At 37.0% G+C, this 65936-nt stretch overlaps 2 protein-coding genes across 4 annotated transcripts; one reads left to right on the top strand and one right to left on the bottom strand.

The window, feature by feature from the left end:
- Window positions 1-5524: 5524 nt before the first annotated feature.
- Ski6 (exosome complex component Ski6) lies at window positions 5525-12937 on the bottom strand. The gene is made up of 4 exons (XM_069822280.1): window positions 12724-12937; window positions 12230-12436; window positions 8947-9156; window positions 5525-5811 (listed from the first exon to the last, which is right to left on the bottom strand). The coding sequence occupies exons 1-4, from the start codon at window positions 12892-12894 to the stop codon at window positions 5635-5637; spliced, it is 765 nt and encodes a 254-aa protein (XP_069678381.1). The 5' UTR covers window positions 12895-12937; the 3' UTR covers window positions 5525-5634.
- A 5696-nt stretch (window positions 12938-18633) lies between these two features.
- On the top strand, window positions 18634-45758 carry LOC138696833 (longitudinals lacking protein-like). 3 transcript variants are annotated; one of them, XM_069822275.1, is made up of 4 exons: window positions 18634-18754; window positions 29319-29514; window positions 35968-36186; window positions 40376-45758. In XM_069822275.1, exons 2-3 carry the CDS (start codon window positions 29326-29328, stop codon window positions 36160-36162), a joined length of 384 nt encoding a protein of 127 aa, XP_069678376.1. In that variant the 5' UTR covers window positions 18634-18754; window positions 29319-29325; the 3' UTR covers window positions 36163-36186; window positions 40376-45758. The 3 variants fall into 3 exon arrangements, with proteins under 3 accessions (XP_069678376.1, XP_069678377.1, XP_069678378.1); XM_069822276.1 differs by having other exon boundaries at window positions 18641-18754; window positions 29322-29514; XM_069822277.1 differs by lacking the exon at window positions 18634-18754 and adding an exon at window positions 19102-19124 and having other exon boundaries at window positions 29322-29514.
- Window positions 45759-65936: the final 20178 nt, after the last annotated feature.

Raw genomic sequence — 65936 nt, 5'->3', positions numbered from 1 at the left:
GTATTCCCCTTGTTCTTGCATTGCCCATGTATTCCCCATTCTGGTCTTTCCCTTGTTCTCCTTATTCCGTGCACTATTACGTCAAAAACTCCTCTTCATAAAGATATATGCAGCACAGTAAAGATATGTACCTGTCGACAGGTGATCATACCCACTAGTAGTCTGTTCTATATAAAGATATGCAGCATAGTAAAGCTATGCACTTGTCGATTTTTTTTAAATTAGTACTGTACTGTCATTTGCTGGTGACACTGGAAAACTACGAACATAAGCTAGGACAACCAGCCTCTGGGATCAAACCTTGCACCCTGTGAATACGACATGTTTGTTACTATACTGCCATCTCCAGTGTTAATAATTGTACAAAACATACTCAACATACCAATGAACCAACAAGATTACAACGAAGAGCTAAACACAATCAAATACATAGCACAAAAAAACGGATACAACCCTAACATAATAGACAACATAATACGTAAGACAAAACATAATCACAAAAAACATAAGAATACATCATAAACACAAGAACACAAAAAATACATCACACTGAACACACGAAAACAAAAACACACACAAAATTGCAACCTCATTCAAGAAATTAAATTACAACATCGCATACAGAACAAATAACACTCTACAAACAATGCAAACAAATACAACCACACAGGTGTATACAAACTCAAATGTAACACCTGCAACAACTTCTACATAGGACAGACAGGCAGATGGTTTCAAACACGTTACAAAGAACATATCACAGCCATAACAAAATTACAAAACACCTCCACATATGCAGAACACTCACAAATGCTAACCACACCCACAGAGACATCAACACAGACATGGAAATACTACACATCCAACCAAAAAGCCAGAAACTAAACACACTAGAACAATATGAAATATACAGACACACAAAAACACACCCCAACGAAATTCTCAACACACAACTCAACTTCAAAACACACACACTCTTTGACTCTACACTATACCACAGGAACACACCCTCACAGGAAACAACAAGTGGCACCAAGACCAACAACGACCAGTTCTGAAGATGACCCATAAATAGGTCGAAACATGTAAATGAGGTACTTTGAAATTTAACACAGGAAAGTCTTACCATACATATTCCGAAAAAATAAAACATTTTAAAACTTGTAAACGGTAAAGGTCATATGGGACAGCCCTATGCTTTCATATCCTCTGCCTTTTACCCCTGAGAAAGACCTGGTATTCAATTTAATAGGAGGCTGAGTGGATCCCGGGGCCGTTCTGGAAGTTTGGCATGAAGGAAAATCCCACCACCACCATCTGGAATTGAACCCAGGACCTCTACCATCTGAGCTATGGCCACGTAATGTCTGTGGAGTGGAGGGAAGAATAAATATTTAACATTAGTTACTTTAATGAAACTTTGTGTTCGTCCCCATATGTATCAGTCTTCTTAATGTATCCAGCTGTTAGCTGACAACATAAAGTCCACTATAGTCTATTCAGTTGTTGAGGGACTCCTCCATGAATATAAACAGTGAAAAAATGTCCCCATATGTATAAACACTTTAAACAGTCACTAGTGACGGGATTATTTCTCCAATTAGGGTTGCCAACTTTCAAAGTAAAAACGTGGAAGGCGTCATCAGAATGGAGTTGGAATGTGATTGGGGTGATGAGAGATGTTTTAAAACATGATTTCTGATATTTCTTAGCAGTGCAGTACTTGAACATATTTATCCGAAGATTTAACTTTCTTTTGGAGGACAATAAAATTTTTAACCCTTAAGCGGTTGCGTGTAACTTTGTAACATAGAGTTGCATGGAGTGTTGCTGTCACCCCAAATATAATGGGTTCTTATGGGCTACTTTTTTAGTGAACAATTATTTTTATTTATACGGCTATATGAAATACTTTAGTACCTATCACAATGTTACAATTAATGTATATTAATGATATTTCAATATTGGTTCACATGTCATATTTGAACGTCTATACACTCCTAATCATAATTTACTTTTTATCTTCCTTTTCAGACCACTTTCTTGACTTTTCTGTGCGCACATTACTACTTACTATTGTTATTTTTTTCAAAAGTATGGTCAGTTTAGCACTGTCATTATTTACAATAGGATTCATCAAATAAGAAGAAACTATGTCCCTTCTGATGTTAAAGAAGACCTCACTCTATTAGAGTGTCCTTTAGATGCACGAACTATTACAACAAGGCTTGACTTTGGGGACAATCTGACGAAAGCAGGTGTTAGCATTCCAGAACTAAAGGCTACAGCACTGCAGGCTCTTAATGACTGGTATCCTGAGTCCAGATGGCTGCGGATCTTCACTGATGGCTCTCTCTACGAAAGCAAGGAATGTGCTGGAGCTGGAATCTACAGTAAAGCCTTTAGCTTCTACAAGTTGCTAGGGCAGTATCAGTCACACTTTGATGACGAATTGGAGGCCATAAACCTTGCCTTAAAGCAATTGCTTGGAAGACTGACTTGCCACAGTCATGTTGTCATTCTCTGTGACTCTCAATCTGCCATTTTGGCAGTGGCATCTCTCCCTCATCCTGTAACATCAAGAGTTGTCGAGATCAGAAAATCCCTTGCCTCACTCAAAGCATTAGAAGTCGTCGTCATCCTCCAGTGGATACCTTCACATGTTGGTATTTCAGGGAATGAGATCGTGGACTCCCTAGCAAAAAAAAGAGACTGAAATATTGTTGTTGTTTTCTAATGCCAGGCGTTCGACAATAAAGTCATTTGACCTGTTGCACTCCAATATTTTTCAAAGATATTATCATGGTCAGCCACTGAAGCACAGATTTTGAGGTGTTCTGAATCCATTTCTTGGTTTGAGTTGCACAATGGGCAGTTAGGGGACTGATATATTCCAATTCAATGCCGGTGTTTGGCCAAACAAACTGAAATATTGTTATGGATGACCTCCCAACTTTCGTATCACGACTTGAAACGATTAGTTACCCACTCATTTAAGAACGAGTTTCTCTCAGATTTTCAAATAGAGTGATGGCAAGAAATGGGCTGGTCTTGTTGACAAGTCAAAGATACTTCCTGATCACCCTTGTAAAGAGACTGTCACTGCCATGATTGCCACAGGACACGACTGCCTGGCAGAATATTTATATAAACTGGGTATTTTACCATCACCTCAGTGTGTCATTTGTATTGACGAAAATTCTATTATGAATTGAGAACATTTAAATGTTTGTAAAAAAAAAACTTGTACATTTTAAATTCTCTATGGGGACTTTGTACTGGTCTGCAAGAAACCAAATGATGTTGAAATCAATCTGGTTGAGCATTACATACATACATAATTTACAATAGGAGCATTGTTTCAGCACTTCGTTGCCCCACACCACTTATACCTTTATTATCTCGAGTATAGGGATATCTTATGCGAAGTTTCACCGCTAGATGACAGGAGCATTCCATGCTACAGTTGTTTACGTTTTCCTGCTTGTTGATTTTCTGAGTGTGTCAAAATTATATTTACATTTATTTTGTATAACCTAGTATAATTTAATATAATTCAATATTTTCTTACCTCATAATATAATTTAATTTACAATAAATAATAACATAAACCTGTACAATATTAAGTGATTCCCCGAGATGGGTGGGGAAATCTGCAGTATGCAGAATATAGATACAAGTAAATTGAATGTTCATGAACCTAAATGAGAACTTTGAGAATGAGATGCACGAATGAAAAAATATGAACTATGTCGAAGGTGAACATTGCCCTCTTTAATCATTAGTATTTAAGGACCATACACTAAAATAAGGATATGCAGCCACCAATGTGTATTTTTTTTTGTAGGGAAGGGACTATCGAGATTGAATTCCTTGTATTTTTTTCTGTAGTTGCAGAAAGATCAAATGCAATTTTTAATAGGATGATATAATGTGATTGCAGTAGTTATCACAATTAGTCGTGCGTTTTGTAGGTTAAGGATATGAAGTTTTGAATACTATGTAGGATGATTTTGAAAATTTGAAGTTAAAACATGGTTTTAATAATTAGGGTACAGTACATTAAAAACATTATTCATGAAATGGATTTCACTACGGATCATCCTGGATAATAAACATCCCAGTTTATGGAGAGTTTACTGCACGCGTAAACTTCGGAGACTACTACAACTACTGCATATAATCTAAGCTAACATAGCTCGCAGACGAGATTGCATATGTTTTTGTTAATTTTTCTTTTTCCTCTTTCAAAATGAAACTGTAGTCAACAATTCCTTACTTGAAGTAGTTACTTTTATTTAATAGCTAGCACTTTCAAGGCGCAATTTAATTACTTATATTTTTTAAGGTTTAAAGCATATATTCAGAATATTTCGGGACCTGATTGAAAACAAAAAGCTTTCTCTAGTTTTTACATATAGGGACATAACAAAAATTTGTCAGTTTTAGTTGTTTTTAAGAGTATTTAATATACTAATACAATACGTATATCCTCAATGTTTATATACTGAAAAACAAATGCACACACAAAGCGCATCCCTCAAAGTACACGTGCGCTATCTGTTGGTGCTAGTTCAGGATATCCCTATTGGAATTCCGATTTCAAACATGTTTAGAGTTATTGATGCCTTACCAATTCTAAGAAAGGTACTGAAAGTTTCAGAATACAGACTTACTCAATATGTAGTTAACAGCTCCATATATATATATATATATATATATATATATATATATATATATATATATATATATATATGTGTGTGTGTGTGTCCACACCTGTGGAGTAACGGTCAGCGCGTCTGGCCGCGAAACCAGGTGGCCTGGGTTCGAATCCCGGTAGGGACAAGTTACCTGGTTGAGGTTTTTTCCGGGGTTTTCCCTCAACCCAATACGAGCAAATGCTGGGTAACTTTCGGTGCTGGACCCCGGACTCATTTCACCGGCATTATCACCTTCATTTCATTCAGACGCTAAATAACCTTAGATGTTGATACAGCGTCGTAAAATAACCCAATAAAAAATATATGTGTAACTGGGGTGTTGACTACTTAAGGGTTAACATGATGAATTCGTTTGTTTACAGCTGTCGCCATTTGCTGACTTCCACTCGCCAGTAATCTTTCCTTTCCCAATCTTCCTCCTTGAGAGCTCTGGATATCATGACTACCTCGACATCTCGCTTCCGTTATTATTCAGAGGACAGATTGTTGTATGAGAACTCAGATTTGGATTTAGAAGAGGTTTCCAGCGACTCTTCATTTAGCTCTGGAGATGAATTTCTGGGTTAAAAGGTAATATTAGTAATGCACTTCTTGAATGATCTAACCACTGTCTCACTTTTCACAGCATCCCTTGAAGCTTTGGTCCATTCACAAAACCTGTTTTTCAGACCTATTTTCAAAGAAAAAAGTGCGTCTTATACACTGGAAAATATGATAGCTCTATTACCCAACAATACTGTAATTTCATAGAATTTGGGATATGTGTGGGAAAGGTACGCATTTTTGTTACTCCAAACATCTACTTATATTATTAACAAAAGAATTTTTAATATAAAAAGAACTGACTTTAACATATTTATGTTGTTTTATATTTACAAAATAATGGCTCAGGTCTGTATTTGAATAATATAAATCAGAGATCCACTTGAGTCTTATTCCCCCACCCTGCTGCAGCACCAGATATTTCCACATGTCTTCTCACCGCCTTATCCAGGACGTTGTAGATATCACGGCAACCTTGTAATGCACAGTCCACCACTTTGGGTAGGTGATCGAGGTGGAAGCGTTGTGACATCTCCATCAGTGCCACCTATAATAAATTGTAATTATTTACAATGGATATATTCTGTAAAAGTTACAATAACTATATTTCTTGCTCGTGCTTATGCAGTAAAACTCGTGGAAGTTTGAAGTAAATTTAATTATGTTTTATTTAACGACGCAACTGCCGAAGTTACATCAGTTTCGCTGGTGTGCCGGAATTTTGTCCCGCAAGAGTTCTTTTACATGCCAGTAAATCTACTGACATGAGCCTGTCGCATTTAAATACACTTAAATGCCATCGACCTGGATTGTGGATCGAACCCGCAACCTCGAGCACAGAAGACCAGCGCTATATCAACTATGCTACCCGGGCCGATGTTAACAGAAAACCACAATTTCAAATCACACAGAGTCTGTGTGCACTTTATGTAAGTTTCTGGCATCTTGTCAGCCTACTCGAGTTGTGGCTATAAAGGAAAAATCGAGACTGTGTTGGGTAAAGTTCCTGGGTAGCTCAGTCGTAGAGCATTGGTGCATTCAGCCAAAGGTCCCAGGATCGATTCCCAGTTCCAGAACAATTTTTCCCTTGAAATTATTCAATTCTACTTCACAGGGAGTTTTACCTGAAAACTAGATTTGCATAATATGTACTGTATTTTGTTCAAACATTTTTAACAAGAGCCAGACCAGGTCACATTGTCACACAATTGTACCTACACCAATTTCACCTTTCTGATAATCCTACTTGTCTGTGGTGTAATAATCATGATGAAGATCTGGGACACATTCTTCTATACTGTCCATCCATAAACCACAAAAGAAGTAAATTAAAATCATCAGTACCAGTTGCAGAAGATAGCTCTGTAGCATATATTGACTACACCCTAACTCTGGCTACTAGCAACAGGCATCTATAATGAACACCGATCAAAATACCCCTCATTTCTCATGAGAAACAAGAACTGAAAAGACTACAGTGGACTTTATATTTTCAGCAAACAGATGGATACATTAAATTGATTGATTGCTTGACTGATCCAGTACTATGAATAATTGCATTTTCTACACGATTTAAGTTGTAAGTGACATCAGTAATTTGACTACTAGAAACATTAATGAATCTACGAATCACACACCATGGCAAGCGCTTCGTTGCGAGAAGGATTTTGAATGTCTACCGCTTCCACTTCCTCTTTGTCAAGTCTTCACTGACAATGCAATTTAAAACTGCCAGCAAGAAGGACAGGCTCTGAATACAGTAGTCTTGCAGGTACTCAAAGGTCGCATTCCATTCTATTGTATTCACCAAACAAAGACTCCTACAAATCCTTGAATATGTGGGCACTAGTGGTAAATGTAGAAGTCCAGGAAAATTTTCTCAGTATCCTTTAAATACGATATTTTAAAATTTTCAGCAGAAGAAAGTGTATTAAACAGGATAATGAGCATATTAAGTGATGAAACAAAGACTCCTACAAATCCTTGAATATGCGGGCGCTAGTGGTAAATGTAGAAGTCCAGAAAACTTTTCTCAGTATTCTTTAAAATACGATATTTTTAAATTTTCAGCAGAAGAAAGAGTGTATTAAACAGGATAATGAGCATATTAAGCGATGAATTTTACACAGTTTTATATAGAGATGTCAAGGGACTGGACAAAAAGAGTGTATAATGCGGGATAGTGTAACAAATGGGCGTGTATTATCAGGGCTTCACTGTATTTGTATTTTATAGTCCTCATTTCCTCCTAAAACTCTCAAAATCCCCCCTGGTAGGGAACCACAGCTTTTGATTATATAAGTATGCCGCAGGAATATTAAATCACGTTGAAAAAGGTCTAGAAACACTGCTCTGTTGTATCAAAAGAAGGGAAATAAGAAAATTGTCAATGAAATTCTCTGACAATGATGCAGGCCATGTAACATGACTTTTCACAGAAAATCGTAATTTTCATGCTTGGAAACAGAAAAACATAGTTGTTGTTGTTTTCTAATGCCAGGAGTTTGACAATAAAGTCATTTGACCTCTTGCACTCCAATATTTTTCAAAGATATTATCATGACCAGCCACTGAAGCACAGATTTTGAGGTGTTCCGAATCCATTTCTTGGTTTGAGTTACACAATGGACAGTTAGGGGACTGATATATTCCAATTCTATGCAGGTGTTTGGCCAAACAATCATGGCCTGTTGCCAATCTAAATGCAGCTACAGACGATTTTCGTGGTAAATCGGGAATTAACTGTGGATTTTGATGCAGAGAGTTCCATTTTTTCCCTTGGGATTGTGTTATCAAATTTTGTTTGTTGAAGTCTAAGTATGTAGATTTAATAAATCTTTTCACAGAGTAATACGTAGATTTAGTAACAGGTCTGTAAGTAGCAGTGCTGCCCTTCTTTGCTAAAGCATCCGTATCTCGTTTCCCAGGATTCCACAATGGGATGGTATCCATTGGAATACAATTCTTTAATTGAGAGAGCATTTTAGTTATTTCTGCTGTTTGAGATGGTGTGTGTTTAGAGACGATTGATAGAATAGCTGCTTTGGAGTCTGACAATATAACTGCATTCCTAAATTTATTGATGTGGCATAGAAGATTCCTGAGACATTCACTTATTGCAATGATTTCTCCATCAAAACTTGTTGTTCCAAATCCAAGAGATCTATAAAGTGAGAAGAGACAGCACGTAACACCTGCACCGGCACCTTATTCTCTGGAGATCAAGGATCCGTCGTGAAGCCAGTTTTGTGGAGGGTACCTAAATTAATTGTCTCTAAAGAGTGTATAATACAGGATAGCATAACAAATGGGCGTGTATTATTGGGGCTTCACTGTATTTGTATTTTATAGTCCTCATTTCCTCCTAAAAGTCTCAAAATTCCTTCCTGGTTGGGAACCAAAGCTTTAAATTATATGAGTATGCCGTGGGATTTTAAATCACGTTGAAAAAGGTCTAAAAATACTGCTCTGTTGTATCGAAAGAAGGGCAATAAGGAAATTAACAGTGAAATTCTCTGACAATGATGCAGGCCATTTAACTGATGACTTTTCACAGAAAATCGTAATTTTCATACTTGGAAACAGAAAACATAGTAAAAAGCAAGCAGCAAACAAGACTACCTACTTGTCAATGCTAACCTATGTACGAAATAATACAATTACATAAAACTTCACCACGTACCTGTCCTGAGAGTGGCAATGCTGCTACTGTTAAATTTGGACCACCCGAATTTTCCTCCAAGTGACTGATGTCCACCAGTGGGATATCTCCGTTAGCAAGACTAGCTGAGCAGGCAACCATATATTCTGTCATTGGTATGCCCGCATCCATCAAAGCCAATGTTGCTGCATTCACACAAACACAGTAATTCCCTCCATCTGCCTGGAGAACCTAAGAGAAAAATCAAACATTGAAGCACACAGAAATTAACCTCACCTTATGGTGGCAGTAGCAGCTGCAATAGCATTTTATTTGAAGATCCTTTCAACTGCAGAGATTATCCAGCATCAAATCTCATTGTGGTCCAGAAATGGCCACCTCTATCAAGAAGAGGATTCTTCAATGTGTCGTAAATCTACACCTAGCACAGAATCCAGAGCTTCTGGAGGAAGATTTAAAGTTCATCATTTTCATTTGAGTTTGAACTCACGAACATCATATCCAGTTGCTAGAAAGCATGGTAACCACATCTTATGGTTCATTTTATATAAAACCAATTATACTGCAATCATGGAGCTTATCAACACAATTAATGTATATTTTAAGTAGCAGTAACAATTTTTTTAAAATAATTATTCAAAATGATTATCAGATTTTAAGCTAATAAAAAAATGAAGTGTTGAGGTAGGTGACATTTCTGTCACATGTTACAGTGCAAAAATGTCGAAAACATTAAAATCTTCAGAGCAATAACGATGAAAATACAAATGAATCTAAAAAAAAAGATTGCGAGATGACGAGGTGAGAACAGAACATAAAAAAGTTATTTACATTTTTAAAAATTAACTTCTAAAACTGTGTACACGTCACATCCATTACAAAAACACAGCTACCGTATTTCCTTATAGTTTAAAGTGTTAAATATTTTGCAAAATTTCTCATGTCCTGACATAAACTGACTAAATAATAATAATAATCCATGGCGCTACAGCCCGTGAAGGGCCTGGACCGACCAGCCGGCTGCTGGCCTCACGCCCACATGCCGAAGCAGAGGTGGACGATCATCCAACCAGAATGGAGGTATCGTGTGGTTAACACGATGATCTGCCCAGCCGTTATAGCTGGTATTTGCAACCGGATTTCGCTACCTATCGTAGCTCCCCAAGTGCATCACGATGCTGGGTGGGCACCGGTCCCATACACTGGCCGAAATTTCATGAGAAAATTTCTTCCCTCATGAGGACTCGAACCAGCACGCATTCCGTAACGCGAGTCCTAGGCAGGATGCCTTAGACCGCGAGGCCACGGCGCGGGACAAAAACTGACTAAATACGAACTTAAAATATTTATTAACACACCTGTCGTATATAGGGAAAAACAATTTCTCTTGTAAATGAACTATTCCTAGTTCTTAACCAATATTTATTTCATTCCTCAGATGTTTGTTGAGATTATTCGAAAAAAGATATAAGCCTATAACAATAATTTTGTAACTGCATTCTAACTGTGAATGTAGAGCTTCTTTAGCTAATGTGTTTGCCCTTCCATTTCCAGAAGTAGGCTACGAGCATATCCTACAGCACAAAAGAAGTAAATGTGGCCACAGTATTAAACTCCTTATATCTGTAAATAGTTGGTTCGAACTGAATTTATGTGCTATAAGAGAGTTAAAACAAGATTCGGAATCAGCCAGTATAGAAGTTTTCGGGAAATGTACCAAACTGATATAGATGGTATTTTATTATGTAAGAAAGAACACAATGTGGAGTGGGGAGGTAGGTTTATCTAGCCTGTAGTTTTTACACTGTTCACATCGTGTCTATAGGTCTCCTCTTTCATTTTTAGGTCATCCCAGTGATTTCAAACATATTACAAAATGGTGTATCCTAACTTGTCATTTTTCTTGTATATGCTGCATTGTACCTATTATAAGCAATTTTTTCTCGCACAATTAATGCACTCTTGGCAATTTTAAATAAGGCGGTATCTTTTTCTGTATTTAATTATATTTGAATTTCTGTATTTTAACTAAAAATGCTATAATTATCATCATCATATCCCTCACATATTAGACCCTACAGGATCTGTTACGGTCTCATGCCAGCGTTTGCGTGGTCTTCCCAATTTCCTCTTTCCTCTTGGTACATAAGTAAGAATCTGTTTAGCCCATCTTGTGCGATCCATCATTTCGACATGTTTTTTCCACTGAAGTCGATATTGTTGAACAAAATTAACTATAGGATCCATGTTTAGTTCCTGCAATATGTCCACATTTTTACGGTGTTCCAGCAAAGAGCATCCCGCTGTTCGTCGCATGAACCTCATTTCAGCTGTCGTCAGCCTTTGCTCATCAGCTTTTCTGATTGTCCATGCCTCGCTACCGTAAGTGAGGACCGGTCGAGCTAGTGTTTTATATACCTTTAGCCTTGTATGTTTCTGAACATGGGATGATTTGAAGACGGCGTTAATGACGCCAGTGATTTTTATAAATTTAGATATTTTGTTTGACATATCTTCATCAGTGATGTAAGAGAGGTTATAACCTAAATAGTTAAATGAATTAACACGTTCAATCAAAATATTATTTATCATGATCTTACTTGGAATTGGGTTCTCTCTCGAAAATGCCATGACTTTAGTTTTCTCTTTTGAGATTTCCATATTGAAATCTGAGGTGATTATTTGCAAATTATAACTGGCTCTTTGTAAAGCTTCCTCTGTTTGAGCGATAATAACCTGATCGTCGGCAAACAGTGTATCGAGAACTGTGTTTCGATTAATTTGAATTCCAGCAAAGGGTAGTGAAGTTCATTCCATCTATCACCTCTCCTACCTAATTCCCAACCTCACCTTCATGTGGTGCAACCTGTTCCTAAACAGACGAGGCTCTGGGGACAGAGTCACACCGGTATAACTGTTCCAACACATATGGAGGAAATGCCATATAAATGCCTGTCCAGAAGGCTATTAAGGTAGCAGTCCTACCACTAGACTACTGTGCTTCAGGCTTGTAACCTATCCACAGGAACTCTATATTACATTCAAGTCTCATAATATTAACAGCCGGAATACTATAATTATACACAAACAAAATAAGACCAAATAAACTATTATTAACATTAAAGTTATTTACCAATAATAATTCTATATTTTTTAATTTAAACTTTCTTTCATTTATTTTGTTTGGTTTCCTCCAGGACCACTTTACATAGAATAAGTCATTTCTAACTTTGTTTTACAATAATCTGACCCATTCCCTTGCCTTCATTCATTCGTTCTGATTGTCCTTATAATAAAAACAAACCTCAACAAAGATGTCAATTTGAGATCGTGGATATACTTCTGTCCTAATTGCTGCTTGAAGAGCCTGACGGAGATGCATTGACATTTCTTGGGATTTTCTGTCACCCCGTGGCCGACGCTTACGTTCACCTGTACTAAATGTTGCCATGCTGTACTGACAGTTCACCAGTGCTTTATCATGCAAAGCTTTTGTCCGGCTTCCGCGGATCTGAAACAATCACAATCTTAAATAAGGACATAGGCTTTCATTCTGTTTCCAATGACATCATAAACTCTGTAACATCGTCCGACAATAAGTGAAGATTTATTTCTATTAGACACATAACCTCACTTCTCAGCGCATCTAGGTATCCGAATACATCTAAGCTGTAACACAAAGTCAATATCGAATATCCATATTATTAACTACACACAAAATGTATATTTCCTACATACAAAATGCATAATGTTCCAGATATATTTGTATTACATCGAATGGAGCGTCAGAAACTTTACCTCATGAGGTCCATATACAGCTGCCAAAACCTTAGTATTCCCTTGCTCTAAATATGCACTACCATCAGGTTGACTAAATACTCCCAGTTTGCAACGAATCTCTCGCAATTCAGTTGCCCTACGCCCATCTAGTCTCAATCCCTGGTCTGAAAGCAAGTCCATTCCAGACATTTTCAATGCACGCTACAGTAGAGACTTCACGCGGATTAACAAATGATAACAAAAATGTCGGAATACCAATAGACATTGAAGTAATCGTAAAGTCACTAGATTTCTATTATTTATAGCAAAAGATACGTGCAATATTGTGAACTCAAATAAAATTCATATCGTGTAATAAATTACAGAGAACACTTATAGTCCTGAGAATATTTTCTTTTAAATGAATATGTAGACGTATTCAAGATTGGACAAGGGAACATTTTCATAAAGAAGACCAATAAAGTCGAAGCCGTAGATTGTGGCAACTCTGTTGTCCCAACAGTTGGCAGTAGTTGTAGGGACGAAATTTCTGCTTTTCGAACAAGAGGAGTAGAATACTCTACTCCTCTTGTTTTCGAATGAAAACTGAAAACTCTGTACCTGAGAGCTAGAGTGACGCAAGTCACAAAACAATAATTTTACAGGAGAGCCTAAAAACAAAAAAATTCTCATATTTTTGTTAGTTTTGCGCTCTTATTCGTTTCTTATGAATCTCATATTTATGTTATATAGACTACTACTTACTCTTGACATGACCAACACCTTTTATTTTCCATCGGTTTGTTACAATGGAATTAAATGGACTTGCGTTATTTTAGCTCTAAATATAACTAATACTTTCTGGACTTACATTTTATTATTCACATACAAAATAGCCATTTTTTTTATTCTTCTTCATGTATCAAAATACAAATAACAGTGGTTTAATATAATAGACATTCAAATTCAGTCTTATGGATTTCACTTAGGTAACACTTATTTTTTATGTCTTACACACGTATAGTAGCTGTTACAAGTGACAGAAACCTCATGTTATATTAATAAGGCTATTTTAATTAACAATATACCCAACACTGTCTAAACCTCAAAGCTATCAAAAACAAAATGTTATTTAAATTATATGTGATGTAATAGCCATTTTTAATTTACATTAATAAAACAGTGAAATTAAAAAAATACAAACTGTATAGGTTTCAGAGTCCACTTGAACTGTTCTTCACTACGGGAAGTCTTCTTCTCCTTCAGCATGTGGCTAGTCCCTCAAGTACGCTTTACATTCCTCTGGAATCCACTGCACAAGAATCATCAAATCTCTGTATTTTATTGTGCCAATTTTCTTTTTGAAAATTCTCAATTGTGGGAGTTCAATTATGGGGGATTCTAATAGTGTCCTTGTATTTCTTATCAAATCTACTGATCGAAAGTTTCCTCCAAATTCGATTTTGTAGAAAAAAATTCCATCAGAATTTTTCATAACTGAAACCATACTGCTGAGGAAATTAAAAATGCTTTATTCTGAGAGTTTTTTTTCCTAGAAATAAGCGGAGTGGAAGTGGAATTGATCAATGAGTGGAAATTCTTAAAATTCTTCAACTGCATTCTCTTCACAATAAAAGGTGACTTCTTAAATTTCAATATAAAGTTCGCCCAGTCATTGCATGTGAATATAGACATACCTGAATGCCTCTTCTTTGACCTTTCAATTATACTGTGGTCTCCATCGACCTCCATGTGAGTATGACCTCTCATGAGAAATTTATAGTTAATTTCTTTCAGACTACTATTCTTGTTAAGGAGCCACATATACATCATTACCATCATTAAATTTCTGTTTTGTCCTGCACAATTATCGGTCCAAACATTTAAAACTTCTGTTGCATTATCTTTTATGCTTCCATTTGCCCAGACTAAGAAACAAGACGCCATTTCATTTCCACCTCGCCCTCCAGTCACTTCATCCCATAGCATACACCAAGACCTTTCTGAAATTGGGCCATGTACTGTATAGTTTAGTGTCAATAGTTTTCTGAGGTAAAAACTTTGTGCATTTGTGAGGTATGGAGTGGGCAAGCACTTTTGCAGATCAGCCATTATAACTATGTGTTTTTCATTGTTTTTTTGCAGTTTCCTTATCCACCTTTTTCAAGCAGTACCTCATATTTGCCTCTTCCATATGCATATCTTGTTTTTTCTTTTATGGCTTTAATCTCTTCTTCTGTTGAAGCATCATGCAACTGTACACAGTAAAGATCGCATGTATCAAATGTATCAACATCTGGTTGGTGGAAATCTAAATTGAAATCTTCATTAAAGATACGCCTAAATAGCCATTTCTTCACTTCTTTAACTCCGGAAGCTTTACATTCATCAAGTAAAGTGCATATATTTTAGATAACTTATGTTAAGATGACTGCCCAAATATTTTTCTTTGTTCGTTCTCGACTATAATGGCTTTCATAAGAGGGATATATTCTTATGTGGGCTTTTATTTGCTCAATAATGCAATCAGGGGTTTTACTGAATGAAGAGTGTCTGCCACGTTTATCAGGTTTCACCATTCCAACTTCCGAAGTTTTCACCAATGCTACTCTCATAAAGGATTCTGAGATGGCTAAAGTATTCAGAAAGAATGTCTTACACACTGATTCTTTTGCAGGTTCTATTGTAAAAGAATACACGTTACTTTGTGACCTCACATTTGCCCTTGTTGAGTCCCTTGGTCTGCTCCGTTGTACTGGTTTACTCATGACACATGATGATATAAATTGACGTTTTGAATCCCAGGACCTGTTTTCATTCCAATATTCCTTATGAATTTGATTTCGCATAGTTTCAGTTACGCGTTATGTACATTTTAGCCAAAACCTAAGAGCTAAAATAGCTTATGTGGACTTACATTTGCTCCCTATAAAAATTATTAGAGCCAAATAGTAGTAAGTGGACTTACTTCAATTTGGTTCTAAAGTGAGTTGGACTTGCATCATTGTAATCTTGTTTATTTCGTTTATTACTATTATTAGAGACTTTTTGCTTTGCGGAACTCATGCATCGCAATAAGAGCACTTCAAAAGTGTAATAATATCATTTTCAAAAAAAGTGGACTTACGCCACTCTGGCTCTCAGGTACAGAACTGTGTCTGTGAATTTCGTGGATATCATGTGATTTAAGTTTTTTTTTTTTTTGACAGAAATTACAATTGTACAAAGGTAAGTTTCCTCACTAGGCTTCCCCTCACTGATATATATATATATAGGCCTATATATAACTGTTAAAGACAGATGCTTTTATGTTTGTAAATAAACCAATCTTACTGTGACATTCATTCGTAGTCTTCTAACCCAAGGGAGGATCTTTCACTGCAAACCCAGCTTTCTCCAATCTTTCCTATTTTTCGCCTTCATCTTATTCTCCGTGTAATAAACGATCCATATATCTGTGGTTTTAAGCCAAAAGTTGATATGTCCATAGTTTTACTTTACTTCTAATGTCGTCTGTCATCTTATATCTTGTTCTGCCCGAACTCTTCTCCCGTTCACCATTCGTTCCAGTGCATTCTTCAGTAGGCAATTTGGATCTTCTTAGCCAGTGACCCAATCAGCCCTTTTTTTCTCTTCCTGATCAGTTTCAGCATCATACACCCACTCTTTCCAACATAGCTTCGTTCCTTATTCTGTTTGTCCGTTTCACACGCTCCATTTTTCTCCATATCAACATTTAAAATGCTTCTAGTCGTTTCTCTCCACTTTGTCGTAATGTCCATGTTTCTGTCCCATACAATGCCGCACTTCACTAGTCTCTTCCTTAGTTATTTTTCCAGAGGTCCGCAGAAGATTCTCCTTTTTCTATTAAAAGCTTCCTTTGCCATTGCTATCCTCCTTTTGACTTCCTTGCAGCAGCTAATGTTACTGCTTATACTTATAGCACACCCCAACTATTTGAAGCTATCTGCTTGCTCTACTGCTTCATTTAGAATTCGCAAGTTTACCTTCTTTATTTTTCTTCCTGGTATGGCTATGTGAGAGGTGATGTAGGAGAAAGAATAAAGTGTATAAGATTTACTCGTACTATGGTATGGCTATGTTAGCAGAAAAGGAGACGATACTAAGGGATATGCTACTGGAGCTAAATGACAGCTGTGAGCAGTATGGGATGAAGATAAATGCAAGTGAGACGACGAAGACCATGGTTGTAAGAAGGGAAATAAAGAATGTAAGGATGCGAATTCTAAATGAGGCAGTAGAGCAAGTGGACAGCTTCAAATACTTTGGGGTGTACTATAAGCAATAACGTGAGCTGCTGTCAAGAATTAAAAAAAAAGGATACCAATGCAAAGGAAGCTTTCAATAGAAAAAGGAGAATCTTTTGCGGACTTCTGTAAAAAAAACTAAGGAAGAGACTAGTGAAGTGCTTTGTGTGAAATGTGGTATTGTACAAGTTAGGAAAAGGAGGACATTTCTTGATTTTTTAAAATCCACCCTGACCCTGGACAAAGACCTAAAAAGGAGGACATGTCCTGTCAAAAGATGATGTCTGGTCACCCTAATGAGAACAGAAACATGGACATTGCGACGAAGCGAAGAGAAGCGACTAGAAGTATTTGAAATGCGACTAAGCTTATGGAGAAGAATGGAGTGTGTGAAATGGTCAGACAGAATAAGAAATTAAGCTGTGTTGGAAAGAGTGGGTGAAGAAAGAATGATGTCGAAATTGATCAGGAAGAGAAAAAGGAATTGGTTAGATCACTGACTGAGAAGAAACTGTCTACTGAAGGATGCACCGGAAGGAATGGTGAAAGGGAGAAACGTTTGGAACAGAAGAAGATACCAAGTGACAGACGATATTAAGATTTATGGACCATATGCGGAAACTAAGAGAAAGGCAGAAAATAGGAAAGATTGGAGAATGCTGGGTTCACAGTGAAAGACCTGCCCTATGAATGGATTTTTTAATTTTTTTTTTATTTTAGTAGGTTATTTTACAACGCTTTATCAACAGCTTTGGTTATTTATCGTCTGAATGAGATGATGGTGATGCCGGTGAAATGAGTCCGGGGTCTAACACCGTAAGTTACCCAGCATTTGCTCATGTTGGGTTGAGGGAAAACCCCGGAAAAAACCTCAATCAGGTAACTTGTCCCGACCGGGAATCGAACCTGGGCCACCTGGTTTCGTGGCTAGACGTGCTAACCGTTACTCCACAGGCGTGGACTTATGAATGGATGAATGAATGATGGTGAAATGAGTCCGAGGGTCAATGTCGAAAGTTACCCAGCAGTTCTGCTTGATTTGGTTCAGGGAAAGCCTCAGGAAAAAAAAAAACTCAATCAAGATTTGAACCCTGGTGTGCTCGTTTCACGGCCAGACATGCTAACCGTAGACTTAAATTACACTGTAAGAAAAATACTGTTTGACTGTTTCTACTGAAAATGACCAATATTTGTAATAACAAATCCTTTATAGTCTATTTTCGCAGATGGTTGTGTTATAAATTGATCGAGGTTTTTGATAGAAATTATGAAGTTACAGTTCCAAACACTATAACAAGAGTTATTGTCATTTATTTAGAGTCGGTGCCTATTGATTCATTCTGCAACGACAGAGAAAAAGTTGTACTTCACAGTAACTTTTTATGAATCTAAAATTATCCTAAATTTTGTAATATTAAACAATAATAAAATTAACTTTGAGATTTGCTGCATATAAATAAGTTATGGGCAAATTTGCTACGCCACTGCCATGATTGTACACAACTTTATTTTTATGTAGTGTCATAAGTAACCTTTGTTAGTATGTTCTAGAAAAAGTTTTATATTGAACACGTTATTGTTTTATGCGAGTACTTATGTTATACTATAGGACAGTGCAGTGTAAGTATTGTTTTGAATGTAACCGCCAATATGAAATGACAAATATTTCCAGTAGATGGCAGTTACACGCAACATTTTGCTTGTTTTGGCTTCCGCTTGAAGAGTAGTTGAGAGGTGAAATATTGAAAATAATCTGTGTCTTGTTTCTTAGTGTACCGAATTTCTTGAACTTTGAAACCTAGGTAATATTTTAAATTGCTATATTTATATATGTTTTTATGTAATATTGAAGGTAAATGAAGTGTTCACGAAAATTGCGATCAACCTGAAGGGTTCTTTGTAAGGGCCTGCGTGTGGTCGAGCTTTAAAATATTTAATACTTTTTCAGATAACGTTTTATGCTGTCTTTGTTCTGTACAATTTGAGCCATAATAGTTTCAGTTAAACGAATAGCAACGAAATTTTAAGTTGTCGGTGATGGAGTGAAGAGTGAAGAAGTTAGGTTAGGCTATTTTGAAGTCCAAGGTGTGTTTGAGTAACTGCCCGTGTCTGAATTTATAAGAGAAAACTGAGGTAAAACGAGAGATTTTGCTTTCATTAAGTTACATAAAGGTAAGGAAATCGAAGTCCATATACCAAATTGAAACTTGAAATTGTGTCTTTAGGCTATTGGATCACGGTTTCAAATAGCCCTTGTAGCCTATTAAGTAAAATCATATTGACTTAATAATAATTACAATTTGTATTTCATTGGACATACAACTATGCACTGGATTGTATGATTGTAACGATCTGATATGATTTTATGGACATTTTCATTATTTAATCCACTCCAGGATAGACTGTAGCCTAACTTAAGCCTATAAAATAAGTTAATGTCTCTCTGTAGGCCTACTTTCATACTGTTTAATATAACTTCAGATTATGTGATTTAATATTATGTCAAATGACAACTAACGCTTAGATAGAGAAATAAATATATGGTAGTCTTACTTTTGATTTTCAGTTTTGTTTTCTGTGCTAAGTCCAAATTTGATAGGACAGTATTGTAAGTATAAGTTATATTGTATTTTATTAGAGATTAGTGAAATATTTAGGCCTAGATTTAAAGTGAAAGAGAAATTAGAATCTGGAGAACATTGGATTGGCTCATTTTCATAACAGTTCTATTTAGACTATTGCATTGCAGAAAAATCAATAAGTATACATTAGAGATTTGAAGTTAGTTTGCTTAAATCGTTTTCTTTTTTAATAGATGTGGGCATATAAAATAAATAAAAAAGTCCTACTTATCAAAATAGAACTACAGAAGTTAAAAGAAAGAAATTGCAGTGATGCCCAGCTTCTCCATCTAGGCTATCTTCATGCTCGATTGAAAATTGATAGTTACGTAACATGTATAAAACGATTGAATCGGTTATATTTTTGTGCATGTGAACAGTGACGTGTTATTTTTTTTTTTTTTAATTGAAATGGTGCTTACTCCTGCATTACATATTACCAGATGGGTGGTTTTCAAAAATATTTTGTTTAAATTATCAAAGATAATTGCCTATTCAAAATGCTACAGTTGGCCTTGACCTGATTAATTTATACTCGGTAAAATTATTTTAGAGCCAAAATTAAATACAAGTTATTAGAGATCCTGTTAGAGATTGTTTATGTGGGTGATTTACTTTTTAATTAAGGTGTATTTATAAAATCTATACTAATAATAAATCTGTAGCCGAAATTTTTATGGTAATTTTCGATTTTCCAAAAATAATTGGTCCTAACATATATAATTAACCGCCCTGAAACCGAAAATCGTTTTTTTGAAATTTTTGTTTGTATGTCTGTCTGGATGTTTGTTACCTTTTCACGTGATAATGGCTGAACCGATTTATATGAAAAGTAGACTATAAATTAAGTTAGTTGTAACTTAGAATTTAGGCTATATGGCATTCAAAATATTTTATTTAAAAGGGGGGTTATAAGGTGGCTTGAATTAAATAAATCGAAATATTTCCCTTATTATTAATTTTCATGAAAAATATTACATAACAAAATTTTTTTTAAAAATAATTTCCGATAAGTTTTATTCCATGCAAAATTTTGATAGGACTGATATTTAATGAGATAAATGAGTTTCAAAATTATAATAATGCCATCTAAGGCGGTGTAATGAAATAAAAAACAAATGACTTCGTCTATAAGGGCCTTGGACAACAACAATCGAAAGCTATGAAACATAGCCTACAGAGAATGTTTGTGTGTTTGTATGAAGTAATATCGGAAGCTAAATTAACCGATTTATATAATTAATTATTATTTCACCATTGAAAAGTGTAGTTTCTCTAGATGGACATACTGCTACCGGTATAATGTTATTACAGTAACTTCTGAGTGAATCGAGAACAGTTAAGATTAAAATAGCTTCTTATGCACAGAAAACTTGATAGGCTATTCTGAATATTCGTTTCCTGTATTTCTTAAAATAATGTTTATGTACACATTAAATCTAAATGATGTCAATCTTCATTAAACTATGGTTGCATGTAATAAAAATTAAGAAACATGTTAAAGAAATTGTCATTGCACCAAATGAGTGGTCTCTGGACCAAAATGATCACAATTTAATTATTTAAATACAATTTAAATTAAGTAACATATTAAACGATTTATCCTTCTATCAAGCACGAATGTTCCCTGGATCAAATGTCCTATTTTAATTATGTAATTACTTTATATTTATTTCTAACGGGTGCAGCGGAGCGCACAGGTACGGCTAGTATAAAAATAAATTTTCACACTGGGCTACAGTAAGCCTACACTCTTTATGTGGTAAATAGTAATAGAAATTTAAAATTAATTTGTAACTGAGATTACAACGTCTTACAGTCATTATTATAATTGTATTTAGGCTGTCTAACTTTGCGTTGGATTTATTTACTTTTTGAATATGCAGGCCTACTATATGCAGGGCAGGACTTTAAACATTTTTATGGTGGCTCACCAGTCGGGCAAAAATTTCACTAGTCAGCATGGTGGAACTGCAGAAACGCAATTAAAAAAAAATTAGAATTTTTTTCACTCGTCACAGACGAGTAAGTAGGCCTAGACGAGTACTTTTTTCAAGCCCTGAGATACGACATAACTAGTAAAAAAATATGTAGGTAGGCTAATGGAGTGGAAATATTTACATTTTTAAGTGGAGATAGACTGTTTTTTGTTTGAAGAAATGACAAAAATTGTTGGTCACGTAAACATATTTAAGTTAAGTGGCGAAAGAAGGTGAAATTTGACTAGGTATGCTCCTATACCTGACAGATATATAATTACATATAGTTACGTGTTAGAACTTAACATTCATATTTAAGTACAATGAATTATTAAACTACTCTGATAAGGCTTATGTGAAGATTTTTGTTTTTTATGAGAAAGAAAACGAGAAAGTTTAAATACAGTGACGATAAGAGAAAATGTAACTACCAAAGCCCCTAATTTTAGTAGTTAGCAAACTAATATTAGTAGATTTCTTCGAGATGTATGTTAAGATGGTGTAACTTAGGCTAATTTTTTTAAAATGCCGATTAAGATTTTATAAGTTATATTTTATGTGAAAAGAAGTAAAAACATGCAATATAAGCCTACTGATACAGCCATATTTAATTCAACATTCGTACCGATAGCTTAAATTACTTTTTGCACAGCCTGAAAATATTTCACATTTTTTAATGACATTCCAAAACGAAATAATTACTGGCATTTTCCGAGATAAACTCTATTTCTTCAGTTAAAATGTGTACGAAATGAAACAAAATTGTAAGATCCTGACTGGAATAAATAATAAGTATAAGAACACTTCTTGGTGTGCAAATAATTTGGAACATAGAGATAATATACCTGACATTCATTTGTGTAATTTTTGCACGAAGTTCTTGTCACTCCTCATCAGAATTTTACAAAGCCTTATTATGGTCTACAGACCTATTTTTTGATCTTACAGAATTTGATCTGTTATGGTAACAATAGTTATTAGAAGAGAAAAATTCGCACCAGTGCCGGGACCGAACCCAGATCCTTGGTTCCACATGCCAAGTGCTCTAACCACTGAGCTACGCCGAAGTTTAATCCACAGCACTGGATCGAATCCCTCTCCTGTAGTGTTTTTCCCTTTTGTGGCCTGACTCCATGTTCGACATATACATGTATTAAGTCAACTGCCATAATAACCATTGTTACCATAACAGATAAAATTCTGTAGGACAAAAAAATTAATCTTTACGTAGATTCTTCGCCCAATAGTGCATATACTGTGGAATCCCGGCCACCAAGTCACTCAATTGAGTGTGCTCCTTGTGTAATGGCTCCTTGTTTAAATTTAAGGTGTTAGAAAAATTTTTCACAAAACAGTAAGATGAAAGATCATTTGAAATGAACAGTTCTCTCTTAATCGAATTGGGTGAACATTTTTTTATGTATGACCACTTGAAAATAATTTGAGGAAAGTGTATTTTAGAAATGAATTGGAAGCAGACCATAGCGTCATGGTCTAAGGCATCATACCTAGAACTTGCATTACAGAATGTGTTCGAGTCCTCATGGGAAAGGAATTTTCTCATGAAATTTCGGCCAATGTATGGGACTGGTGCCCACCCAACATTGCATGATTAATTTGGGGAGCTGCAATAAACAATGAAATTCAGTTACAAAAACCAGCTAATGTCTGGGGGGAATTTCATTTACAAAAACCAGCTAATGTCTGGGGGGATCATAGTACCAAGTACACATTACCTGTGTTCTAGTTGGATGATCGTTCACCTCTGCCGAGGTATGTGAACGTGAGGCCAGCAGTTGGCTGGTCTGCCTTGAACCTTCATGGGCTGACATACCACGGTTTTGATTTTTTTAAATTGAAAGCTGATGTACAGTGTACTTAATTAAACACTTACACATACTTAGGAACATTATGATACTATCGATTTAAATAGGTGTATCGATACTTTACTTGCGATGCTGACTATAATTCGATTGGTATTAGATTTTCTATATTTTACTAATATTGATATAAACATAGCAGTATCAAAACAAAAATACTGAAAGCAGAAAAACTAATCAGATTTGTAGTTAACCGTAGTAAGTTATTAGGAAATATTTTTCTAGAAGAATTGTTCAAATACTTAAAATGAATTCAATCGGAAATAAGTATAACAGGAGATGTCAATTCTGTTGCAACATAGAGATGTCATTTGTTTTCGACTATGTATAGTCATCTTTCTATTGGATAGTGTCTATTTAAATATTTTATTGTAATATTGTTTTTTTTTTTGCCAACTGTATCATTGAATATTATTTTATTTAGTAAAAGTAACATTGATCTTCAGTTAACTTTGGCAATGCCAGTCAATACTGTAAAGTATCGATATTATGGAAGTAAATTATTTCAACAAATCTTCTCACAGTTTGTGAGCTGCCACAAAAGGACAAAGAGTACTTCCAGCACAGAAATACAATTACAAGTTCATTGAGAACCATTGATTTTGTTTTGAAAAATGAAACTCCTACAAATACAGAGTTGCAAATACATTTTTAGGACATTGGAAATGTACAAGTGTAGAGCGAGATAAGTATAAAAAAAATAAAAGAGCTAAATGAACTTAATTGCATTAGTAGTAGAGCAATTGATCCTATCAAAGCAACTAAAGTTATATTCGGAATAATAGATGTAGGTATTCCAAGCCTCTTAAACACATCCTTCATGAAGAGGGTGTCTCTTGCTCTGACCAGGAGTCCGATTACTTCAAGCTCTTTTAGCCGGTAGTTTTGGAGATACGTTACTAATGAATGGTGGGTTTGTAGATTTTTTTTTTTTCCTTGTCTACTTCTGCTGACTGTTCCTCATTCATTTCAAAACTGGCCTTCTATGCCCAAGGTTGCGGGTTCGATCCCGGGCCAGGTCGATGGCGTTTAAGTGTGCTTAAATGCGACAGGCTCATGTCAGTAGATTTACTGGCATGTAAAAGAACTCCTGCGGGACAAAATTCCGGCACATCTGGTGACGCTGATATAACCTCTGCAGTTGCGAGCATCTTTAAATAAAAAACATAACATTAACATTAACATTCATTTCAAAATGCACAGTGGGATCAATTATAAATCCAAGATACAAGTATCGCTTAAAACAGACCTGTGTACACTTTGCCCATACGAGCGTGTTCTTGCTTCACTGGCAAGGTTAATTCACAGTTCTGCTCACAGATGCAAGCTCAAATTGGCATGCGTTGTAGAATTTTATGACATGGAGTGTTTTGAAGTTCAAGGAGTAATATCACAGTCTAGTATATACAGTCACGAAGCTCAATACGTAGTAAATATGCATCCATAGTTAGTTGCTAACCAGTAGGATTGCTACTATTGCCTCATTATAGACAATATGAAATAGTATCTGTACAGTCTGTTGTTCCTAGTTCCCTCATAAACTCAAGCTTCGTGACTGTATATACTAGACTGTGGTAATATAATGCAATAACGACAATATTACTAGTAACTTACAAATGTGATCAAAGCAGTGACTAGTTTTTAATGCTAAACTCTTAAGAAAAATGATAAATTACAATAAATTTCAAGCATAAGTTATATATTATGTACTCATAAATAAACTTTCACATTTCTTTAGCAAAACATATTTCTGCATCTCACAGTACAATATGACAAGCCAGACTGATACATTTTCATTAGGCTAGGACAGAATTCTTCTGCAGACATAATGAAGAGTTTGTTAATAACATCTCCATTGCCAACATTTTTTAAAGGCCTTGCTAAATATAAACCAATTCAGTAATTGAGTTGATCAGCTGGCTTGCTGTAAATTCTTTTCTTAGAGTCTTTATCTTTACTTACTTACTGGCTTTTAAGGAACCCGGAGGTTCATTGCTGCCCTCACATAAGCCCGCCATTGGTCCCTATCCTGAGCAAGATTAATCCATTCTCTATCATCATATCTCACCTCCCTCAAATCCATTTTAATATTATCTTCCCATCTATGTCTCAGCCTCCCTAAAGGTCTTTTTCTCTCCGGCCTTCCAACTAACACTCTATATGCATTTCTGGATTCGCCCATACGTGCTTTATGCTTTATTTGAAGGATTCGTAACAAGTGGTTTTTTACGGTGATGGGTTGTTAGCCCTTCGCCCAACCCCCATGCTGGAGGACCACCCCTCATCAGCTGTCCGCGACTGCTTATTCAATATATTCACAGCTACCCTCCATATCTGGAGGCCGTCTCCTCGATCCGCAACCTGAGGATGCGCCATGCCGTGGTGATAGGGACCCACAATACATGGCTTAGAGTTTCTATAAAAAGCAAAATATATTTAAACTGTAATAGGGGTTGTTATTTAGTCAACACTGTCTGAAGCCAGGTCTGAACTTCACATACACTTGTAGGTTACTTATGTAGGGGTTAATATGGTAAAACTACTGGTCTGATGGCAGCTGACATCACATGAGGCAGCCTGACAGCTTGCCACACAGTCACTCTTGCTGCTCTTTACCCATACAATGCTATCGTGCATGGGTCTGGCTTAAAATGTTTTATTGCAACATCCCTATATTTAATTCTTACTCACTTCTTGGTATGTGGAACCAGCATAACTGACACCATTTTCACAATGTCTCCTAAGGCATTGAGTAGTTATTTGTGGTAGGGGTAAACTGGTATGGTTAGTTTTTACAGATACTTCCTGTCCCTTTATTAGGCCTACTTAAATGTAAATTTAGTTCAGGGATGGTTATTGCTGGTACAGCTGATTCAATGTTATTGGCCCCTGTCCTTGGTTGTTTGGCTAGTGAGCAAGCCATGTGTTGCGTCATAAGAAAGAAATTTAATCACAAATGTGCATAGGAAAGGAAGAGGGAAGAGAAAGAATTAAAATAATATCTATGCTCGTAGTTGAGGGACACTCATGTCAAGAAAATATGTCAGCATGATTTGTTTAGTCAACAGACGTAGTAATAGGATGTGTGAACGAATATTGTGTTTTAAGACGGAGTGTTCCGCGACGTGATAAGAAGAAAGTGTTAGGTCTTATGACTGTTCGGCCTGACCTATGTGACCCAGCCCACCAGTAGTAATGAGTAACTCGCTCTTAGTCTATCTACTTACTTTTTGCAGGGGCCAAAATCCCTGAATCAAGGAATTGTACATTGTAATTTGGTAGTGTGTGTTCTAAAGTTTCTATTTTTTTAAGACAGATCTTGTATACGAGTCATATTATGGAGTCTTTCAGATTAAATCTGTGCAATACTTGTTGGTAACTATATTAACCTTTTCTTGATCAAGCTACAAAAATTTATATTTGTTTGTTTAGATTTTGATATAACAGCAAATCATTTGGGTGCCTTTTGATATTTTTAAAGGTGGCCTTGGTTTAGAATTTTAAATTACAGATGGGAGTTCAAGTCGTGCTGTTGTACTTCTGTGGATACGTACAGTTCACAGGAAAGGGGGTTTCTTAAGGTCCTTTGTTTCATTGTGAGTTCTCAGGTGAAAACGTTCTTAACAGAACCACAATAGATTATTTATTTAATCTGGCGGAGTTAAGGCCATCAGACCTTCTATATCACACCACCAGAATACAAGATTAGTGGTAAAATTTGAAGAAACAAACTCTGTCGTGAATAAAAGGAAACCTGGTAGGTTTCGCATTCTTACTGAAGAGAAATTAGATGAAATAGACGCTAAGCTCAATCTCTGTGGACATTTTTTATATGCCTAGCTCAGAAAACCAGGATTTCCAAATCATCAGCAGGGAGAGCAAGAAACTTCATTTACATTCATACAAAACACAAGTGACCCATAAATTAAGTGGAGATTCATTTCGGATATTGCAGTTGTGCATCACACACAATGGAGGACATTTCCTGCATCTTACAAATGAAAAACAGTAAATAAAGGAGTCTGTTTTTTCTTGTCACGGTTACAGGACCAATTTAACTTCGCTTTGGCAAAGGCAGTGCACATTTGTTAGATCTTACAGATCCACTGTAGTTTAACAACCATTAGCTTACTCTGTAATGCCGCTCCCAGTAAATATTAAATAAAGAAATATACCTTAAAATTCGGGATGTATGACAACCATAAAGGTAGATGGAATGAAGTGATTACAGTATTTGCTTGTTGCAGTTTAACTTACTTTTTTCACTGAATAGAATGAAAACAGTGAAATGGATAACTTGAAGCAGTAAGTTACTATGGACATATTATTCTACAGACATATGAAATTTCCTACATAGAAGCACTGGTCCACACCTGTGGAGTAACGGCTAGCGTGTCTGGCCGCGAAACCAGGTGGCCCTGGTTCGATTCCCGGTTGGAGCAAGTTACCTGGTTGAGGTTTTTTCCGGTGTTTTCTGTCAACCCAATATGAGAAAATGCTGGGTAACTTTCGGTGCTGGACCCCAGACTCATTTCACCGGTATTATCACCTGTAATCTCATTCAGACATTGTAAAGCATCGTAAAATAACCTACTAATAGAAGCACTGGAATATAAACGTTGGTTTATAATGTGTCTTCTCTGAAAATGTGAGAGAAGTTTTGTGTGTTTACCACTTACGAAATGCCAATCATAAATTTGAATGAAAGTTATATGTTTATCATGGACTGGTGATTTAGGCGGGTGCACACAGAATCAGACGCAGCGCAACAGTCGTGAGCAGACACAAGGAGACACAGAGAGATAACATCAAATGACTGCTTGAAGTTCGTCATGAGGAGACTGTCCGATAGCTGCAGTGTACTGCGCATGCGTTAGTAGTGGCTATGATTGCATGCTTTCACTATCTACAGATACAATTGTTGTGTAAAAAAAATCCATGGTGCTACAGCCCTTGAAGGGCCAAGACCAACCAGCTGGCTGCTGGCCTCACGTCCACATGCCGAAGCAGAGGTGGATGATCATCCAACCGGAATGGAGGTATCGTGTGGTTAGCACGATGATCCCCTCCAGCTGTTATAGCTGGTTTGCGAAACCGGATTTTCACTACCTATCGTAGCTCCCCAAGTGCATCACAATGCTGGGTGGGCACCGGTCCCATACACTGGCCGAAATTTCATGAGAAAATTTCTTCCCCCATGAGGACTCAAATCAGCGCACATTCCACAACGCGAGTCCCAGGCAGAATGCCTTAGACTATGATGCCACGGCTCGGGACATGTACTGCACATTATTCATAATGGAGCTCAATGTAGATAAATCAGTTGTTTTAGTACAGGAAAGATATGTTCTGTACAATCTTTGAAACAATATCAAGACCATAATGTGGTTTCTAAAAATATGGGAGAAATTGCAAATGAGATGAAAGCACCACGTGAATAATAATTAATAATAATAATAATTTGTAGTAGACCTACTTCTCTGCTCTATATATCACTCATTGATTTAATATATTATTTTTCTTTATTGTGAGTCGTGAAGTAGTCATGAACAAACAAAATGACATTTGTGCACTACATTATAGTAGCATTTAATTTTAAGACTTTCAGTAGTATAGATTTTTAGGCGTAGATGTCCTTAGGAAATAATAACCAAATACAATAGAATTTCTCTTATAGACAGTCCTCTGTCATTGACGCCATTTTCTAGCCTAGGTCAATTTTCAAAACCCACACAGCCAGCAAATCAGTTGTTGCGAGCAGACCCTGTGAAGCTATCGCGAGGCATTATAAAGGAAAATGTCCCGTCACACCACATCACTTCTGATTCTGTGTGCACCCGGCTTTACAGTGTTTTATGTATTACCGTATAATTTGTTTTGTTTCAGTAGAAACATGTCTGCAGAACAGCAGCAATTTTTCTTAAAATGGAACGACTTCCAGTCCAATATGGTCTCATCATTTAAACATCTACGTGATGAGAAGAGCTTCACAGATGTAACACTTGCTTGTGAAGGACAGACTTGTAAGGCACATAAGATGGTTCTATCTGCTTGTAGTCCGTACTTCAAGTCACTACTAGAGGTATGTATGTCTGTCTCTCTCTTTTTATACTCTTTTCATGTAAAGTAATCTGCATTAAAATTAATGAAATGCCCTTTGTCATCTTTGTTATCGCATATGTTACATTTATTTGAGACGTTCTCTGGAAGAAGAACTTGACTACATAATTGGTTATGTTCCAAGACATTGCAGAATGCTGAGCATGATGTTGTAGAAGGAACGGTGTTTGTTGAACAAGAAAGTGGTAGACATATTCTCTAAATAAGTATTTTATAAAAAATAACTTCATTTTAGCTTTGAAATTGATCTATTCATGATAAAAAAAACTTGAAATTTAACAGCACATAGTCTTTATTAACTAAAATATGTTTTGTAATGAAGTTTTTGTAAAAACCAAACCTCATCATTTGTTCAAGACAAGTGTTGTATTTTTTCCCTACTTAAATTATAGGCTAAATATTTATAACTCTTTAAAATTCGAGGTGACCTTTGAATGACCTGATAGAATTCAAATATAACATTTTGTTTCTTTTTTCTTTTTAGTCATTAATGGTCTCTTCCAGGCTCTGTCCTTACAGCATTTAGAAATGTTGTGAAATCTTTTGGATTTTGCTGATAATTGTGTTAATAATAGCATATTACAGCCATGGCGAAAATGTGACTTGCGAGCACATTGTGGCTTGCAATGATAGCTATGCATTTCTCTTGCTTCCTAAAGCCTGTGTGATGAATCTTGTCTCACTGTGAAGAGAGAGAGAAAGGAGATACGTTTTACTTCATCTGTGTTGTTATGGCAATGGGGGGAGTGGAGCGATGCCATCCATCCAGTGGCGGAAGGGACTAATTGATACATTCTGTAGCACAAAATATCTCTCTTCGTACTGTGTAGTTCCGCCACTGAGCTTGTCTTTCAAGAAACTGAGTTCTGGCAGCCTGTACAATAACAAGGTTTTGAAAGGAATCCTGAAAATTTACAACCCTCCTATAATCTCCACCGTTGCTTACGAGATTACACAAGCTGGCGCATAGCGCTTGAAAAACGAGTCTGAAGTGGTTCCCTCGTAATGCCAATTCCGCCGCTCGGAGCGCTGTTCTGCCCTAAATATTCATAGCAGAACACTTAAATGACATTGACATTTGGGACATTTAAAGGACTCACCATTGCTTATTAAATGCTTCGTACAATATTTTATGGACAATAGATTTAATTTGCAAACTTCTACTCCTCAATTATATTACAATAAAAGGCTGTCATTCTTGATATTAAAACATATTACATATAAACTGAGGGACTGTCTGCTCTGTACTTCAGTTCATACGCCAAACCTTTCCGGAAATAAATTAACTTGACATCTTACATATACGCACTATAGCCTACCCTTTTCACCTAATATTATTAATATTGTTATTAAATAAGATATTGCAACTAATTAAGGTACTGCATTATCTTTAATTTCCTTGAATTCATAATTAAGCATTTGCAAGAAGGCCTAACTTCTCCCACTCTTTTTAAAAACATACGAACGTCACAATAACTGAGAAGTATAATTATTGCGCGATTTTTTCTTGCTGTGGTGAAAACATTTCTATAGGCCTACTGATTAATCTATTGAGCATAGTAATAGTAAACGCTGTAGTATTTTAGTGCGTGTAAATATATTTTGAATTAGCATTTATTAAATTAGGAAGTTAGCCTGTAATTTGTGTGATTGAAATGGTTTACTGCTGTGTGCCATTGTGCAAATCGAACCAGAATAAAGAATGTGATTTTTCGTTTTATTGTTTTCCACAAGATGAAGGACTAAGAAAGAAGTGGTGTGTAACCATTTCTCGCGAAGGGGACAAACCAAGGACTCTTAGGACACCAAACAAGAAATCGCGTCTGCAGCAGACATTTCAAAGAAGCTGATTTTAGCATTAGCACAACATTAAAACGTTTGCTTCCTAATGTGGTACCATCCATCTTTGATGATTTTCCAAAACATAAACAAAATGTTTCAAACATAAGTAGACGCAACAAAAGAAGGATAACAGAAGTGGTGAATAACATCCATCCTGCTAAGAAAAATAAACCCAATGTTGAACATAGTACATCAGCTTTCAATGAAGCAAATGTTTCAATTGAAGAAATCTATGAAGCACATAAAAAAACTATAGCCACACAGTGCTCAATTGAAAGTAAAAAAATTCCCAAAGCCATTACATTACAACGTAAAGAAATTACTAGGACAATTTGGAAACAAAATCAGCTTATTGGAAAACTAAGACAGACAATATGTAATTTAAAAAGCAAGCTCTGGAGTTTACAGAAACAAAACGAGAAGGAAGAACAAGGAATTGAAAAGCAACTTACCAAAATAAAAGAAGCTGCTAAAGAAGGTAGTTTGAAAGCAAGCTTTTTGACTGAACAAATTCAGGCTTTCGGAAAACAAAAGTGTAAATTTCATGAAAACACACTGAAAATATGCATATTGCTATCTAACAGGTCATCTACCAGCTATAGATTACTAATAAACTTGGGTATTTTACACTTACCCCATCAAAAGACATTAAAAACTTATATTGGTCACTCAAAAGGAGAAACAGGTGTCACATCTTTGATAAAGGCTCGGCTAATTGCAGAGGAAAAGTCCTTGGAGCATGAAAATGAAAAAGTTGGATCTCTCATTATTGACGAAATGAGTATTAAACCGAAATTGATGTATGACAGAAATTTGGATATGTTGATAGGAATGACAGACAGAGAAAAATGCTATTGGGATTGAAAATAAGATGGCCAATACATTGCTGTGCATTCTGTTCAAGGGTCTGTCTACAAAGTACAGAATACCAGTGTCATTTTATTTTACACACAATTTAACCGGAGATGAGTTGGCAAAATTGACTATGGAAGCCCTAAAAGTAGTGGAAGATATTGGATTTAAAGTAATTAGAATTGTGATGGATAACTGCCAATTTTCGAATATAACTTAGCTGAACAAACTTCAAATAACACTGTAATATGCTTGGCATATTTATAATATTCGTACTCAATCAGTAATGCACAATTAATGGAACTATTTTCACGATACACAATGCTTTGTAATGGTACTATTCATCATTTCTTAGGGCAGCGAGGCGAACCTAGCGGCAGAAATTGTCATGACTCACAGAGACCTACTCTCGATCGTGCTATGCGCCAGCTTGTGTAATCTCGTAAGCAACGATCTCCACCCTCATTTGAAGGGACTTGGTTTTATTGCTACTGAGACATGATAAACCAAAGCAGGTATACCTCCCACAACCCCTACCCTCTCACTCACTGGAGTCAAATTCTGTTCCATTTGTATTTGTCTCTGACCTGCGAGTGGCGTATCGTTGCAAAGTCTCTCTCTCGAAACCACATACCTCTACAAAATCGAAAGTTTCAAGTAGAATGGGAGGACGCATTTTTTTGCTGCCAATATGATGAGAATATTGAATGTATGATTTGTTCACAGTAGCTTCTTACGAGGAAAACATAACATAAAATGGCATTGTAGGCCTACTACATGTCACTCATGAAACCTTAAAAGCTTGTACGTCGATCCTTTTTCATAAACTCACAGATTTACAATGTGATGTTAAATGAAACTTAGATGTAAGGACTTAACAAATGTTGAACTTTTCAAATCTTTGCCAAAAAATAAATATCCGAAGCTTCGTTCTTTCGCTTGCTCTGTTGAAGCCATGTTTGCTACAACTTACTTTTGTGAAAAATTATTTTCAACAATGAAAATAGTAAAAACAAAATTTAGGTCACGACTGACAGACAGATACCTTCGTGATCAACTACGACTGGCAGTAAGTGACATAATTCCTGATTTTGAAACTCTGTCGCAGAGACATTATGAAGACAGCTAATTTTAGGTTGTGATAATGTGTCCTATGTTTTCTTGTTCATTTCTTTTTTTGTTACACGTACTAAAAATTACTTTGTAGCCTTGTACTGTATAAAATTATATTGAAGTGTTTGATGTAAGGAAAATGAAAATCCGTTACTTGTAAGTCAGTTGCTTCACTTCCCCTTTGGGTGTCCGCCTCCCTCCATAGGTGCTATGCATGTTGCAGGTTACACAGTGTCTCGGCGCACGGTCACATTTTCGCCATGCTGGTATATTATATTATAATGATGTACAAGAGTGGAACTTTATTACTGGGTGGGTCTGATCTAAGACCCATGAGTTAATGAAGCTACTTTTGTACCAGTTGTATACAATATTTTACCTATGTTCTTATTTGCCGAAAATTAGAAGAAAATATGTCTATAAATTCAATTTGGCATATTAAATCTGTTACTTCAGTGAAGAATTTTAGTCTTTATGATTCATGATGGCAGCTGTATTGTTGCTATGGTAATAATTGTTATACAATGAGCGTATTCCAAATCTCAGCGCTGAGCAATCTGATGGCATCACGGTGTTCCGAATTTCACCGATGGCTTCACTTATGCTCCACTGGTGTCGCACCGGTGCCATCAGCTTGCAGAGGTGGTGGCAGTCTCCATCAGCCGCCATCAGTGAATCTGATTGGTTCTTGTATAGGACGGGAATTAGCAGACAAATAACATCGTGCACTGTTGTGCCATGACGGTGTGTTCTGCTTTAGTTCTGCTGTATTGTTTGTAATGAGCACAACGTAAAAACAATATGTTACTGGCTTATGAGCGAACATATCAACGGACCCGTTATTACTACCGGTTCAAGAAATAAATTGTTTATGCTCTCTTTTCTCTGAACGAGATGGCAGTATGGAAATTTCGCAAAATTTTGCTAGCGTAGCACAGACAACAACTTATACAGTCGCCATGACAGCCATCGATCCTTCCAGCAGTTTTGTTCCTATTTCGCTGCAGCGTGACGTCATTGTTGTCCACCAGTCCGGTGAGATTCGGAATACGCTGAGTTGCTAAGTAAAATAACATAGCAACGTGATTTACATTTTATTTAACAATAAAGCCAAATTTTCATTAAAAAAAGTGATGAACTTTACGATGCCTGTACTTCTGTCACAGGTTTTTTGCATTTATGCGCTTTACTCGGTGTAGATAAATGCCCTTTATTTATCACCTCACTGCGTGCAGAGTTAATGCTTGGTGGAGAAACACCAGTAAACTGTGCCATCAAATTCACAATATCCTGAATACTTAATGTTGAATACTTATCACAGAATTTACTGAACACATTTAGAACAATTTGCTTTTTGCCACTTCTCGACGGTTTGCCTTTCCGATGCTTAACATCTTCTATGCAAGCAGCCATCTTGCAAAACTGAAATTTAAATTTCCGCTCCTCTCTTTCCTTCCATAGCATTTTCTGCACGTGCACTACATGCCATAATTATAACTTATTTTATTTTTATTTATTTATTTAACCTGGTAGAGATAAGGCCATGAGGCCTTCTCTTCCCCCCTACCAGGGGATTACAACTACAATATTAAGAATACAATTAGATTTATAATTACAATTAATATTAAATTTACAAATACAATAAAAATCAAAGTACTAAAAGATTAACTGATTAATAAAAGCTAGACAGTCTATTGTAAAATTTAAGAAGAGAGAAGCATTTCTTTTATTGATTAAGTAAAAATTAAACCTACTCTACGCAGTAAGAAAATGCTTAATAAGTTTGCTTTTGAACGCTACTAAATTCCGACAGTCTCTGATGTCACTGGTTAGGGTATTCCATAAGCGCGAGAGTGAGATTGTGTATGATGATGAATACAATGATGTCTTATGTGTTGGTATGGCTAGTATGCGGCTATTTTGAATGCGTTTGAAGAGATTATGATATGATGACAGGTAACTGAAACGGGAGGCAAGGTTAAATAATTATGTTAAATAATTATGAATTTATGACATGTTTTCATAATTATATAACTGAACAATGTTTCATATTGTTTTAAAAAATTATTGTTATGATTGTATTGAAGTGATGGGTTGATTTTGCGAAATACACAGCGAACTACATTTTCACCTATGCCAAGTAGACAAAAGTTGTAAGATTCCATCAGCCAATGGCATCTTACTCATACACGTGCTTTTGTTTACATGACAACATATTCTAAGCCCCGAATTAGTATAGAGCATTAGTTTCCCATGATGTTAACCCGGGTTTGACTGCCAGTGGGTCCCGCTGGAATTTGTGGTGGATGAAGATGGTGTTTGGTGTTAGGTTTTCACGGGGCACTCTCGTTTTCCCTATCGGCATTCTACCATTGCTCCTTTAATCATCATACAATGTTACATAGTTTGGTTCACCAAGGACAACGCCTTCATGGTGGCTGAAGGAATTACAAGTTTTGGCATGTTGTCCACTAGATGGGGATGCTTGGGTGAATGACTGAAGTCAAGTACTCGCTGTTAGTTAAAAAAAATAGCTAGAAATGAGATTATATGTGTTGATTCCAAGGAATTAGGCATAATTGTTATAGTTTTTGTTCTTAATTGACAGGAAAATCCGTCAAAACATCCTATTATAATTCTGAAGGATGTTCCATACAATCACTTGCAGTCGATACTGGAGTTCATGTATGCAGGTGAGGTGAATGTGTCACAGGAACAGCTGCCAGCATTTTTAAAGACAGCAGACCGGCTGAAGGTGAAAGGGCTGGCTGAGGCTCCACAGTCCATAAAGCGGGAAGGATAGGGGACACTGCCTGTGCTATGTTAGGTAAGTAACAATCACAACTTTCTATATGTACATAGTGGGTGAATTTAAGGTAAATCTATGGATTATATCTCATGTGGTGGCCAGGATGAAAGAACAATGCCAGTGTAGCCCATGCTTGTCCTAAAAAGTGAATAAACTGTGGTATAGCTAGGCTACCCTGTCTCTATGGATATAGTTACAGAGACCTGGGTCTTGTTGCATGATTTTACTAATATTATTAGAATAAATTTACAAATTACAATTTACTAATACTAATAATTTCTGTTGCATAATACCCATAGTTTACCAATATTATTAGTGATTTTCGATGAAAAAATTTTACAAATTTACAAGTTCGTCAGAGAATCATAGGCATGTCTCGGCTTTTTGGGCTATAACTTTATATACCAGCACCATGATAATGGTGAAGGCAGCTATTGGATTAGTGCATAAGTTCGTAGCGTTTTTCTGTACTTTCATTCATCTGCTGTCCATGTTTCCATAGCAACCAAATATTTATGCTATGGACTTCTGCACCAATCCATTATAATAATCTCGATGGCAGTGCAGTGAGTGTAAATACCGCGTGAATAAAAAAATAAACAGTATTGTCACTGTCCAGTATATACAGTCACGAAGCTCAATACGTAGTAAATATGCACCCATAGATAGCTGCTAACCATTAGGATCGCTAATATCGTCTCATTACAGACAATGCAAAATAGTACCGGCACAGTCAATTGTTCCTAGCACCCTCAAAACTCACGCTTCGTGACTGTATATACTAGACTGTGGTATTGTTGTGTAAATTTTTGCAATGGGGAAGAGCAGTAAAAACTCAAGTTGTACATATTAAATAAAATTAAATGTAAAGAATCAATATTATTTGGCTGATTTAGTGTCACATTGACTGAAGATGACAAAATTAATGTTTAGAAAGAAATAATATGTGAATATGGAAAAATCATTTCGAGCATTGTCAGTCGTATAGTAGGAGGCCTTGGTAAGTCTTCATCTGAAGAATCCAAAACTAGGTCATCAAATATGATTTAGTTTACTATTATTGACTACAAACAAACTATCCCCATTAATAATCTATAATAATGAGTGAATGCAAACTTGTAGAAAAATATTAATAAACACTAGATCTAATAACTAATAATATTAGTTTCGGCTATGCAACAAGAGCTTGTAAAATTCACTAATAATACTAGTATTTTTACTAGTAATTTGTAAGTTTTGTTCTTAGCATTATGCAACAGAAATATTCTACAAATTACATATCACAAGTAAATTTACTAATATTATTAGTTTGTAAATTATTTTGCAACAGGGCCCTGGTCCTCCATTGAGGTTGAGAATGCCTAACAGCCCTATCCTGTAAAAAAAAAAAATTACCATTATGAAACAAACTGCAGTAAAAACCTTGATTATCTGTCTCTCGATCAATTGATCATCAGATTTTCTGATGGTCTCCCTTAATTAATCACAAAAACTCAGCTAAAATTCTTTCTGCACCCTTGAATATAAAGGATGTAGCAAAAAAAAAACCCTGTGCTAGGTTACAATGTAATAGCAAACGCAGGATTAGTAATGTGTGGAATTTCAAAATAAAAGCGTGTACAACTATACCCCTTCCTTTGGCATGTTGAACATTCCAGTGCTTCAGTTTTGGAGGAAAATGAGCACCAAAGAGTCTTTCTTCTAAATAAACATGCATGGAAATAATAATAATAATAATAATAATAATAATAGTTATTATTATTATTATTATTATTATTATTATTATTATTATTATTATTATTATTATTATTATTATTATTATATGAACACAATAATATGCCTTGATTAATAGTCAAGTACTGTATAAATGAAATCACATCCAAACATAATCACAAATAATTAACTCATACAATTACCATACAATCACAAATAAATAAAAACTTACATCACTAAAATTAAAAAGTCATCAGTATTATAAAAAGACATGTCAATCAGTTAACCAGAAATTTAGGATGACCTAAAGAATGCTGGCAAGAGACCATAACAGATCCACTGGGGTGGACCATCCCAAGTACAAAGAATACAAGGCTGAAAAATATTATAAAACCTTGCACGACCAGTTCTAGTTTATGGCAGCGAGGTGTGGCTGATAAGGAAATGCGATGAGAAACGGTTAGCAACAGCCAAAATGTGATTCATGCAAAGAACTGCAGGATGTTCATTACTTGATCTCATCGGAATGCAGACATTCTCAAAGAATTTAAAATTGATCCTAACGTCTATTATCTACAGTAATATAGACTCCAATGAAAAGAGCATGTCAAGAGAATGAATCGTACTAGATAGCCAAAACAGATGTTATGTCTCAAGAGGACGAAGAAATTTAGGATGATCTAAAAATGCTGGTACGAGACTATAACAGATCCACTGGGATGTAATACATAAGACAGTAGGGACCAGATTTTTATGTAATTACATATTATATTCCTTTTAACCTAACCGTATATAAATAACAAATCTCTGCGAATCTTGTATAATTACCATTAATATATTAAAATTTGATACTACATATTTTTATATATTTACACCACATTACATATTATGGCACCAAGAAATGGATTCGGAACACCTCAAAATCTGTGCTTCAGTGGCTGGTCATGATAATATCTTTGAAAAATATTGGAGTGCAAGAGGTCAAATGACTTTATTGTCAAACGCCTGGCATTAGAAAACAACAACATATTATGGCTTGGTATTACATAAATCTACATATTCAGGGTGTGTGGATAAGCTTCAGGGCTTCTACCGCGTTGTCTTGGTAAGCCCCGAAGCTTATCCACACACCATGTACACCAGCCGCGGAAGCCTACGCGAATACATATTCAGGGGTTTTATTGATTCTTACTTCTCTAAAAGGGAAAAAAAAACTTCTGCTGGAGAAGTTTACAATTTGAAGTACACAAGAAAGGATATATTTCGGGACGAAACATAACGTCTTTAGTTCCAGGAAGTAATAGAAGCACTCACCCCATACCACCCACTGTAAATATGGGTGAACAAAAGGCAACCTTTCTCATACAACTACCTTGTATTGTAAAAATCACTCAGAAAGTAGCGTTGCCTTCATGCGGTGGAGTGGGACGAGGATGACGTGATTTGTCTCGAACTATAATTGTTCTGCACACGTCTTAACAAGCCGTTCCCATGCAATTTGCAACCTTACCTACCCTCTTCCTAATCCTTCCAGGGAAAATCCGTGTCAAGTCTGACATGAGCCACAATAAAGTATCCGACTTTTGAAAAGAAACTGGAGTAAAGGAACAAACTGGAAAGATATTGAAAGATGAAAATAAATATCTTTTCAAGTTATTGCTTCAGCTATTTACTTCAAATTTAGTAGACCTATGCCGAAATGGGATTTTCTGAGCAATTAGAAGGTATGATTCTCGGCTGGAATAATTTTATCTTTCTGAATGAGACAGGAATGTCATTTTTCAAACAACAGTTTGTAAATGCCTATAGTTTGAGGTTTTAGTAGATAGTTTGTTTCTTACAGGGAGCAGCTAAAATGCATGTGTCCCACATCTTCTCTTAGTTTCTCCTAATCCAGTAAAGCGAAACAGTGCTTGCAGTAGTGTTGTGTCATTCATTTCACTCATTTCTGTAGTTTTAGTACTTAGAGTATAAAGTGCAAGTGAGTTTATCTACTGCTTTTAACTAACTAAAATGGCCCCTGTAGCTTCAACCCTAATGACAAAAATAAAATCATTGATTGCGATGGACGAAGCTTTCACTACAGATGGAAAAATAGTAATGTGTCAAGTGTGCGGTAAAAAAAATCGGGTGCTCTATGAAATCACAACTGGAGAATCTTACCTATTCTACACCTGCCAGATATTGATATTAAATATTTTCATGATTATACATATTTTGGTAGATATTCAGCTTATTTTTCTTACATAAATATGTACATATTTCACATCTTGATATTACATAAAAATCCGGTCCCTATACATAAGGCTCATGATCATGATCTTTCATTGTTCTTTGTTATGATCCAGGGTATGCTGAGAACATCTTTCTGTTGGCTGTTACTTTGGGTAGTAATGAGAAAGTGAAAAGTTTTGAGTTTATTTTGATTACTGTTAGATATGTATGTTGACTGCCCCATCTGTATTGCTTATTTTAGGTGATACTGTGATTTCAGGTTTAACCGTGGCACCGGCAGTGCAGCTGCCAGCTGTCTGCGGATGACTGAAGATCTGGAGACAAGTGTGTTGTTACATGTGAACATGGTTTATTGTGTGAATGACAGTGCAGCATGAACAGCAAACAGTTTAAGAAACAAAACCATTTCTGACCTCAGTGGTCAGGAAAAGATTTGATTTTCAAATGTTACGATGTTCAGATGCAGATGATGCATTTCAAAACAGCAGGAGCAACAAAATTGCATGATGCCAGACTGATCTTATCCCTCTGTAAATAATTGTATTAAATCCTGTGAGCAAAGTTACCTCATTAATAGCAGCCCTCCCCCCTTGTAATATGTACAGCCACTTTTGAAATAATTCAATCATGTGCCATTGTTCACTGAAAGGGACGATAAGAATTCTAGAGCTAGGGGTTATAGTCCAGGGAACTGTGGCTCATCACGTTTTCTCTTTCACTGAACATGACAATACAGGTCTGTCATTGAACATTTTACATGTCATATCAAATTCATTGAATTTCTTATATCGTGAAACTCCATTTTTTAGTGGGACTTTATTCAGGGTATTTGGCATTATTAGACCAACATAAGAATTATAATAATATATTCTTCTTCATTAATTCTTTCCTTTCCTTTTATTGCTTAAAATTTTTGTGTGAATTTTTCTCAAATTCTATGTGCAATGTTTTCTTGGTAAATAATATAATTACCGTACATTTTTTAAAAGGACGCATTTCAACGCAAAATGAAAACAGAGATAATTAGATAGGTTTAGCATGAATACTGTACATATATATACATATATTGGGAAGTATGTGATATTTATACATTATAGTTAGGGAAAAATATGAATTAGTTCGTTTGGTGACAATCAGAAACTGGCTTCTGTTCTAGCAGTATATGTTACAGAATATTGTAAGTATAATTTCCATCACATGAGGAAATAGACCTTTGGCCGTAAAGAATAGATTCATTTCTTGCATAAGATCCCTTTGTTCATAAAATTGATGAATAAGGACAAAATTACACATCCAGATGTCCTATGGTGATGATTGTGGAAACCTCTGGTAGAAATATTGAGACATTTCAATTAAAAATCTCATTGGACCAGAGCCTTGTATGTGTTCACTAATATATGTGTATGAGGTGCAGAAATTGAAAGTGGTATGTTAGTGAACAAAAACAAGTGACATGGTTGCTGAGTGTTCATTCCAACCAACCAATCAACTCTATCAAATTTCAAAATAATATTTTCAGTCGTTATTTTCAGTTTCTATCAAAAATGAAATATCTTCATTCTCGGAAAGGTAGGAGGAACAGATTTTTTTCACTGATTTTTTTATATTTTGCTATTTCTAGTACAATAAGAATATGAAATGGTTTTCATGTATATTTCAAAGGAGTTAAATTTTGCTTCCTTTACTGTTCTGAGAATTCTTAGCTTTTGTATGTAGTGATCATGTAGTAGGTAACTATTTATTTTCTGCAGTTCTAAATAATGTGTGTACCATACATAGCGAAAGTTATGGCAAAAAATATTTATAGTTATCTTTTGAATATATTTCACTAGATTATGCAAATAATTTTTGTCCAGAAATGTACTGTTTCTATAATATTTGAAATTTACTTTTCAGGTCCATAAGTTAATGTTGATATGACCATTATTCTTATATCCTATAAGGATATACGGTAGTTAAAAATTAATTTTAAAATGTTAATGAAAATCTTTTATTATATTCAGGTAGGACCGTGTGCATTCAATACTCTTTGTTTTTCCACAATACTGAACTCATTATGTGTGTATTTTCAAATATAAAACTGATTCTCCTTTACTGCGAAAATTTAAGACTATAACGAAATCTAATAACTATTATCAGGCAGTACATCTCACTTGACGATATGTGTCAGAGGAAGAACATTTGTTTGTATACATCTCAAGTCTGATTAGTGTAATGTGTTACTAGTCAGCGATGTATGCAATGGAGGGAGAAAGGAACTGGCCACCTTACCACATTATCTTCTGGCTAAGTTGTCTTAAGAGTGATTGGTGTCACTTATTATCTTATAATGAACTAGTTTCTTTGTTTTCATTATGAAATTGACAATTTATAGAATAATATTTGTGATATCTTTGAAAACCACTAAATTAATGTGTTTGCATAATATTGAAGAGTTCAGAAAACATCTGTTTTGCCACTTGGTTATATTTAGGTTTTCATGTAATCAGTTACTATTTTTGTATTTCATTTTTATACAAATTAAAAAACAGACAAACATGACTTGTCAGAGAACATTTTGACATGAGGTAAATAAGTCACATAGCAAGAGATTGAGAGAGATTTTTAATTTCTCTTAATTTTTCTTCCATTAACCTGTAATTTAACATTTCCTTCATTATGGGAAGGAATTTTTTCATGAAATTTCGCCAGTGTATGGTGCTGGTGCCCACCCAGCATCATGTTGAATTTACAGAGCTACAGTAAGTAGTAAAATCTGGTTTCGAAAATCAGCTGTAACAGCCGGGAGGATTATATGTGTTCTGGTTGAATGATCGTTTACCTCTGCTAAGGCATGTAGATGATCAAGCACCAAAAATGAAGTTCCAATATCTTTATGATTTGTTGAGAATATTCATCATTGCATGTGAGACCATAAGCCAGCTGGTGAGCCGTGGCCGTTCATGGGCTGTTATTATTATTATTATTATTATTATTATTATTATTATTATTATTATTATTATTATTTTATGTTATCTCTACCTTCATGGTCCCCCCCGAGTGCCTTCATGGCATGTGACGGGGATACCTTTACCTTTACCTTTACCTTTACCTTAATCTGTTGGAAGTGACCATAAAGAAATTTTCTGTGAAAATTAAGATGTCCCCAACAGCTCAGATTTCACAAAAATATCATACATATATAATCATTGTTTTAATGCTGGTCATAACTGTTACCATTATAAATGATTATATTTTTTAACTCACTTTCATCAAATGAGCTATAATATTGTTTGATGCCTTTTATTACCGAAGGTATGTGGCATTTTTGACCAGAGTAAAGTTTGTTACTGATAAGAGTTACAAGTTGTAGCATTATTAAAAAAATTGTGCTGTATTTTGCTTTCAGATTTTATTAAAAGTTGTTAAATATTTGTTTTTTAGATATTGAAACTGACCTTTTATTGCTTTATATGCCTCATTAGTGGCATTGATAATATATACAAGGCAGTGACTCATTGCAAAAGCAAGACTGAACATTTCAGTTTGATCTCTGGGAGTTATATCATATTTACTTGCGTAATTCCCCTTGCCTTTTTTTTTTTTTTTTCTTTTTCTTAAAAATTTGGAGGGGGGGAAATTCCGCGAGGACTACAAATTACCGAGGATAATCTGATCATAAATAATATCAAACAATTTATTAATGAAATCTCAATTTTGTGACGCTGTAGTCTGTTCTAATGCAGGTAGCCTGTCCTTGACTAATCTCAGATCATTGTTGAATGTCTCACGTAAAATATTTGTGTCAAAATTTACTTGTTAATTACATAAAGAAGATAAACATAAAGTCGACTCCCGATAATTCATGGTAATTAATGCACGAACTTGTATGAAATATTGAAAATCACGAATTGCCTGCAAATTTTTTTTATTATTATTTAAAGTCCAGTAAAAGTTACTGTAATAGGTTTAATTACTAAAATACACTTAAAAATCAAGTGTAAAATATTTTGAAACATTATAATATTCTACAGTAATGCAGTAGGATAAAATCTTAAAACAAGAAACACAAGTTTTACAAAATGCCATAAAACACTAGTTTAACAAGAATGTCTTCTTTTTTTTCTTAGAGGACTTTATTTTTTACTGATTTTAGATCGCAAATTTCTTAAAAGGGAGGGAGAGAGTGTAAATAGGGTAAAAACGGAAATGACTTTACTTCACCCTCACCCAAAGTAAGGGTCAGGAATTACCTGCAAAGCGATTTAACTGCACATGAATTATTAGGAGTCGACTGTACTTTTATTTTACATTCCACTACTTTCAGCAAACAAATTCAGATAATTTTCTATGTCAGCGTTGTCAGACAGAGCCTAAACAGAGCGGAGCGCTCCACTAGACTCATTGTGTGCTCCGGTGTTTCCACAGACATAAGCAAGTTCACGCTCCGACTCTAGCTACACAACCGGTTTTGGAGCTTACAACTCTGACACTACTGTTCTATGTCGTCAGAGAAATCATAGACTTTTCAGTAAAGAAGGGATTGATAATGATCTTATATTTCCCACCTTTTTGTTTTCAATACTCGAATCTTTAAAGATTCTCTTGAAGGAGAAAGATTGTCGAATTTTGTTTAATGTAAGAAGGGGATATTATGCGAGGAAAATAAAATTCTGAAAAAACATTTCTAAAAACTAAGAGGGAGAGGAAGAAATTACGAGAATAAATACCCTATTCGAATATTTATACTAAATGGATGTTTCTTATAGCACAAAACAGTAACTTTTGAAGTCTTGATCTCAAGAATGTTTGTTATCGAAAACTGAAGAAATTCGATTTATTTTATATATATTTGAGAACATGTTTTCAAATTATTTAAGATAAAAATGCAATATATCTGTAATGTTTGCCAGTTATGTTTTATCTCAGTTGAAGTCAGTTCATGTTTCAAATTAATGTAAAATGTCACCAAACGAGTTAATTCATTTTGAAAGATGTTGCAAGTTTCACCAAAGGAAATTCAATGTGTGATATGTATGGGTCCATAGATGTTTCAGCATATTTTGCTGTTCCAAACAATTATTAAATATTCAGTGTTGTTACTCTGAAGAGAGAACTCTTCGAAAAAAAAAGGAAAAAATGATTCGTGACAGTTACTGTGTAAGCCTGTAAAGCATTCAACAGACTTACGAAGTATAGATGAAAAGTATTTTTTTTAATTTTTGCTATATTATGATATAAGCATCAATTAAAAAAATGTAAATATAAATACTTTGCTATACCAAGTCCAAAATTCGACAAGTGCATTTGTATCAACAGGAGACTGATTATATAAAGCAAACAGAATACGTAAAAGAAATAGAAACTGTAAAAGGTTGAAGTATTTGAATTTAATTCTGTTATTTGAAGTACTTTTAAAAGTAATATATTTCATTAGCTGCGAATCTTTGGAAAAATATTTTGTTTGTTAGTTGTCTTACAATTTATTTGTACACTTTTATGATGGGGGAAGAGAAAACAAAGTTTCACTTTATAATTATTATTTTATTATATTATTACGACACTTTTGTTAGGATTAAGTTGAGATTTGTGTACAGTACATGTGTAAAATTGTAGGTTCTTGTGTTATTTAAAATTAAATAAAAATATAAATTACAGGGAAATGACTTGTGTGGTACAGTTTCTTACAGAAAAAGAACATATGTCGAGAAAGTATCCAGCCATTTTGAATATCTCGAGTCTTTTCCGCATGGCTATGATGTAACTTGGCAGGCATTCAGAAGGAAACTTTCTACACATGTGTGAACATCCACTCTCCTATGAGGCTGTTCAGATGCCTTTGAGTGAGGTTGTGCACTGAGTAATCTTATCATTCACAGTGCCTGAGTAGATCAGCAAATACGCATCAAGCTTTGCTTCCAACTTGGACATTGGTCCAATGGTCCAAGTTTTGGAAGGCCTTCAACAAGCAGAGCTTCCAAAAATATTGAATGCTTGTATGTTGCAATTGACAGTGCGAGAATTAAAAGATAATCTGGGTATGCTGCAGACTACTGTTTCAGAAGATTTTGGCGTGAATTGTACCATGACAACTTCATTATGACAGTGTTCTGCCATTCTTCATGCCTTTTGCATGATTTTTGGCAGAACATTGTATCACGCAGCCCTCATATGACGCGACAAGGCAGTTTAAGGTGATCTTGAAAGAGGACTAGGCAGACTGTTTTAAAAACTGGAAGGGACACAGATAAATGTGTAATGTCCTAAGGGATTGCTTTAAAGTGGACTAAGGTGCCATTGTCCTAGGTACTGTTGTCACGCCAGGAGAAGGTGGCTGAAGTACTTAGACGGGGCGGAGGGGAAACAGTCGCGCATGCGCACTGCAATATTCCTGTTTCACAAACATCTACTGCGCGTGTCTATGAATCTTTGCGACTTTGTGAAATAATAGTGGGGTTTTTACTGTAGTGTTTTATTAGTTTCAACAAGACAATTGTTTTCAATATACCACAATTCTTGTATTGATTTAGTTATCCTTTGCTTTTCGTGTTAATAGTGTTGATAATAATACAGTTAATAGAATTTATGTTATTGTATACTGTTATTTAGGTTTATAGCAGTTTTTTGTTTATTGTAAATATGTCGACAAAGAGGAAACAAGGATTGTAATCTATAGCGAAGAAAGGAATATTATTAGAAGTGCAAAATAATTCTGTGATGAAGAAAAAGAACAACAGTGCCTTTGCATTCCTCTTACGAAACCTACAGCAAAGGTAGAAAAGTACTCTAATCTATCCACAAGAACAATACAGCGTATAAGGAATGAAATGAAAGACTGCACAGAAGAAAGTGCGTTGTCGACACCTGAGGGAGAAAAAAAAATGTAAACGTCCAGACTACCGAAACGCAACTGTAGATGACTTCGACGGGAGATTGACAAAAAAGATATAATTGAGAATTTTTATTTGAAAAAGAAAGAGGGCCACCGTCGTAGCTGAGGAGGTAGCGCGTTTGCCTGCTGATCTCCAGTTGTGCTCGGGAGTGAGCTCGATTCCCGTTTGCGCTGACTACCTGGTTGGGTTTTTTCCGAGGTTTTCCCAAGCGGTAGGCGAATGTCAGGTAATCTATGGCGAATCCTTGGTTTCATTTCGCCAAATACTATCTCGCCATCATCAATTCAATCGACTCTGAAGAAGCTAGTAGTTATTACAATGTCGTTAAATAACAAGTAAAAAAATAGTTCCAAGCTGCAACAAACGTCTACCCTTTTACAAGAGAAAATTGATTTGAAATGAAAGACAACATTAAGACGAATACTGAAGAAAAAGGATTTCAGGTGGAAGAAGTGTGCAGCAAAAAAAATTGAGGAAAACACTGTAAATTAGAATACGTGAAGATATCTACAGCAAATAAGAAAGCTTAGGAAAGTGGAAAAACCGATTTTGTAACTGGACGAAATGCGGATAGATAGGCCTACCAATTTAATGTTTCCCAAGTGCTGGCAGGATAAAAATGTTACGGGAGTTTTGACTACTGTAAATGTGTCCAGAACACTCATTGTTGTCCATCAGGATGGGGGCAGTGGGGCTAATGGCTTTGTTGAGAGATTCGAATTAATATACACGGCTGGAACATAAACAGACGATTATCGTGGACAGATCATGCTCCAGAAATTTTGAAAAATGTGATAATGATAGTCATAGCGACAGCACCGAAGATGCGGAATCTTTTATGTCTGACTCCGTTCCCTTGTAGCCAAGTAAGTGGACGAAGTTTTCAGGTCAGAGTGTAGTTTGAAGTTCCCCCGTCCCGCCTATCTACTCCCCGTGCCAACTCGTAGCGCGAAAACAGTAGCAGGGGCGTGCGGTGTATTTTTTGTGTGGATAAGCTCTGAAATTTACTTACTGACATCTCTTTTATTATACACATTAGTCATGAATGTGATTCACGAGGATTTACCTCCCTTATGGAGCTTTTTAGCTTCAGAAAACTAGCCAATTAAAGAAATGGCACTTCTGAATAGTTCATTCTCTATGTGTAATATTTTTTACCCATAAAACTAAAGAAAAAAGGTATTTTACTAATAACTTCAAATTAATGTAACTCTGAAAATATTGCGATTAGGACAAAATGTATATATGACATCTTTTTCTCAGAATGGCCTTTTGCAGTAACAACTGTTTCACTGTCCCAGGTAGAACTGTCTTCTAATATGTCTTGAAAAAAATCCAATAAATTCACCCCTATGTTCCCTTACAGTCTGAACAAGACGCGATGTAAAATTCCATCTAGTTGGAGCATGTCTAGGCATTTTTTTAAGGTGTATTCCTTAAGTCGTTGTGTTCTTTTGGATGATTTACTGAAGAAAGAACCCAAACCAGTTAAAGTCTGTAAAAATATTCTGCACTCTTTCAAATGCGTAAGTGACTGCAACAAGATTAAATTTCATTTATGACTGAAACAGTGTACAAATATTGCCTTAGGATATTTTTCAATAACTTTAGCTCTCAGCCCATTTGTGTGACCAGCCATGACAGCAGCTCCATCGAACGTTTGAGCAACGAGCTTGTTACATATGTCATACTCAGTGGCTATATTTTGGACATGTTCGAATAAACCACTGGCAGATCTATCATTGCTTACATCAGTAAAACATATGAATCTTTCATTAATCTCACCATTCTCTGAATCAACATACCTAAGAGTGGTTGAAAGCTGGGATCCATTCATAATGTCTGAAGTTCCGTCTAGCATGATTGCAACAGATGACGTTTTTGAAAGTTCTTGTTTTATGTTATCTATAATAACATCACTTACAGCGAGAATCAAATCATTCTGTATTCGATTTGAAGTTCCGCGGAATGTAGAGATTACCAGATGATGGCTGAGGGTTAAGCCATATTTTGCAAGGTAATTGAGCGCACTTAAATATACTCCTTTGTTAACTGCCTCTTCTGACTCACAATGACCACGAAATGGCAGTTCATGTATGGCTAGAAAACAGACTGTATCAATTAATCTCTTCAATATTTCCCTGTTCTTTTGCACCATTTCATTGTGTTGTTCGACACTGACACGAAGTTGTGAATCTAACTGTACGTCTATTCGAGATGATCCAAATGACTTAAACTGTAAAACACTAAAAAATATGTGCCTGTGACTTTTCATGTTTATTAATGGCATTGTGCAGAGTGTTCAGATTATCATAACCATTTTTAGACCAAACTGTTTCTTCTTTAGAAAACATAAGACAGGGCCAGCAAAAGAGTTTATTTAATTTCGCACTTCCTGCAATCCACTGAGTTTTCTGATATTGGAACGCTTGAAAATGTCGAGTATATTCTTTTCCTTTGTCTTTATGAGCTGCAAAAAGCATTGGCATTTCAGGACATGGACGATCACTTTGTATTATGTTTAATTTTTCTTTCAAAGAATGTAGTCGAAATGAGTGTTTCAATAATTTTTGGATAGGACATAATGAATCGCCCATTCTTAATCAAAATTTAATTTATACACAGAAAACTACGACATAAATTGTCACTCACAAAGAAACAAATCTTCAAATAACTGAGATCCTGAACACTATCTCAATTGACAAACAAATCGCATGTTTCACACACACTGCCAAATTCAACAATCAACACTGATATTCTTCTGCAGGAACTTAACAAGCTGGGACAAGCGATAATCCCAGTGCTTATTCTTACTGTGTTCGGGCGTATAGGCAATACAGTGGTGTACGAGGAAATTTTCCATCCTTGTCTACTGTCCCCGCATGCGCCAGCACTGTAAAATGAGGCTAAAGGCAAGCTGTGAACGAAGAGCTGCCTTACTGCAGAAATGTAGTTAATGCAGAACATTTATATATGAAGTGCAGAATACACTTTATTAAAAGTGTTTATCTATAAGCTGAATGAGATAAAATGATACTTTAATTTGAAGTGTATGTAGGGTATGCAGCGCTTACCCCGCTTACCCTAAATGCACGCCCCTGTTAGGTAGGCTGGTTTTCTTTATACAGTAGAATTCCTTTTTAACGAATATCTGAGGGATTACTTGTCTTTTCCTTAAAAGGGGGTTTACATAAAATGACAAGGAAAGATTAAAATAATTTGTACAATATGAAGGGTTCAGAGCCATAGTGGACCAAGCGCCATTTATTAAAAACGGAGAAAGCAAGGGTTAAAGTTACGTGAATACCATAGTTTAATGAACATTGACATATCATTTAGTTTGAATGTGTATACTTTATTTATCAATAAATTTAGGAATGCAGTTATATTGTCAGACTCCAAAGCAGCTATTCTATCGATCGTCTCTAAACACACACCTTCATCTCAAACAGCAGAAATAACTAAAATGCTCACTCAATAAAAGAATTATATTCCAATGGATACCATCCCGTTGTGGAATCCTGGGAAACGAGAATGTGGATGCTTTAGCAAAGAAGGGCAGCACTGCTACTTACAGACCTGTTACTAAATCTACGTATTACTCTGTGAAGAGATTTATTAAATCTACATACTTAGACTTCAACAAACAAAATTTGATAACTCAATCCCAAGGGAAAAAATGGAACTCTCTGCATCAAAATCCACAGTTAATTCCCGATTTACCACGAAAATCGTCTGTAGCTGCATTTAGATTGGCAACAGGCCATGATTGTTTGGCCAAACAACTGCATAGAATTGGAATATATCAGTCCCCTAACTGCCCATTGTGCAACTCAAACCAAGAAATGGATTCGGAACACCTCAAAATCTGTGCTTCAGTGGCTAGTCATGATAATATCTTTGAAAAATATTGGAGTGCAAGAGGTCAAATGACTTTATTGTCAAACGCCTGGCGTTAGAAAACAACAACTACTTTATATTACTTTCCATATGTTTCCATTGAATTATGGTAATAACTTCATTTTAATCCTTGTTTTCTACGGTTTTAGTAAATGGCGCTTGGCCCATTATGGTTCTGAACCCTTCATATGTGTTACATAACAAATTTAATTAGACCTAGAATTGTTATTTACAATACATTTCATTATACTATTTTTTAACTCTTCAAATGGTAGCCATGAATGTGTTTCCATTTGGTTGAACCTGAACCACACTGAAACTAGGCAGTGAAAATTCCTTTTTTCTTCTTCATTATTCCGCATAATGAAATTATTGGCAAACTATGCTTTTTTGCCTTGTGCAGTAGTGTTATTTAAGGATTAACCTCACATGCCTTATTATTTTCATTTTCAGTCTAATAGTTAATTTCTTCCATTTAGTCGCCATTATGATGATGCATAAACTAACAAAAAAAAAACTTGGAAACAGGATCCACACGACTTGCGAGAACAAAGCAAACAAAACAACCACTCTGTGAAAGCAACGTAAAGCAAGACCATAAAGAATAATGCTGCTGTGTGGCACTCTATTACTATTGATTGAGATGTGTTATTGTTATTGAATATGCTGGTACTATTGATTATTGAAAGCCAAGTCGATATTTTGAGTTTCAGTATCACAAAATCCACTTGAAAAGTATTCCTTAGGATTCAAGATTGAACTCTTGGCAGAAATTAATAAACTTTTTTTGTAAACGTGCCTCTAGCACCCACTAATAATTCAATAATTTCAATAGTTTGTAACTTATACATATTTAAATAATACGAAACAGTTGGACCATAAATTTGATTCTTCTCATTGTTGACATCTTCCTGTTGAGTTGTACTCAATTCAAAGCGGATAGTAGGATCTACGAGGGGGATCCAGGAAATAACGACCGTTCGCGCATACCCGCCGCGCAGCTGACTCCCCTTCCTTGTTTGAAGGTCAACTGGCTTCCTTAACATGTGTTCTCATAATGTTGTGAGTACTGGTTGCAACAAGTCGCCATTGTGCATTTTGTGTTACTTCAAAATGAACGACATGATTGATAATCCCGCCGACTGTGAGGTGAGGAGTGATTTGATTTTTGAATGCCCGACATTTGAAACCTGCAGAAATTTATCGGCAATTGAAAGAAGTGTATGGTGATACTGTAATGAATGAAAGAAATGTGAGAAAATGATGCGAAATGTTCAACAATGGGCGAACAAATGTCCACGATGAAACTCGACCCGGACGCCCATCACTCGTCACAGAAGACCTGAAGGCTAAAGTGAACGACAGAATCTTGCAAGACAGGCGCACATCACTCGACGAATTGCATATTGCCTTTCCTGACATTTCTCGTTCTTTGTTTGGTGAAATTGTGTCGCAACATCTTGGCTAACACAAAATCTGTGCACGATGGGTTCCACGGCAACTGAGTGACCAACACAAAACTCAGAGAATGGCCTCAGCATTGACATTCTTGATGCGATATCACACAGATGGAGACGCCTTTCTTGATCAAATTGTGACTGGTGATGAGACCTGGGTATCTCACAACACCCCAGAGACCAAGCGCCAATCACGTCAGTGGCATCATCCCTCATCACCTAAGAAACCGAGAAAATTCAAACAGACTCTCTCAACACAAAAAGTCGTGGCTACTGCCTTTTGGGATCGCAAAGGTGTTCTTTTGCTGGATTTCATGCCAAAAGGCACTACGATCAATGCAAATCGTTATTGTGAGACTTTACGAAAACTACGGCGAGCCATCCGAAACAAGAGGCGAGGAATGCTTTCGAGAGGAGTTGTGCTTCTTCACGACAACGCCCGCCCGCACACTGCTGCTTCAACTCTAGAATTGCTGGATCAATTCGGTTGGGAAATCTTTGATCATCCGCCCTATAGTCCAGACCTTGCTCCTAGCGATTTTCATCTTTTCACTAAGCTGAAAGACTTTCTGGGTGGTACGCGTTTTGGAAGTGATGAAGAGTTGAAGAAGACAGTGAACACCTGGCTTAATGAACTGGCGGCAGAGGAGTATAACACAGGAATTCTAAAGCTAGTGAACAGATACGACAAATGTTTAAATGTAGGTGGTGATTATGTAGAGAAGTAAAGGAAGCTTCGTTTATTTAACAGACTTTGTTTTTTCAAATAAATATATTTTTTTTTAATTATTACAACAAAACGGTCGTTATTTCCTGGATCCCCCTCGTATTATATAGCCTGTTGTGTTGTTAAAGGCTAATATATCAACCCAACGACAGCTTCCTGTTTCCATTAGACCATGGGTTTTTTCATAGGTGGTATATCCCTTGTTGCAAAGAGCTTGAGCGATTGCGGACCTAATTTTGTGATGCCTGGCATTGTGTAATGTCTCACCATGCGGGCAAGATCCAAGACAGTGAATGAGAGTTTCTATCTCGTTTAAGCAGTGGCGACAACAGTTACTGTCCATGGATCTGCCCGGAATAGCGCGTACAGCTGCAATATTACCAACCATCAGTTTGCAATTTGCTGTCATGTCTGTGTTTAAGTTGCTACCGCGCTGTCTTCCATTGATTCCCGGCCAGTATTATTGTTGTGATGGAATTTGTAGTGGATAAAGCAGACATTGCAGGGATTTTTTTCGAGATACAATTTCCTCTATCATTCCATCAGTCTCCATCTTCCCTTCATTTCGTCCATCATCTGCAATAGTAAAAATAGGATGGGGTAAAGTATCGGGAATAGTCGGGGTTTCTGATGCTGATATAGGAAGGACTTGAGGCTCATCAGGGTACTCATATGAGGACGGGACCTGGCTCTGTCACGTGCTATGCAGGATGGCCCACCTGTCAGCGTCAAATTCACGAATGCCACTCAGGCTACTTTTCGGATTTAAACAATCATCGCATGTATAGGGTGCACAATGGGTCAAAGAGTGCCTAAGTGTATGGATCCCTCCTTGTGCAGCCCTAGTAAGACCAGGTATCCATCACTACGCATGCGCGTATAATAGTCTGTCATAGGCTACATGGACCAAGGTTATACAAATGACTACAGTGTTTGTGTACTTATACTAGCAGTAGAAGTAGTGCGCTTGGTGACAGTATAATATTTTTTTCTGCTGTTACTGTAGTAATCACGCTATTATGAAGTTGCTTTTGAAAAGTAAGTTCATTTTACGTAAAAGTGTTAGTATATAGAGATACAAAGTAATTGAGTTTCTTGCAGAAATGATTGTATGTAGAGCTTTTTTCACTTCTCAGGTAGTAGGAAAGTGTTCGTTCAAAATGTCTGCCACAGTTTGGCGTTGCATGAAAACAATTATTTTATTTCACATATTTTGATAATAATGTCCTAGCAACAGACAATTAGAAACTAAAAGTCAATATGTTCATTGATATTTTTTTATCAAGTAATGCCAAAAAATGTTTTATTATGTGTAATGTGGTACGTAGTTGAAAAAAAAAATGCAATTCGTGATGCAGATAAGTCGAGTTGACCAGTTTCGGACTCTGTTCTCAACCCTCGCCATCGCTCGGACGCAAAATCGCCCTTAACTGATAACTGTTAATATCCCTTGTACAATACATACAGTAGCATAAATAGGTATTCAGGATGACCGTCGTTCATAGAGTAAGGCCGATCTCATTTGGAGAGCACCTCTATCACCTGATAAATGCGTAATTCGCATGTGTTTTTTTTTAATCCCCACCTCGAGCAGCATGAGCGACTAGTTGTTCCAGGTCGTTTTTACCGCGAGAATGGAGTGTCGTTCACGTAAGATTAATATCTAAATCAACTGTGTGGTGGAATGTGATATTTAGAAGAATATTGGATTCCATTTCGCTTGGGTTAGAAAAAAGACAAGAAGGGAAAGGTAAGGACAATATTTCTTATATTATTAATGTCATTTCATGTTGATAATTCATTTATTAACGTAAGAACTTATGTTTAATTTTTACAGTCTGTCATAAAATTAGCAATTAGCTTCCAACCAGTGATGGCTCGTGAGATTTGATGTTCGGGGTTCACATATTGAATATCGGTACTCATAAATAAGTTACGACATTAATTTATAGCATTACTGTTTTCGTGTACATGAACTCGTTCTCAGAAAAAATAAACATAAAATCAAACTGTAAGAGTCAAATAGGTACTCATCCAACCCAGTAATTCGGAAGAGGATGGTGTTGCTGTTGAATGTTTGTAGTGAAAATCCATCCTTCTCTTCTTTTTTATTGAAAATATGTTGATCACTCTCTCGTTGAAATCCACACATTCCGTAATCATAGATTTTTCAATGGATAGCATTGCTAAGGCCGTTAGACGTTCTTCTTCCATCGTACTTCGAAGAAACGTTTTCACCCGAGTTTGACTGTGTAACGTTTTATTAGCACTTACTAATTTAGAGCGAAACGGGGGGCATTGTTAAGTACATAGAATGTTATACAGAACTCTGTTATTTAACAAACACACTTTGAACTACTGTATATAAAACTCCTGATATCAGGGATAAAACGCAGAACATATAACACACACGCTGGTTTCTACCCGTTCTGCACAATACACTCCACTATACCTGTGGAGTAACGGTTAGAGCGTCTGGCCGCGAAACCAGATGGCCCGGGTTCGATTCCCGATCGGGGCAAGTTACCTGGATGAGGTTTTTTTCCGGGGTTTTCCCTCAACCCAATATGAGCAAATGCTTGGTAACTATCGGTGCTGGTCCCCGGACTCATGTCACCGGCATTATTCTTTGTAAGTTCATGCATATGTATATATACTTTTTGCTGGTTGAGTGGAAGAGAAGACCTTACGGCCTTAACTCTGCCAGCTAAAATAAATTATTATTATTATCACCTTCATATCATTCAGACGCTAAATAACCTAAGATGTTGATAAAGCGTCGTAAAAATATAAAATAAAACGATACGAACAGCTCAAGACCGCGCTTTCGAATGCGCCCTGTAATCAGCATTAGGTGATTCATAGCAGCCCTGTAACGAGCATTTCGGCACGAGGACCGAATATTGTTCTCTGCGCAGCTTTCTTTGCGCTTCGTCTAGTGTGAGTGACAGAGGACAGTGTTGGAGTGACAGAGGACAGTGTTGGAGCCACAGCTTTCGTTGGCGACAACAGCGTTTTTTTTTAAACACACTTTTCCTCTACTTCTTAGCATGTTCCCACTGCCGCAGCTGTTTTATAAGGTCTAGCTGGTTCACTTCTGAGAATGAACCCCCAGACGAAACTATTTCGCCCGACTTCACTGGCTATAACTCACTTATGCTCTAACGAAAAGAAACCGAACATCCAGCAGTTTCTTTCTATAGTTACTATTAATTATGAAGAGAATGAATGGCTTCAAGAGACAGGGGGTTCAGTGAACCTAAAGACGAGCCGCGCCTGCTTCCAACATAAGTTACAGACAAAAAGATATCTCCTTCAGAATCCAGAAAGGTGCATGGGGAGTTTCGAGATGAGTTTCTTGCTCTCATGACCTAGCACTAGAATGAGATGGTGTGGTGAACACCACCCTCTTGCCGCCTTTTTGACACCTGGGGAAGATCTATTCAATTTGACAAGGCTGAGATATTAATCCAGATTAGAAGAAGAGAAAGTTACTTCTGTTCCTATGGAGGCTGGTTTATTCTAAATAGTCCCCTTGAATTAATCATGCTATATTAAAAGCAAATTACGCCATTATTTTTACGTCATGTTACAGTGGTTCCTAATCAGTGTGTCGCTCAGCCGCATGGAGTGTGTCGCGAAATTTTGGAATTGAAAAATAAATTTTATGCCATCCAGAAAGTCTCTTTACAACGCATTTTTTTTTTTATTTACAACGAAGTCTTTGATATGGTACATTTTATTTTGAGACAGACTACCAATGAAACGTAAGACTTTATCTGCAACAATGCTCATTTTAATTTTTCTGCCTGGCGATAATTCGAATGAAAGTGAATACCTGCAACAATGCTTAGTAATTCGTTTACACTTCCCACTTAGTAATAAACCGAATTTAGAATAGTCAGAACATATTGATCAGTTTCAGTATTATACGTGTGAGCGAGTGATAATGCGCCTATTTTATCAAAAGTGCCTCATTTAATTTTTATCACGGACAAATTTTTAATTAGAAAAAGAACCTGAATTAAGTTCTGGGTTAGATGACAGCAGTACTAATTCAAATAATGTGAGCGAAAATTTCCTTCAGGGTTCACAAAAACGCACTGCGTTTCGTAAATATAATGTTTAATAGTTGCAATATAATTTTACGTGACGTGAAGATGAATATTAACAAAATCCCGAGTGTCTTATATGCGGAAATGTTTTGTCAAATCAGTCGATGGTGCCGAATAAACTAAATATATATTTAGAACTGCCGTTTTCAACGTCATACTTGTGTGAATCAGCATTTTCTACCATGAAATAGTGAACTTTAAACAAAGGAAGACTGCTGTATCTGGAAGATTATTTAGTGTTGGCCTGTAACCATAAGGGCAGGTATAGAGAAACTCTGTGCAATCCACAAAGCGCAGACTTCAAATTAATTCAAATAGGTGAGTTTTCAGAAGCGATAATAAAAATCTTTTATCGGATATCCAGCATAGATAGGTTGGATTTTGACACATACCTTTGTCTTTTTCTAATGCCACTCAAGTTGCTGCATTTTTTAAAAAGAATTTTCGATTGCGTATTAACATCGACCTAACCTGTCTACGCCTGTGGAGTAACGGTTAGCGCTTCTGGCCGCGAAACCAGGTGGCCCGGGTTCGAATCCCGGTCGGGGAAAGTTACCTGGTTGAGGTTTTTTTTCGGGGTTTTCCCTCAACCCAATTTGAGCAAATGCTGGGTAACTTTCGGTGCTGGACCCCGGACTCATGTCACCGGCATTATCACCTTCATCTCATTCAGACGCTAAATAACCTAAGCTGTTGATAAAGCGTCGTAAAATAACCTACTAAAAACATTTCCGTCTCTGTAAGTTACATTACATCAGAGGATTACCGTTACTAAGGCAGTGTCTCAAAGCTACATTTTCAGCTGAAGTCAACTACAGTAGATATTTCTCTAAAAAACCGGATTTACGTCAGAAGTCATGATCCAAAGCTACATACATAGTGCAAAGCAATCAAGTTCGTTGTAATTAGAGATGGCCGATATTTCACAAACCGATATTTTGTCACAGGTATTTTTTGTCACAGATGAACCTGTGACTGATGATGCGAAATATCTGTGACAAAATATCGCTACCGAAATCTGCTCCGTATTCAGTAGTCTGTGACTAAAATATCACTAGTGATCGATTCAGTACTCTTATCTCTTAGGAACAGGGAGTCTGTGACGTTCTCAGAACTTTCTCCTCTACGTCGTGGGTTTGCGCATGCGCATGATACAGTAACAGCAATCGGGCGGTGACATTTGATTATTTTTTCGTGATATTTTCTTCAATATTATTTTTTGCAAAGTGATGATTTGTTGCAAAGTTATTAGCGGCATTATAATAATATAATTATCAGTCTGAAATGTTTGTTTTCATAGTTAGTCTGTAGCCTATATATGTTTTATAAATATTTTATGCATTCTCCGATATCTTTACATTTTCATATAACTGTGAATTCATATTAACTTATATGTATTTTCCACTCAATTTTTACGCAGTAGCAATATTTTTTCAGTTATACTTTTAATTACAAACAGAATAGTTAAAGGAGCCTACAACATTATCTTAATAATGTCACTGAACGTTATGCTCTTCCGAACTTTCGAAGCATTTCTCAGAAGCCGACAACAGCACCTATAGTATTAAAACCGAACTAGACAAAACTGGCTAATTTGGTGGGCAACTTATTTGACTAAACTAACCTTGAGGTAGTTTTCTTCGTATTCCCCTTATACACTTTGCATATACGAATCTGTGACAGGTCAGGTTTGGTTAGTTTAAGCTTTTATTATGCCTAGACATATATGATCAACAACTAAACTAGCGTTGAGGTAGTTCTCTTCGTACTCCGCGCATACACCTTACATATACGAATCTGTGACAGATTAGGTTTGGTTAGTTTAGGCTTTGCTATGCCTTGCATATACGATCACCTGCATCTCCACAAAAAATCAAATTCAACGATTTTCATTTCCGATATCACCGAAACTACCTCAGCGCTAGTTTAACCCGATCAACTGCATCTCCACAAAAAATTCCTTATAAATGCAATGATTTTCACGTCCGAAATTGCCAAAACTACTTCAGCGCTAGTTTCACCATCTTATTATAAATTATGTGATTACTTCAGATATCACCGAAACTACCTCAGCGCTAGTTTAACCCGATCAACTGCATCTCCACAAAAATTCCTTAGAAATGCAACGATTTTCACGTCCGAAATCGCAAAAACTACTTCAGCGCTAGTTTTACCGTCTTATTATAAATGATGTAGTGATTACACGATTTAAATAATACCCCATTGATTACCAGTACCACTTTATCTTTTGTAAAATCCTATCTGAACAACTGTTTTGTTTCGTAATTATTTTCCAATGTTTTTCCGAATACTTATGTTTCGTTAATTTTTATTCTGTGACTGAATATTATAATGTTAATGCACGACTTAAAATAATTATCCATTATATTATATACAATAAAAATGATCAATTTTAAAACGATTAGGATAATCACATAACCTCAATTTCTCCATATCCAACTACATTTAAAAATGATCAATTGATTCAATATTTATAATATAACCTCTTGATACAAGAGGTTAACTTTTGACATTTATTTATTTATTAATGGTACATGTACATAATTTATTTGTTGGATTTTCCCATATAAATCACTGATGTGTGGCGCGTATAGAGAAATCGCATTCACATTTCATTGCTCTTCAATATTTCCTGCTAGTTTTTATCGGTGTGACAAAATATCGGTGTAATTCATGCATATTGTGCTTACTTATCGATATAAAATATCGGTGTGACAAAATCACAGATAAAAGTCACAGATATTTAATTGTCACAGTCACAGTTGTCACAGATACTTGAAAATATCGTTTAAGCTCATCTCTAGTTGTAATCCCCATTTCAGTTTGGTTGATAGGCTTTCCCCTCTACTCACACTCTTTACCATCCGTGAAGGGGAAGATGCTACTGGCTATCTTACTAACGTTCGACTAACTGACTTTGAACATACTGAAAATTCTTATTATTGAAAATGTTTACCGGTAATCTATATTTCGAAAATCTATACTAAGCGTTTGTATTTCATTTTATTGTTGTTTATATCAACTGGCACATTAAAAACCTACTGATAGCAGAAGTTAAATGTTTTCTTCACCGCTAGTTGCTATTCTAAGCATAAGTACACAAAGAGACAATCTGCACTGTGTCACTCCCCCTTGACTTAATAATACAAACTAACATCCCTTAATTTAATTAATTATTAGTTGAAAATATTGTAAGAACGACACTAAAATATTGTAAATTTTATTAGTAACAACAATGTAATTTATTCGTCACAACAATAATTCCTTTCTACAATTCACCTTAAACGCTCTCGTCAACAATTGGATCTTCACTCAACACAGTATTCGTTATAGCACTCCACCGACGACAATGACAATTTACTTGGACTATTACGCACAACAATGAACTGTTAATCTTAACCAATATTTACAAAGCACTATTTACAAATCAGAACTACCAGTTCTCAGTTCACAGTTCTTCTATCTCAGTCACTCGAGTTCACAGTATCTCGAACCACAGACCTTCAGAGACAGTTCACTGTACTCTAACTCGGGTCCCTCCAACTGCGGTCCACTGCACTCGAACTCAGGTCCCTCCAACTGCGGTCCACTGCACTCGAACTCAGGCCTTCGGATGCTGACGCAGATGCGGACGCACACTCGAGTCGAACTCCGGCTGGCTTGCTTGCTCTGGCTTTCTCACTGACTGAATAACTGAAAACTCTGAAACTGCCGTCGTTCCTTCGCGACCGTAATTTATAACCATAGCGACGTAACCTCGAAGGTTCCACCCGTCTCTAGAGATGGCATTCCAGAGAAATCCAGGGCCCTCTCCTCTCTACCAGCACCAGATGCGCGCGCAAACTCATCGCGTGACGTAATACACCCTCTCTCTTCTCTCCACCGCGCGACGTCACTCAATGTTCCGTGGAGCCTGTGCGATCTGCTTTCTTGCGGGACGCTGGTCGTGAGTTCGAATCTCACGTCGCTGTCACATTGCTCCCTCCTTAGGACTGCTCGTCTCGGGCAGTCCCTTGGTAGGCTGCTAGTCGGGCCAACGTTTGGGGTCCTCCGGCTGCTCCCTCCTTATGGTGGTGCCACCCCATCCTTGGCTTGGCTGGGCAGCAATACTCGTACTGCATGGGCGCCATCTTGCTTTTCCACTTGGCCCTCCAAGGAGAGCTCGCTGGCCACGGGTTGGTCCTCGGCGTCCATCAGGAACACTTCATCCTGACCAAGACGGAGTATACGGCGCCGGACGTCCACCGTCGCATCGAGTAACCGCATGGCGTCGAGTCCCAGGACGACGTCCTCGGTGATGTTGGCGACGAACACCCACATCTCCAGTTTCCTCTTCCCCAAGGTCAGGTCCAGGAAGACCTCTCTCTGGATGGGCAAGCTCTCGCCTGAAGCAGTCCGTAGCTCGTATTGGCGCAGCGGCGTCCTCCCAGGTAGGCCCCGCACGACGTCTGGTCTGGCGATAGTGAGCATCGCGCCAGTGTCCACCAGTACTCTGCATGGACGGCCTTTTATCCGTCCTTCAGCAATCAGCCCATCGTCGCACCTTCTGTCGACCGGTTTCAGGACGAGCCGAGGGGACGGTGATGATGGCGCCGACGTGCTCCTCCTAGCATCGGCCCCCTCTCTCTCCTGACTGTTGCCACGTCGGTCGCAACTCCTCCGCAGGTGCCCAGGTTCACCGCAGGACCAGCAGGTGGGCGCCCGTCGTTTCCCCCGCTCCGTTGACTGCTGGCGCTCCTCGACGTCGGCCACCTCTCTCTCCTGCCTGTGGCCGGATTGGTCACAGTCCCTTCTCAAGTGTCCCGGTTTGCCACAGGACCAGCAGGTGGGCGCCCGTCGTCTCCGCCGCTCCGTTGACTGCTGGCGCTCCTCGACGTCGGCCACCTCTCTCTCCTGCCTGTGGCCGGATTGGTCACAGTCCCTTCTCAAGTGTCCCGGTTTGCCACAGGACCAGCAGGTGGGCGCCCGTCGTCTCCGCCGCTCCGTTGACTGCCGCTCGGGTGGCTTCGGTTGGCGCCCCCCAGCATCCGTCGCCGTGACGCTCCTGATCCAGTGCGGTGCTGAGACTCCCGCCGCCGACTTGGCCGCCTCCATCCTGAGGGCCGCCGCCAGAGCTGCGTTGATGGTGCGATGCTCTGCCAGGAGTAGCTGTTGTCTGATTTCGGGGTCTCGATCTCCGCTGCCGAAGGTGTAAGCCGCCTCTCCAGCGATGAAGTCATTAGGTAGGCCCCTGAGCGCCTTATGGGCCAGTTGTTCCACCGCCATCGCGAATTCTTGCAGGGACTCGCCTGACTGTTGGACCCTCGTTTTCAGTTGGGTCCTGAATGCTGCAGCAAGTTGATGGTCGCCATAACGTCCCTCCAGGGCCGCCATTATCTCAGCGGCTGTCCCGTCTTCTGGAACGCTGTGAAGAATCTCCGACGCCTGTCCTTGAAGCGCGGTCAGCAACTGAGTAGTCTTCTCCGCTGGGGTCCAGCCATTATGTGCTGCGGTGGCCTCGAACTGGCGACGGAATATCGCCCAAGACGTCGTACCGTCGAACTTCGGCGTCTTGACGTTGTGATGTCTGGCTGAAGGCGATGATTCCGCAGGGCCACTATATGGAGTCCTCAACTCTGTGGCCGCTTCTTGCATGGCACGTCGAACCTCCTCGGCAACTATCTGTTTTTGTTCTCTAGCCTGGCGATCCACCAACGCGAGAATGTGCTTGTTTTCTTCAGCATGTCGGTCCATCAACGTGAGTATGTGCTTGTTTTCTTCAGCTTGTCGGTCCATCACCTCACTCGTCTGCTCTTGACGACGCTCGAGATCGCGGATTTTTCCGTCGAAATGGTCTACATCCTGTCTCAACTCGGCTACTGTCTCGTTTATAGTTGTAAAATTCTGGTTTAATTTATCCAGATCGGCCTTAAGTTCGTCTTTCACAATGGCGACAATTCCATCTACGTGGGCCGAAACACTTTCGATTTGTGTAGTGACGTCATCTTTCACTCCGCTTATGTCGCCTTTCACTCCGCTTATGTCACTTTTCATCTCCGTTTTCACTTCACTTATGTCGCCTTTCACTTCACTTATGTCACTTTTCATCTCCGTTCTCACTTCACTTATGTCGTTCTTCATTTCTGCTTTTACTGCACTTATGTCGTTTTTCATTTCAGCTTTCATTTCCGCGATGGCTTGCAGGATCTGCTGTAGGTTCTCCATTGTCGATAATATCCCGATTCTGACACCAGTGTAAATTTTATTAGTAACAACAATGTAATTTATTCGTCACAACAATAATTCCTTTCTACAATTCACCTTAAACGCTCTCGTCAACAATTGGATCTTCACTCAACACAGTATTCGTTATAGCACTCCACCGACGACAATGACAATTTACTTGGACTATTACGCACAACAATGAACTGTTAATCTTAACTAATATTTACAAAGCACTATTTACAAATCAGAACTACCAGTTCTCAGTTCACAGTTCTTCTATCTCAGTCACTCGAGTTCACAGTATCTCGAACCACAGACCTTCAGAGACAGTTCACTGTACTCTAACTCGGGTCCCTCCAACTGCGGTCCACTGCACTCGAACTCAGGTCCCTCCAACTGCGGTCCACTGCACTCGAACTCAGGCCTTCGGTTGCTGACGCAGATGCGGACGCACACTCGAGTCGAACTCCGGCTGGCTTGCTTGCTCTGGCTTTCTCACTGACTGAATAACTGAAAACTCTGAAACTGCCGTCGTTCCTTCGCGACCGTAATTTATAACCATAGCGACGTAACCTCGAAGGTTCCACCCGTCTCTAGAGATGGCATTCCAGAGAAATCCAGGGCCCTCTCCTCTCTACCAGCACCAGATGCGCGCGCAAACTCGTCGCGTGACGTAATACACCCTCTCTCTTCTCTCCACCGCGCGACGTCACTCAATGTTCCGTGGAGCCTGTGCGATCTGCTTTCTTGCGGGACGCTGGTCGTGAGTTCGAATCTCACGTCGCTGTCACAATATACTGAAGCATGTAATTCTCAAACATCTGTGTCACTATATTTTATATCCACTTATGTTCTTTATTTAATATTTTATTTTCTTGTGTGTACAACTTGGGGGGTGCAAGTATAAGAGGTAACAGCTACCGGTCTGTTACTGACGGACTCAGGGCAAGTAGAAGGGGAAAGAAATGCCTTCGCATCCTCTCAACTTGTATGAAATGTTGTTTAGCTAGTAAACGAAAATGCTTGCGTGATTGTTGATTTGTTCACTAAACAAACATGGATATCTCGTCAGCAATTGAGGTTATGAAGTCTGAAGTTGCTTTGGAAATGAAATAATGTAAATATAATGAAGAAAAACACGATAAATTTGAACATTGACATTGTTAGCACCTTTACAATGTTTTAAACATTATTGTAATATATTAGGTACATATATTTTCGACATAACTTGTAATTAAATTGCATTAGGACACTGCCTTCTTAATTCAGTCACAGTCTAGTATATAGGCCTACAGCCACGAAGCTCAATACGTAAGGAATATGCATCCATAGATAGTTGCTAACCACTAGGATCGCTACCATCGCCTCATTACATATAATGCTAAATAGTACCTGCACAGTCTATTGTTCCTAGTACCCTCATAAACTCAAGCTTCGTGACTGTATATACTAGACTGTGATTCAGTGCTGCACCGTGATGTCGTGCTTTTTGAAAAAAAGTCTATGAACAATGCCGTGTTTCAAGCATACATGGCCCAAACTCCTTAGTGTGTAGTTTACGTCACCCAGTTGCTAGTCACTATAATAGTATGTAGTATGGACTGGAGCTTTGAGACATGGCCTGACTGGATTACAGAAGGTCGAATTTCCGCTTAGATGGGCATAGAGTATGACCCAAACGAAGCTCATTGAACTGATGGCTTCTCGCTACAGTGACCGATATTCGATCCCCGGAAGATGTTTTGAGGCTTGCGATGAACAAAGCGATTACTGGCTGTGCTTTGGTCTCTCTTGCAATTCCAATTTCACAGCAATTCAATTACTGCCATATCAGCATCTCACAAACTCAGAATGGATTTCGTAGAATGAAGAAGTGTTAATTGAATTGCATTGTCTTTACCTTAACAGGGGAGAACGTTGGACACAAATATAGTCAAGGTAACCAGCATACGGGAATAGATTTACAAAATCGAATCTTGGCCCTCCAAATTTCTGGATTTTGTGTGGGGTTGTATATTCATAATCAGAATCATCATGATCGCCACCACCACCATTCTAACCCTTATCAACCCCATTAGTCGCCCTCGGTAGCGTAGTTGGTATAGCGCTGGCCTTCTATGCTCGACGTTGCGGATTCGATCCCGGCCGAAGCCGATGGCATTCAAGTGTGTTTAAGTGCGACAAGCTCATGTCAGTAGATTTACTGGTATGTAAAAGAACTCCTGCGGGACAAAATTCCGGCAATCGGCGACGCTGATATAACCTCTGCAGTTACGAGAGTCGTTAAATAAACCATAATTTAAATTTCCAACTCCATTAGGCCTACACTTACTGTCATCACACACACCATCATCGGTCCCTATCCTGAGCAAGATTAATCCAGTCCCTACCATCATATCCGACCTCCCTCAAATACATTTGAATATTATGCTCCCATCTACGTCTCAGCTCTCTCCAGAGGTCTTTTTTCCCCTCAGATCTTTAGTAGTTTGACAGAGCGACTGGTGAATATCTGCGAGTTCAG

This window comes from Periplaneta americana, chromosome 3 (genome assembly GCF_040183065.1).
Source record: "Periplaneta americana isolate PAMFEO1 chromosome 3, P.americana_PAMFEO1_priV1, whole genome shotgun sequence".
NCBI classification, from domain to species: Eukaryota; Metazoa; Arthropoda; class Insecta; order Blattodea; family Blattidae; genus Periplaneta; species Periplaneta americana.
This window is presented reverse-complemented; position numbering and strand designations above follow the sequence as displayed.

What these genes read in the sequence shown, in the direction of transcription:
- Ski6 (XM_069822280.1), bottom strand. Translation starts at nt 12,894, where the DNA reads ATGTCTGGAATGGACTTGCTTTCAGACCAGGGATTGAGACTAGATGGG. An exon ending in CTGTATATGGACCTCATGAG is followed by an intron (nt 12,437 to 12,723) that starts GTAAAGTTTCTG and finishes TGATTGTTTCAG; the next exon opens with ATCCGCGGAAGCCGGACAAA. An exon ending in CATTGCCACTCTCAGGACAG is followed by an intron (nt 5,812 to 8,946) that starts GTACGTGGTGAA and finishes AATTTATTATAG; the next exon opens with GTGGCACTGATGGAGATGTC.
- LOC138696833 (XM_069822275.1), top strand. Translation starts at nt 29,326, where the DNA reads ATGTCTGCAGAACAGCAGCAATTTTTCTTAAAATGGAACGACTTCCAG. An exon ending in ACTTCAAGTCACTACTAGAG is followed by an intron (nt 29,515 to 35,967) that starts GTATGTATGTCT and finishes CTTAATTGACAG; the next exon opens with GAAAATCCGTCAAAACATCC.